Source organism: Symphalangus syndactylus, chromosome X (assembly GCF_028878055.3).
Source record: "Symphalangus syndactylus isolate Jambi chromosome X, NHGRI_mSymSyn1-v2.1_pri, whole genome shotgun sequence".
Lineage (NCBI taxonomy): Eukaryota > Metazoa > Chordata > Mammalia > Primates > Hylobatidae > Symphalangus > Symphalangus syndactylus.
In genome coordinates this window covers 149,377,852-149,449,940 of record NC_072447.2, presented here as the reverse complement: position 1 = coordinate 149,449,940, position 72,089 = coordinate 149,377,852, and the positions used below count along the sequence as shown (strand labels likewise).

General features: G+C 36.5%; 2 protein-coding genes across 2 annotated transcripts; one reads left to right on the top strand and one right to left on the bottom strand.

The window, feature by feature from the left end:
* The first annotated feature begins 39,204 nt into the window (after positions 1-39,204).
* Positions 39,205-39,845, top strand: LOC129476403 (uncharacterized protein CXorf51A-like). The gene is made up of 2 exons (XM_055269352.2): positions 39,205-39,389; positions 39,583-39,845. Exons 1-2 carry the CDS (start codon positions 39,258-39,260, stop codon positions 39,742-39,744), a joined length of 294 nt encoding a protein of 97 aa, XP_055125327.1. The 5' UTR covers positions 39,205-39,257; the 3' UTR covers positions 39,745-39,845.
* Positions 39,846-47,213: 7,368 nt separating this feature from the next.
* On the bottom strand, positions 47,214-49,006 carry LOC129475847 (oxidative stress-induced growth inhibitor 2-like). Its single transcript, XM_055268250.2, is given in 1 exon segment — positions 47,214-49,006. A coding segment is annotated over 1 exon segment (1,518 nt). The 5' UTR covers positions 48,888-49,006; the 3' UTR covers positions 47,214-47,369.
* Between the last annotated feature and the right edge of the window lie 23,083 nt (positions 49,007-72,089).

The window sequence follows — 72,089 nt, the reverse complement described above, 5'->3', positions numbered from 1 at the left end:
TTAAGTTGGAAAGAGTGCAATACCAATACATCAAGTTGGTATTTGCAAAAATCATTTCAAAATTTTACTGTATCAACTTTTCCTGTAGTGGTTTCTGAGTGTGATCTGTACTTGGTGTTCTAATAGGAATAATCCTATGATGTCATATGCTACAGGTTGGTGCTTAAACATTTGCCTTCTTAATGCAGGACTCTGATTAAAGAAGGCAAAAAGGAACCTCTTCTGTAGCCAGAATGAAAACAGGCATGTGTACAAGGGTTAGGGGGAGCAAAATCTACCAGGTAGGGTGGGGACAAAACAATTACTCTCAGTTACTGCATCTTAGTGTCATAAAGTAGGGACCTTATGTAAGGGGAAAGAATAATTACTCCCAAAAGACCCTGTCATTACATAGGTGCAAAGTCCCCACCATAATTGGGAGAGTTTAGAGTATGATCGTTTATTGCTGTGGTAGTTAATTATCACTTAGAGAATGATAGTTAATTCAATCTTATCTTTCCTTTCTTATTCTTATTCATATGGGCAAAACTTTCTTCAAAGGAGAGAGGACTGAAAATGAGCAGCAAACAGCAACTTTTAAAAACAGCCAGAGAATACAGGTACAATATAAACATGGAAGCAAAGGAGGGCTACAAATAACAGTTGCCTTTTCAATGTAAATAATGGAGGACAGAGGCCTCCAATATGGGAAGCTATATTTGAAGTATGGGGGGAAACGAACCTAGAATCTATCTCCAGTAAAAACATCCTTAATAACTGAAAGTAAAGGGAAGATATTTTCAGAATTTCAAATTCTCAGATAATTTGTCTTGAGCAGACCAGCACCTTAATAAATGCTAAATTCTAATTCTCAAGTTACAGAAAATAATTTTACATGGAATTCTAGTTCTGGGGTAAGAATAGGCAGCAATATAAACCATATATATGTAAGTAAATATAAAATACCTTTTAAAAATATGACATATTTTAATTGTTAATTATTTAAACTAGAATAAAACAATGTCCTGTGAATTTCATAGCACTGTAGAAAAATATGAAGCAGCAAAATCACAAAGGAGAGGAGGAGAGGTAAATGGAATTGGACTATTTTAAGTTTGCTGTATTGTTCTTAAAGTAATTTTTAAAATTAAATTATCATAATGTTAAAATATGCATTGAAACTTATGGAATGACCAATAAAAGAACACAAAGAGCGACACCTAAAACATTATCAGAGCAACTAAAATGAAATACTAAAAAATAATTGATTTGTCCAAAAGTAGATAGGAAAAAAGGAACAGAAAAATCAAAAGAAATTATATAAATAAAAAACAAATAGCAATAAATGACATAATTTAAATTAAGGGACTTTAATAATGTTATTAAATATAAATTGGCTGAACAAGCTAATAAAAATGCACAGATTATCAGACTTGATAGAAAAGAAATAGATCATTGTATTACAAAAATGCTCTTTAAATATAAATATACTATAAGTTGAAAGTAAGTGGGTGTCAAGATTATGCTATGAAATCCTAAGCATAATGAAGATTCTATGGCTATATTAATTAAAAAGTAAAATTAAAGATAAAAATTATTACTAAATATAGAGAAGAACAAGTATAAGTGATATAAAAAGGATCAATTCATCAAGAACATATAACAATATTAAATCATTATTAAACTAAAAACAGTTTCAAAATACATGAAACAAAAATAATGAGGAACAAAGAAAGAGGTAGACAAGTTTACAATCATGGTTGGAAATTTAACCACCTACCTCTCAGTAATTTATTACAAATAGAGAATAAAATCATCAAGTATAAGAGCCATAAATTCATATAAGACTATAACAACATTATCAACAGTATCAGTCTGTTTTTACACTGCTGATAAAGACATACCCAAGACTGGGTAATTTACAAAGGAAAAGAGGTTTAATGGACTCACAGTTCCACATGGCTGGGGAGGGCTCATAATCATGGTGGAAGGTGAAAGGCACATCTTACGTGGCGGCAGGCAAAGAGATAATGAGAGCTAAGTGAAAGGGGAAATCCCTTATAAAAACATCCTATCTCGTGAGACTTATTCACTACCATGAGAACAGTATGAGGGAAACGACCCCGTGATTTAATTATCTCCCACTGGGTCCCTCTCACAACAAAAGGGAATTATGGAAACTATAAATCAAGATGAGATTGGGGTGGGGATATAGTGAAACCATCAATTTACCTACTTTACATTATAGGACAGTATACCACAGAAAAGCAGAATACATATTCTTCTTGTGGAGACATGGAACATTCACCAAGATGGCGCATATTCTGAGACCCAAAACAAACTTTAATAAATTTCAAAGCATCAACATTATGTAGAATATAATCTATGACCAACATGATATTGGATTAATACATTAGAAGGTTTGATATCATATATAGTGTACTGTATGACAACAACAGAGTTAAAGTAAAAATTATAATAAGATATCTAGAAAATCTAACATATTTGGAAACTACAAGTATACTTCTAAACAAACCTGGGTGAAAAAAATACACAAAAGAAATTAGTCTGAAGTGAATGGAAATGAAAGAAAGTATATCAAATTTTGGGATACAGCTAAAGCTGTGTTTAGAGAGAAATTTAAATCACTTTAAATGAGTACATTAGAAAAAAGTATAATATCTATGACTTGTAATTCTACCTTAAGAGACATAGCACGAGAGTATAGAAACCTCTGGAGCCTTACAAACAAGGCAAGTTCACATCTACTTACAGGTTTTCCTCTCATATTCCTCGTGAGAAAAATTGGAGGCAGTGCAGAGGATGAAAAGGCCTCCTTTGTAGTGCAGGACAGAGAGGAGGAGATAGCTGGTGTGATGCTCCATATGAATTATCTTCCCCTCTTCCCCCTAGGGAACAAATGTCTTAATTCAGGGGAATGACAACAAGCACTGTCACCCTCAGGCACAGATGAAGACAAATTGCAGCTGGCTAAAGGGAACAGAGAAATCCCTCTATACCTAGGGAAAGGGCAGGAACACATTCATGGCCAAGAAAAATAGAGTCTACTGCTGTGGAAGGAACAGGATCAATAATGCCCTACGGTAAGATCAAGGGAGACACAGAACCTGCCTAAAACTCAGACTGAACCAGAACAACAGAGAATACTCTCCACCCTCTATCACCAGCCCAGCCAGCTTCATGTAACAAGTAACAGCAACCTCCTGCTGGGAGAGGGTCAAAAGAGAAGGCTGCAGCCTACTTTGAGACACAGGCAAAAGAGAAGACTTTCAGCTGAAGGTGGACCAGACATGAAGAAAATAATCTTCTGGAAAATGAGTTTTCAGCCTAAATACACAGTAACACTAGAGGAATTTAAAGACCATAGTACACTGAAGGTCATAATAGCAACAATAAAACCCTACTCAGCCCAACTTCTCAGGCACCCACATTGAAGACCAGGCCAACTAAAAGCATGCCTCAGTTACCACTATCCTAAAAAAAAATGTACAGCATTAAACCAAAATTATGAGACATATAAAGAAGCATCCACCCCATCTCCCATTTTCTTTCTCTCTGCTTTTTCATTCTCCCTTTAAAATGCCCAGTCGCCCTTGTGTGAATCAAAGTGGAGCTCTGCTTTTATCCTGACTGTCATAGTTACTGACCACTCTAATGCCATGCTTTGTTTATCTTTGACACAAGTCATAGACTGGGATGAAATATTTTTAGTACATATATCTGAAAAAAATGTTTCATATCCTAGTATATGAAACATTTGCAAACAATAATATATACATATGTATTTCATGTCTGTGTACGTATATGTCTATGCATATATAAATATATGGCTAAAAAACACTTGACAAGGTGCTCAATATCACTAGTCATCAGAGAAATGCAAAACAAAACCCTAATGTGATAAAACTTCACATTCAATACGTTGGCTATAATAAAAACCATTTGACTGTACCAAATTTCGAAAAGGATATTCATTGCCAGTAGGAGTGTAAAAATGATACACCTACTTTGGAAAACAATTTGGCAGTTGCTTATGAAGTTAACTATAATTGATCTATAACCAACTGTCTTAGTCCATTTTGTATTGCTATGAAGAAATAGCCGAGGCTGGGTAATTTACAAAGAAAAAATGTTTATTTGTCTCAGAATTCTGATGGCTGAAAAGTTCAAGATTGGTCATCTGCATCTGGTGAGTACATCAGGTTGCTTCCACTCATGGTGGAAGGGGAAGAGGAGCTGGTGTGTGCAGAGATCACGTAGCAAAAGAGGAAGCAAGAGAGAGAGAGGAGAGGTGCCAGGCTCTTTTTTACGACCATCTCTCATGGGACCTAATGAAGCAAGAACTCACTCACTACCCTGAGAATGGCACCAAGCCATTCATGAGGGATCTGTCCTCATGACTCAAAGACGTCCCACGAGGCCCCTTCTCCAACATTAAGGATCAAATTTCAGTATGAGGTTTAGAGGGGTCATACATCCAAACCATGTTATCTTCCAATTGCATTTCTAGGTATTTATTTGAAAATACATAAAAACTAATGTCTACAAATGACAACTAAAAGACTATTTATTCATAACAGTCCTGTCTATGATAGCCCCAGACTGAAAGCCACCTACAGGCTCATCAACAGAAGCATGAGTAATAATATTGAGTATTCCAATGAAATACTCCTCAGCCATCAAAAGAAATGAAAGAGAGATGAATGCAACAATATAGATGCATCTCAAAAGCCCAATCTTGTATGGAAGAAGCTAGAAACAATTGTGACTGCATGATTCAATTTATATCAAATGCAAGCCAGTCAAAAGTAATCTTTGTCGAAATAAGCCATTCAATGATTACCTCTAAAAAGTGGCTCTTAAGATCAGCTTGGTGGAGGCAGGAGGAAACTTCTTGGGGTAATGGAAATGCTCTGTATCTTCCTTTTGATGGTAGTTACCGGGGATCAAAAAATTATCAAAAGTCATTGTACTGAACACTTAAGATTTATGCATTGTATTAGTTGAGGCTATTCAAAAAATAAAATTAATAATTAGGTATAATACCTTTTTGTTTATACTAGATTTTTTAAAATTGTCCTATGAGTTGAAGTATAGAATATACTCGAAAGAAGCCTTAAAAACTTGATTTATTTTGGCAAATATCTTCATTGCTCAAGAAGTTCTATATATTGCCTACAAATTAATTAATTTCATTGTTTATTTTCTTGATCAACATAGAATTATATAACTTTAAAGCTGAGAATGTTGGATAAATCCTGAAGATTCTCAGTTATTGAAATGTGGACTAAAATACACTTAATGAGTAGTAAGCCAATGTATGAAACAATAGAATAGTAGTTGTTAACATATACTGCGTGCTTATGATGAGAAAATACGTATTTTTCTTTAAGAAAATAGGTTTTCTTACAAACCTGTTTTCTAAGGGAAAACTTACACAGGGCTAAATATATAAAATATATCAAAGAAGCAAGTCTGGTTGAAGTGAAAACATGGGCACCTGTAGCACCACTTTATTAGAAGTTTGAATATATCCCTCACCCAACCCTATCGATTTTGCTTGCCCTGGAATAAAATATTTTATCTTCCATGCCCTAAGGATCTCACGCATTATAAGCCAGAATAAATGTCATGATGAGCTGAGTGCTATGCTAAGTGATTTACATCTGTCAACTAATTCAGTCCTTTGATGTAGTTATGTCTACGTGCTACTCGTGAAGAAACTGCAACATAAATAGGTTAGGCAATATGCCTAAAGCCACAAAGCCAGTGAAGTGTACAACCAGGATTTAAATTCAGTTAGTATGGTACTACCTCTGTAGTGTACCACTGCATGGCACAGAAATTTAATGCATCAAACATCAAATTATATACATGTAAATTAGTGTTATATATTACATGTTTGGGAAACTTTTACCTTTATGTCGTTCATTTTAACACAAGTACTTAGCGATAGCTACTTTGGGTCTGGCAAGGTAGTGAGACTTGGGACAATCAAAGATGATACCTCACCCAGGAAATTAAAGTGACTGAATTAAGGAGGTGTTTGCAAAGTACTTTCAGAGTACTGTGGGAGCACAGATAATTGTGGTAGTAATTGTGACTCTGCAAAGAAATTGAGATTTTCTTTGAGTCATAATGGGCCATAATGAGTGAGTTCACTGGTACGGAGAGATGAAAAATGGTTTCCCAAGTACAGAGGAAACCATGTGCAGAGGCAAAGACACAGGAACGAGCGTTTGGGAGAGAATCTGTGTTTATTTTCAAGGGGACATGAGATAATGTAGTAAGATAAGAGGCTGGAAAGCTAGGTGCAGACTAGATCATTGAGAGCCTTGACTATCCAACATATTTAGAGATTTTATCCTACATCCCAAAGGTGTTCAGTTTTTTTTTTCTTAAAAACCTATTTTCCAAGGGAAAACTTATAAAGGGCTGAATATATAAAATATGTCAAAGAAGCAAGTCTGGCTGAAGTGAAGACATGGGCACCTGTAGCAGCACTTTATTAGAAGTTTGACTATTTTCCCCTACCCAACCCCATCAGTTTTGCTTGCCTTGGAATACACTATTTTATCTTCCATGCCTTAAGGAACTCACGCATTATGAACCAGAATAAATGTCATCTCCTCCATGTAACTATAGGCCCTTCAAGAAGAGAATTTGAAGAACAGTGCTGTAGGCAATGAAGAGTTACTGAAGAGTTTTAAACAAGCTGGAGGGCTTGATCAGCACAATTTTTGATTTGGAGAAAGAGACTGCAGCCAAGAAAGACTAAGAAAGTCAGAGTTATAATAATGATAGTAGAACTAGAGGAAAGAAGAGGGGTCATAAATATTACTCAATTTTGTGATCTGATTAGGTGAAAGGGCTAAAGAGAAGGAGGAGTAAAGTTTCCTGGTTAGGTGACCACACAGATGTGGTGCCATTACCAGAGAAGACTATACTCAGTACAATTCAAGGCTTAATAGAAAAGAAAATCATGGGTTTGCAGAAATAATTCAAACAGGTAGATGTTAATCAGAAGGCACAACTGTGAAGAGGTTGTGCTGATACTCAGAATTTATCACAAAAGGCTCATCAATATCCTATTGACGTAATCCAGAGAGAGAGAGAGAGAGCAGATACTTTTGACAAAAAAGAAGCAGTACTGGGATAGTGGGCAAGAAATTCTAAAGCGAGGTGGTTTGCATTAAGTACTTATATTTAAGAGTGAATTCATTTGTCCAGGGGCATACTTGCTGTGGTTCTAGCTCTAAAGGAAACAAAACATACCTTACCCTACCTTGACAGAATTTTCAGGAATGGAAGCTAAAGAGGAGGAGGAGATGGTTTGGGCCAGTAGAAGTTTACAGTTTCCTTTCCAGGTGGCAATACCAGTTGCTCCTATGCTCCTGACAAACAAATTAATCAGTGTTTTTGTCTTTTTTCTTTCTTTTCTACTTTTAGTCCTAGCTTCAGAATTCCAGTCTCTTAGATGCCCAAGGACACTCTTCATCCTTTGAGGGAAAAGGGAATGCCTTTTTTAAAATATTTTTCTAATTATGGAATGTAATCACCTTAACTAACTATCTTAGTAATTCTAAAAGCCTGTTGCTTGTAGGAGCAGAATCAACATCCCCTGGGAACTTATCAGAAATGCTAATTTTTGGCTCCACCCCAGACCTGCAAAGTTAAAAACTCTGGGAATTTAACAGCAATCTGTGGTTTAACAAGCTCTCCCAGTGATTCTGATACACATTCAACTCTGAAAATAGATGTCTTCAGCTGACATAGCTAAGCCTGTCTACCATACATCTAGCCTCTGGTTAATTGTTAATGCCTGGTTGAAGACGGATGTGAGAAAAGATTCTGGAGAAACATTGAGGGGTTGTGTGAAATGATACCGTGATTCATCAGGTCCACCATGTCAGACACTCTTTCCTCATCCCTCCAGGGTGTTACACCAGATTAGCCAGTTTCCTGCAGGGAGCCAAGCCCAGCCTTCTCAATGTACTTCACATAAGTAAAAATATGTATGATCACCCCTTCATGTTAACTTTGGCATCTTCCTTGAACCCCAGTCATAAATTCCTTCACGCCTAGTGCCCACTTGGCCTGTAATATTTACAGCCAACACACATGAAAAATAAACAGGAAGATTTTATAAACCACTGGACTAATTTGCCATGGATATTAAAATGTAGAAGAAAGTTCTATATTAAGTTATTTTTCTCTATGTGTTCTACCTAAAATCATCTTTGAGTTTATTCAGCGTTATAGTGAAGCTTGGTTTGTTTTGGGTTTTATGTCAGCAAATCGCTCTAAGGACGTATTTTACTTAGCATCAATTTTACAGAGGCATTGCAAATGTGGAAAAATACCAAAAGCATTTTTAACTAATTGATGACATCCATTCATTCAACAAATATTTAATGAATACTAAGTACTAGGTATTGTGCTAGGGCTTGGAAATCAGAAATGCGTCATACGTAGTTCCTGCTCCCAACCCAGAACTCCAGAAGAAATAAAAAGTCAGTGTGGTGACAGCATACTCTGCTAAGCTCTGTGGTGGTGGTAAGCCCAGGTAGCAAATGGTGGGAGGTACTTAGTCCACATTATATGTGATGGTAAGATGGAAAGAATAGGAACAGAAGCCTTTCTGGAAGGGCAGAATTAGAAGCTGATTCCTGCAGAACAAATATCAGTTATTTAGAAGAAGGGGCAGGGACAAAAAGGGCATGCACGCAGAGAAATCAGCATGAGTAAAAAGCTAGAGGTGAGAAATAGCATGATGTGTTTATCAATTACATGGAGTTACATGTGGCTAGAGACAAAGGTGTGGTGTTAGGGGAGGAGAAAGGGTGTAAGATGGAATTTATGCTGCAGAGATGTGCAGGACCAAGAACCAACTGAGGCTGGGGGGAAAGTTCATTTGAGGACTAACCAACTCTGAGTTAATTTTGTTTTTTGCTTTGCCATCATTTTCTCTGTGCTACTGTTCAGAGCAATCCTGTAACACTTCACTCCACATCACTTCATTTGGAAAGTAGTCTTGTAAATATAGATTGAAATAAATTATGTTGTCCTGGGCAATTTTGAGAGATGACGGCTGCTGGCATGTCCACATCACCATTTCTTTCTGGGAAGTTTTGCTGTTAGATATGGCTGCTGTTGACTTTCTCCTGGTATATGTAGAAAACTTGCCTACCTCCCTGAATTCTGATAGGTATCACTTAACAGTTTTTGTCAAAGTAGAAGGACCATTTCAGAGCCCTTCATTATCTGGTTTAGATGAGCCTTCAATGTACAAACTTTATTTGGTTAAAATATTCCCTCTCATAGTCAGTTGCTACTAATAGAAAACTGGAAGACAATGGATTAACCCAGTGTGATATGATATTTCTTTTACCACAATCTGCAAAGTAGGAAGTCTGAAGCATGTACAGAAGCTGTGTGAAGCCATCAGTTCTCCAAGCTTCTTTCTTTCTGTTCTGCTTCCCATAGTCTGTGCCTTCTGTCCTCAAGGTCATCATCAATTATCTCATGATGGTTACTATGGTGCTGGCCATCTTGTTTTTTTTCCCACTAAAAAGAAGAAGGAAAGACAACAGGGAAGGGCCAAAACCTGTGTATCAGTAGACTCAGACCCCTCTGAAAATTTTGTTCAGAAATCTCACCCAGTGACTTTTGCTTACGACTCTGGCCAGAACTGCCTGCCACATGACAGCCTACTTGCAAAAGAGAATGGGAAATATATATTATCATTTGGGCATGTTGCTATCTGAAATAAAATATTGCTATAGTAAGGAAAAAGGAAAGAACATATAATGTGGAATAGTTAGGAGAAATATAAGGAGAGAATATATATTGTAAATACTATTAAGAATCACTTCTGTGTCTGAGATCTGTCCTGAAGCATGTACCCAGATCTCTAGAGTCTTTCTCTTTCTGCCTCTAAAAATGCAAGTACTATATCATAATCCAATTCTACAGTTCATCCTATGTGTTTGATATAACAGCATTATATTAATGGGCCATTTTACTCTCTTTATCACGGTCGGTTTTCATTAATCCTCTCTTCTATTTACCACTAATGTTAACGTGTGCTCATGTGTCCACACACATATGTACACGCATGCATGTGTTTCTGACTGCTCTGAGCACATGCATAATTTGAGGTATAAGTATGGAATTATTTCCTGAGGCAAGACTAAATGCTCTGTATTTGTGTTTTTTACAATCTCCATTCATGAAAGGGCTCAGTTGCTTTCCAACCCCTCCTTTGCCTTTGGAAAATTATCCTTGAAGAAAACACAGTGGGTTGTCTCACTTGTCAGCAAATGAAATAAAAAGAAAAAAAATGGAAAAAGAAGCCTATGTCTTTCATAATTAGAAGTTAGGTTTACATCTGTTTCCTGAAAATTAAGACTTTAAAAACAATTCCTTAAGGGCTAATTAGAGGAAAGTTGGTGGTTGTGTGTTTTGGCAAGAGTTCCTTTGCAATAAGATATTTAGAGAAGATGGAAGGATGACTTCATAGCATTGTTTCAAGCTCCGACAAGAAAACTCACCTACTGACATACTGAATATTTTTTCAAGCATAAACTAAATTTAACCCGTTGCCTGGATATTGATTTATTTTGATCAGGTGGAGACAGATTAAAAAATGAAATAAAAAGAAGTCAATTGAAATGAAATAAAATGACACAATTCCACATTTAATGTGCAGAATTATTCAGAATATATACATGTCATCCTGTCTTTGGAATGGGTACTGATTTTAAGGTTCACTGTAGATATTTAGCTCCTTGGGTTTTAGGAGGGGTACATGGGAGGCAATCATTTTTAAACACTAATCAGGCAGATGAAAGATTTCTTTTGGAATAAAAGAAAATGCCTGGCAAAGAAGGTGGTGATTCCAAGGTGCTTATTATTTTTGGCCATTTTCTGTCTTGTTTATTCATAGCTTTTTTCTCCGGCCCATCTCTGTCTTGCATCCTCCACCATCCTCCCTCACCCCACTTGTGTGAAGAGTTACAAAGAGGGTAGTAAATGTAAAATTTCTTTGGGTTCTCCTAACCAGTTCTATTTCCTTAAACAAAAAACTTAATATGAATGTTGTGGAATATAAACTTACTATGTTTAAAAAATTCTTAGTACCAATTCCTAAGTTTCCAATGAAAAAACAAATACGAATGTGTTTGGGATACTATAAAGTGCCACATAAATGTAAGTAATTGTTATTACCATACAGAAGTTGAACTTGTCCAGTGTGTAGTTAACACATATAGACCTAAGCCACATCCATATACATATATACATATTTGCATAAATGTATATATGTATAATACACAGGTTCTTGCCCAGCCTTTTAATGTACATGTGAATATATAGTTACACATACTTAGCAATGGTTTATGAGATTTCTTTTGTTTATTCCAACTTCTATTCTGGTTTCAAGAAGTACACATTCAGATTTGTTACCTGAGTATGCTTTCCACAGTGGCTGAACAAATTTACATTCCAACCAGCAGCAGATAAGTAATTCCCTTTCTCTACAACCTCATCAGTATATATTATGTATTGGATTTTTAATAATAGCCATTCTGACTGGTGTGAGATGATATCTCATTTTAGTCTTGATTTAGTCTTGAGTAGTCTGGATTTCCCTAATGATTAGTAACATTGAACATTTTTGCATATGCTCGTTGGCTGAGTGAATGTCTTCTTTTGAAAAGTGTCTGTTTATGTCCTTTGCCAATTTTTAAATTGCATTTTTTTGATTATTTGTTTGAGTTCCTTATAGATTCTGGATATTAGGACTTTGTCAGATGCATAGTTTGTAAACATTTTCTCCCATACTCTAGGTTTTCTGTTTACTCTGTTGATAATTTCTTATACTGTACGGAAGTTCTTCAGTTTAATTAGGTCTCACTTGTCAGTGTTTTGGTTTTGTTGCAAATGCTTCTGGAGTCTTCATCATGAAGTCTTTACCTGGGATGATGTTCAGAATGATATTTTCTGGATTTTCTTCTAGGATTTTTATAGTTTGAAGTTTTACGTTAAAATCTTTATTCCATCTTGAGTTGATTTTTGTATATGGTGAAATGTAGGGGTCTAGTTTTAATATTTGGCATATGGATAGTCAGTTAGCCCAGCAGCATTTACTGAGTGGTGAGTATTTTCCCCATTGCTTGCTTTTACGAGCTTTGTCAAATATCATCAGATGATTGTAGGTATATGGCTTTATTCCTGAGTTCTCTGATCATTCCCATGGATCTATGTGTCTGTTTTTGTACCATTGCCATGCTGTTTTAGATAATGTTGCCTTGTACTATAGTTTGAAGTCAGGTGGTGAGATGATTCCAGCTTTGTTCTTTTTGTTTAGAATTGCTTTGGCTATATGGGTTTTTTTTTGGGGGGGGTTCCAAATAAATTTTAGATTTTTTTTTCTAATTCTGTGAAAAATGTCATTGGTATTTTGATAGGAATAAAATTTAATTTGTAAACAGCTTTGGGTATTATGACCATTTTAACAATATTGATTCTTCCTATCCACACACTACGCCATAAAGGAATTCTCAGCAAATGTTTTTAAAAAACTGAATTACCAACCACACTCTTGGATCACAGTGCAATAAAAATAAAAATCAGTACCAAGAATATCTCTCAGAACAGACAATTATATGAAAGTTAAAATGCTCCTAAATGATTTGGGGTAAAGAAGAAAATAATACTGAAATCATACCAACCATGCTCTTGGACCACGTCAAGATAAAAGTGGAAATCAATACCAAGAACATCTCTCAAAACCACACAATTACATGGAAATCAAACAACATGCTCCTGAATGACTTTTTGGTAAACAATGAAATTAAGACAGAAATCAGGAAATTCTCTGAAACTAATAAAAACAAAGATACCATGTACTAGATCTCTGGGACGCAACTAACACAGTGTTAAGAGAGATGTTTACAGTACTAAACATCCACATCAAAGTGTTAAAAAGACCTCATGTTAACAATCTAACATCAAACCTAGAAGAACTTGAAAAGCAAAAGTAAACCAACCCCAAATGCAGCAGAAGGTAAGAAATAATCAAAATCAGGGCTGAACTGAACAAAATGGAGATGAGAAAAACCACACAAAAAATCAATGAGACCAAAAGTTGGTTCTTTGACAGAATACATAAGATAGACCACTAGCTAGACTAATAAAGAAAAAAAGGAAGAGGATCCAAATAAACCGAATCAGCAATGATAACATAGACCTTACCACCGACCCCGCAGAAATATAAAAACTCTCAGAGACTATTATGAACCCCTCTATGCACACAAGCTAGAATAAATGGATAAATTCCTGGAAACATACAACTTCCTAAGATTGAACTAAGAAGAAATAGAAAGCCTGAACACACCAATAATGAGTTCTGAAATTGAATCAGAAACAAAAATCTTACCAATCAGAAAATTCCCTGCATCAGATGGATTCATAGCCAAATTCTATGAGATGTATAAAGAAGAGCTGGCACCAATCCTACTGATAGTATTTCAAAACATAACAGAGGAGGGACTTCACCCTAATTCATTCTATGAGTTCAGCATCATTCTGATACCAAAACCTGACAGAGACACAATGAAAGCAGAAAACTTCAGACCAATTTTCTGATTAACATAGATGCGAAAATCCTCAACAAAACACAGCAAATTGTATCCATTAGTACATAAAAAACGTAATCCATCATGAGCAAGTATGCTTTATTCCTGGGCTATAAAGTTGGCTCAACATACACAAAATAATATATGTGATTCATCACATAAACAGGACTAAAACCAAAAACCAAATAATCATCTCAATAGATGCAGAAAAGGTTTTTGATAAAATTCAATATCCCTTTATGTTAAAAACCCTCAACAAACCAAGAAGCAAAGGTACGTACCTCAAAATAATACCAACCATCTATGACAGACCCACACCCAACATTACACTGAATGGGCAAAAGCTGGAAGCATTCCCTTTGAGAACCAGAACAAGACAAGAATGCCCACTCTCATTACTCCTATTCAAAATTGTACTGGAACTCTTAGCCAGAGGAATCAGGCAAGAAAAAGAAATAAAAGGCACCCCAATAGAAAGAGAGAAAGTCAAACTTTGTCTCTTCACAGTCAGTATGATTCAATACCTTGCAAAAAAAACCCTTAGTCTCTGTCCAAAGGTTCCTAGGTCTGATAAACAACTTCAGCAAAGTTTCAGGATACAAAATCAATATTCAAAACTCAGTAACATTTCTGTACACAAATAACGTTCGAGGTGACAGTGAAATAACAAATGCAATCCCATTCACAATAGCCACAAAAATAATCAAATGCCTAAGAACCAAGCTAACCATGGAGATGAAAGAGCTCTACAATGAGAATTACAAAGCACTGCTAAAGAAATCAGAGACGACACAAACAAATGGAAAAACCTACCACACATTTAGCCATAAAGTTTATGAGGTTTTCTTCTTTCCATATATTTCTACTAATAGTGCTTATTAGCAAACTTTATTGGTAACCTCCAAGATAAAAAATGTCACTTCATTTGAATTGCCACTTTTGTATTAGTGAGGCTGAGCACTTTTTATATAATTATTGACTACACGTATCTCTATTTCTATACATGGACTGTCTATATTCGCTGTGCATTTTGTTGCCGGTTCATTTGTATTGTTTTTATTTTCAGTGAGAAGGACTTTAGAAGACAGAAAAATAATTTAGTAGAAGGAATTCCAGGCTAAGAACTGCTGAAACAAAGACAAAGTGGTATGAAAGTGCATGGCAAACCCCATGAACTGTCAAGTTTGACTGGCATATCTGGAGTGTGGATAAGTGAAGGCCGTGGAACACATGGGACTAGGAAAAGAGCTGTATGGATGATTATAGAAATATTGTATCTTGATGTCAATATTTAAAGCCTCTCTGGACCACTGTTTGCTAATTGCGTGGTGAAAAATTTTAGGCACCTTATCGAGATGAATGACTAAAAGCTGAATAGAAAAGAGACAGCATTGCCACAAACGGATAGGGAATACTGACTACAAAAAGTCACCTGAAGAAGCACAAATGCCCTTTGAAAGACCTCACTGTTGGGAGCCACTAAGTTTAAATTAGCTCCAGATTTGACACTAACTTACTGGGTAACCGTGGGCAAATCATCTTTGATTCCTTGAGCAGTTTCCTCATGTTCAAAGTGAGGTAGACCAGATGACTTTTACATTATTTAGACATTTCTAAATTCTGTCACATGTATGTACACATCATTAGTTGGTTCCTCTGTTTGATAAGGCTTGGCATTTGCTCAGCCTAGAATGTGAAAGAATCTTCAGGATGTCATGACTGTGGTCTGAGTGCTCCTTGTAACCCTATTCCATGTCTGCTAATTAACTGTGGGAATACACTCATCATTTCTCAAGTACAATTCCAGGAATAAAAATAAAGTGGCAAAATATGACATTTTCAAGGTTATTCAGCTTTCTGTTTTGAAAGATATATGCTGCATTTTTAACTTTTTAGAAAACTCTCTAGTTCTTACAGTCTCTTCACTTTTTCTTGGTCATACTTGAAACCAAATTGCTCATTTTTTTTACCTTTCAAGTTGTGTGCAATCTTTGTACAAGTATAATATTAGTGATGATATTAGCATGCCTCAGTTCATTCCTGTTCACCTTACAGGGTCCAGACATGATTTCATTTATCTCTAATATAAGAAGTGTTTCTTATATTACTAAATGTTATAAGATGAGAAACAGTTTGTGTTGCTCTTTTATACATAATTGGTAATAATTATTTTTGGATAGCTATATATTTATGAATAAATTCATTGTTTAATAAAACAAACTAAGTAAAAAGAAACAACTGGTGAAATGAGGGGCTCAATATTTGCAAAATTGTACTTATGGTCATTTATTGGAGAAATTTTATAGTTTCCAGTATGGTTATAACTGCGTATCATTGAACTTAACCTTTTAAAGACTTTCTTTGTTGCCTTCAGCCTTAATTGCCAGATGAAAATCTTTTGCAACAAAGCTGAAGATAAAAATGTGCTAATATTTTCAATTGAACATCAGTATTTTTCTGTTATCAAAATCAATGTATATCCCTCAAAATTTGAGTGCTCTATTTTACTTAAGAAAATCTTTCTTTTCTTTGCAAATGTTTCATAGTCTACGTATCTATGAATTTTGACTAATGCCATTTTTGATGTGTGCTCAGGAAGTTAACAAAAGCTGTGACAAAATCTTGTTTTCCAATCTCTAACCCCAAATTAATTATTAAAATAGAAGTGAACATACATATAAAACCTTTTTGATAAATGAATTAACGAAAAGACGTTCATTAAGCACTTCAATTTAATGTCATATTTACACACTAAAGAAGGCATTGCCATTCTATTTAGACTCTAAATGTTACAAAAGCAAATTGCTTTTTGTCTTTGTATAAGACACTTGAAAGGCAAAAGAAAGCAATTTCTTATTCACTGACATTATCCAGACTGAAGCAAAATTTAGTTTTCTTTGTCAGAATGACAACATCACAATTTTCTATTTAGTGGAAACTGATATATCATAAAGTCAACCACAAAATGATTTGGAAGCTATCAAGATCCTCTTTTTTATTCCAATGAATCTGTCATGTTCAAGGTTACATAGACAAATAGTGAAGGGCCAGAGGACTGTAAGAGAGACAGGCACATAGTAGGGTCCAGGCCACCACAGATCAAAAAGAGAAACCTGGCTTTCCAGAACATCTCTGGGTTAAAAGCTAATTAGAACCAAAGGTTTTGGAGAGTAGAAAGAGGTAAATGTTGTTTCCTAGCATAGGAGAACTGCAGCAAATAGGTAAACACAGCAGTTCTAGTTAAACACATAGACCCCAGTGATTTCCCTTTGTAGATTCTTGGCACTATCACCTGGACAAATTTATTGACAGAGGTGAACTCTTCACATAAAGAGGATCTAGCTATTGTCTCTACAGTGACAATATGGTACAAGCTATGCAAATGGGCCTGTGCCATAAATCAGAACTGGTGCAAATTTCAAATATGCCATTCTCATTAATACCTTTCAAAAGAAAATTGAGTTGACAGATGTGTAACCTAATTGGATTGCTTATTGTCAGAACCTCACTAATTTACAGGTGATTTATTTCAACTTTTTCAAGTTCATTTACAATTCAACTTTAAGTACTTTTTAACCTTAATATCTCTTAATGGTCCTGGGATTAAAAGACTGAAATATGAAGCTTCAAATGGGTCCAGAAGAAATTCCTGAACTTTTTGTTATTTCTTACATTGCTCAAAGGTGAAGTTTGGAATAATGTAGTTAGCTATTTGTGTGCCTTCCACACCAAAACTCATCTTAATAGAGAAACATTTGTTCTATTACTCCATTGGCAAATGTCAATTGGCAACTCTCTATGAAAAACAGTGTCAAATGTAGGGACGCCCTCCAAAGCTATAACCTAAATACCAACTCCCATCCTACTAGTCCCAGTTAATTCATTTGTGTTATACCCTACAATACCAAGGGGAATGACAACAGAGAACCATCTCTCTGTGAAAGTACTTACCATTTTTTAATATATCCATGTACATCGACCTTTAAAACCAGACCCTGATGGCAACAAATGCATTAAACCACTTATTTTGCAAACATAAAAGCTTCTATTATGTTCCAGCCATGGTAGTAAATATTAGAAACACACAAAGTTGAATAATACTTGTCCCCTGACTTCAAAGATACTGCAACAATAGAAAAAGTTCGTGTCACAAGTTTGTGCATAATGCTGTGAGAGCACGGAGTAGTCAGGGCTTCATTGTCCTGGAGGGTAGAGAAGATTTTATACAAGAAATGACATTTGGGCTGGACGCGGTGGCTCACGCCTGTAATCCCAGCACTTTGGGAGGCTGAGGCAGGCAGATAATGAGGTCAGGAGATCGAGACCATCCTGGCTAACAAGGTGAAACCGCATCTCTACTAAAAATACAAAAAATTAGCCGAGCGTGGTGGTGGGCCCCTGTAGTCCCAGCTACTCGGGAGGCTGAGGCAGGAGAATGGCATGAACCCAGGAGGCGGAGCTTGCAGTGAGCCGAGATTGCGCCACTGCACTCCAGCCTGGGCAACAGAGCAAGACTCTGTCTCAAAAAAAAAAAAAAAAAAAAAAAAGAAATGACATTTGACTAGTATCTCAAAAGATGGAAAAGATATTCAGTAGGCAACCAAGATTTGCTCTGTCATAAGATATGCTAATTAGTTTGCCAAAGTCTTTGAAATGTGTCAAAAATAGAATTCTGTTTCCACTTGATTCATAAGTAGTGATTCTACTAATATCTGTATTAAAGCCTTCCTTTTTGGAGAAATTCCAATAATGTATTAAGGAACACTTAATGTGAGGTTTTGTGTGAATAATGAAATGTAATACAGAATACACTCTTTCTTTAATGAGGATTACATTTCCTTCTAGGCAGGAAGAATGCTATGTCCTGAAAGTGTGTAAGACTAACATTTTTGGGGAAAAGAAAGAATCCCATGTTGCTGAAAAGCTGGACATTTACTTGGAATGGGTGGTTGGTAAGTGAATGGCTAAAAAGAAGCTTAGATAGTTCGAGCTGGGTTAAGAAGGTTTTGTATTTTCTTTTTAAAATTTTGACTCTTCCTTGTGGCTGAAAGGGGTCCATCAAAACTGTATAATACATGATAGCAGCTTGAACTATAGCAGGAACAGAGGGAAAAGCAATAAGGTGCCAAATTTAAAGTATATTTCTGATGTGGAGTCAACATATTTTGATATGGAGGTGACAGAGTAGATATTCTAGAGAAGGAGAACTAGAAGCTGTTGCTGCATAATTATAAACAGGGATGGCCAGATAGAACTCTATATTAAAGTTAGGAAGTAAAAGCAACAAAATAAGAAAGATGATCTTCTTAAAGTTATTTCCCTTCATAGGAATTCAATTTACTTAGCAATAGCTGGTTAAGTATTGAACCAGTCATACGAAAGAACCTGCTCAACTCTAAAGGTGTATGGAAAATAATTTGACTTTATTTAAAAAATATTTTCATCAAACAGGAATTTTCATATTTCTTTAAATGCTTTTACCAAAACTGCGGATTGGTTTCCGCTAATGTAAACTATAGTAGTCATTGGAAAGGAATGAGAGAAAAATATTCTTATTGTTGAAAAACCTATTCTCAAAGAACAATTTAATGAAATATTCACTAAATGATAGACCTTCAAGTTTTTAGCATGAGTGATGCTTATATGCTTTTAGACTTACTCTGCCATAATTAAGATATGCTAACTAGTACGCCAAAGTCTTAGAAGGGAGTCAAAAATAGAATTTCTGGCCGGTCGTGGTGACTCACTCCTGTAATCCCAGCACTTTGGGAGGCTGAGGCGGGCGGATCACCTGAGGTCAGGAGTTTGAGACCAGATTGGCCAACATGGTGAAACCCTGTCTCTACTAAACATACAAAAATTAGCCTGGCACAGTGGTGTGAACCTGTAATCCCAGCTACTCGGGAGGCTGAGGCAGGAGAATCACTTGAACCCGGGAGGTGGAGGTTGCAGTGAGCCGAGATTGTGCCATTGCACTCCAGCCTGGGCGACAAGAGCAAGACTACATCTCAAAAAAAAAAAAAAAAAAAAAGAATTCCTTTTCCACTGGTTTCATAAGTAGTGTTTCTGCTAATATCTGTATTAAAGTCTTGCTTTTTGGACAAATTCCAAGAACTTATTGAGGAACAATTAATGTGTGGTTCCATGTAAATGATGAAATTTGATGATACAGATTGTACTCTTCAATGAGGATTACATTTCCACTCCTGCTTTCATTTTAGTTCCACAAAGTTCCAAAACACTAAAATGCGTTTTGTGAAACAAAAATTTTATCTTGGTGACACGTGGTCTTTGTCAGGAGAAAAACATATTAATGTTTTTAATAAAAAATGAAAAATGTGTTGCCAAAAGCAATAAAAGCTGCTACTATAATTTCGTTTTAATTTAGATGAAGCCTAATGCACTGGCAATTCTCAGAATTCTTTCATCTATGTCCCCCATAGACCAACTGCTTGGAGATCAGATTTTAGCCTGAGATTTGAAACGTACAAGGTAGATTTGATTGCTATTAGGCATGAACTGAGAGTTGACATCTTCCTAACAAAGTTTCTAGAATTTCAGGTCCATTAAGCCTTGAGCACTTGTTGATTATCCTAGGCTTATTTTAATGTCACCTCTATGAAACCTTTCCTTATTGCACCAACCTTCAGTCACTTGAATTGTTTACTCTTCTATGATATCACAAGGCAGTGGACTTGCCACTTCTAGAGACCTGGAGACTTGTATTGTAGTTAGTTGTTTTCATATATATCTCTCACACCCAGTTGTGAGCTCCTTGAGTTGTTTGATTCATCTTTGGGCCATTGTGACATAGAAGCTTCAGACTAAAGGGGACTCCAGGATCCTGGTGAGATGTAAAGCCACAGCAAGAACTAAAACTGGAAGTTTATAAGCTATTCATAGGCATGTCGCAAAATTATCAATTAATGTTCTTAATCTTGCTCATTTTATTTGTATAAGTATTGTAGTTGTTAAAACTGTTGTCTATCCCACCAAATTATCAAGGAAGAAATGTGTAAGACTGAAGTGCTCAGTGAAAAACACATAAGCATTGGAACCATTTATATCCGCACTGAAGTTCTCTTTTGCCCTTTACTGCATAACCTTGTGTGCTGGATATCTTTTGTAGGTCTCTCAATCTCTATTCTACACCTCTCCCCATCACTCTCTCTGTTCAGATTGACTGACTGGTATGAGTTACATCAACAGGCACATCTGGTTTTTGGTTGAGGTTGGTTAATGCCAAATCCCACGCATGAGATTTGGAGGAGGGAGGAAAGTGAGATCAAAATATTTATTCCCTTGGCTATCTTTCTGTAAGGCAGGAAACACCAGGCTTGCTGTGTCACTCAATAGTCTAATAGTGCTCCTTTCAATAAGTTTAACTTTATACAATTCCTCTCCAAGGTCTTCATATACTTGAGATGGTGACAGTTTTGCCACTAATAACACCAGGATTCCTGCAGTGTTCCGTGTGGCTTCTTCTATAATTTATAATTAGTTATATCATTAATTATATAATTTTATAAATGGTTCCATTTTAAACACCCACTCTCCTCCATGAATTATCCTAATTGTAATGGGTTCTGTTTTTTTATGGGGACTCCAGCTGATCAACATTGGAGAAGTCATTGGGGATAATAAGGACTCCCACTCAAAAGTTCTTATGAGGAAGAAAAGAGAAGGGGAACATTAATAACATGTCTACCACAATTCCTATTACATAAGATACATTCAGTAGAAAATAGTAATGATTGTTTTCACCTCTGAATGCCAGACACCAAGCACAGAGTGTAGCATGAACGAGCACTCACTACATATTGATTAAATAAATGAGTGAAACTGCAGAAAATAAGGTCGGTTTTGACCTCGGTCATTCTTAAATTGATCCACTATCATTCTAGTTACTTTAATTTTCCTATACTCTTCCTCAGAACCTCCTCTTACATTCAAGGTATATATATATATATATATATATCCCCTCTGGCTATGCCCCCAGACCTAACCTATATTTTAAGCTTTTCCAGATCTGAAACTGTAATTTTAGCTCCCATTTTTATTTCTATTTCTTATAAAGGACTTGTTTACACAATGTGCACAAAACATATTTTCTGGACTTTAGAAATGAGCTATCTAATTAGCCGGGCGTGGTGGTGGGCACCTGGGCAACAGAGCAAGACTCCGTCTCAAAAAAAAAAAAAAAAAAAAAAGAAAGAAATGAGTTATCCATGCTGGCAAGTACTTTTACTTATGTTTAATGTTGTGTTGAGTGTAATTCATTTAGAGAATATAAGGTTGAAACAAACACTATTTTGATACCCTACATACTAGCAACATTAAAAAAGCAATAGGGTACTAGAGAAAACAAGCACATGGGTGGCAAAACTTTCTCATTACTCTTTTAGAATTCATAATGTAATTCTATCTCACTTCATTTCTTTGGATACTATACTTTGGGCTTCTTGGCCTGTTCAGTCACACTTGAGAGTCAGGCTCCTTTAGCTCTGTTCTCTTGGTTTCAAATAAAGCCAATAATCTCAATTTATGCCACAATTTATGCCAAAATGTGCCACTGATACCTAGTAATCTTCAAAGCTGCCTTACTTGGAATTATTTGGAGTGACAAGCCTATTGCCAGAAGGGGGACTGTATTAGGGTTCTCTAGGGGGCAGAACTAATAGGATATATATATAGAAAAGGGAGTTTATTAAGTAGTATTATCTCACATGATCACAAGGTCCCACAATAGGCCATCTGCAAGCTGAGGAGCAAGGAAGCCAGTCCGATTCCCAAAGCTGAAGAACCTGGAGTCCTATGTTCAATGGCAGGAAGCATCCAGCACTGAAGAAAGATGTAGGATGGGAGGCTAAGTCAGTCTAGCCTTTTCATGTTTTTCTGCCTGCTTTATATTCGCTGGCAGTTCATTAGATGGTGCCTACCCAGGTTAAGGGTGGGTCTGCCTTCCCCAGCCCACAGACTCAAATGTTTATCTCCTTTGGCAACACCCTCACAGACATGCCAAGGATCAATACTTTGCATCCTTCAATCCAATCAAGATGACACTCAGTATTAACCATAACAGGAACTAAAGATTTTTTAGTTATTTTTTGAACATCAGAGGCATAGACTATATAGAAAATAAAAGTTTCAGGCCTTCACAATTTTTATTGAAGAATAAATGAGAAACTGAGAGAAATAAAAAATTATTTATTTTCTTTCATTGTGTCTATATTTTGATTCAATTTTGATTCAAGTTGAAGAATGCAGATGTATATCATTTCCAAATTAACTGTGGTCTATGTATTTGAATTTGTGCCATGAAGACGACTACTCCAGGTTCCCTAAATGTATAAATTCCTAGTACTTTACTCCAGAGTTAGAAAATAATATGATAGTAGATTGAATATACACATCTAACTTCACTTCATCTGAAAACTCCACTAGGATCCACAAGGACAGAGAGAACAGGAGAGAAGAAAACAGCAACAACATTTCAGAAGCTGGAAAGCAAATGAACCAGTGATAATTAACTTAGCAGGACTAAAAACTGACTCTCAGGCAGGCCTTGGGAAAAGCTGAGAAACAACCAGATTTATATTACAGAATCCCCAAAGAGTGAGGACATGTTAGCCCCAGGTACCTATAGAATCAGGTATAAAAGAAAGGTGCTGAAATAAGGAGTACGGAAAAGAAAAAAAACTGTTGAAAAACCTTCAGACCTCCAGATCCCCTTATCCAGTATATATCCCTAGAAGTCTGTCTCCCCCACCAGAGAAGATAACCTAGAGGTTTTTTCTTTGGGTAAAGTAAATTAGAAGGTCTCTGAAGTGGGAAATGCCAGGCATAGTTGAAAGAATGTTAAATGACTATGGGCCATATGCATACTGAACGCTGAATGCTAAGAAGCTCTGGCTCTTATTTTTCAATCCTCACCCAGTCCTGCTTCCATATCTCTAGCAGCCAGCTAGATCTTTATCATTCAAACAGAAGATTAGAAAACTCTTCTTAGTGCAATGTGCTCAGATGAAAAATAATGATGTGAAGATATTAAAATATAGCATTTTTCAATAAAAAAATCCCGATAATATTACAGTAAAATTAAAGTTTGACCACTCAGGCTGCAAACTCAGAACTTTCAAACATTATTTTATTCCCCAATCCTTAAACTTTAATCATGAGCAGACAATCAAGGATCACTAGACATCTGGGAAGAAATTCCACCAGGAAAATGGAGACCAGAGGACACACAAAATAATACATATACATGATAATATATTTATATATATGTGTATGCATATATGTATATATACTTACATATATACATGTATATTTATATACATATATACATTTATACATATAGAATACATTATATATTTGTAACACTCATACACATGTATATATACTTACATATATACATGTATATTTATATGCATATATACATTTATACATATAGAATACATTATATACATATATATACACACTGTATGATCTCACATATATGTCGACTCTAAAAAAGTCCACCTCATACAAACAGAGAGTAGAAATTGCTTGTCAAAGGAGAAATGGAGGAAGGGGAGATGTTGGTCAAAGGGTACAAAATTTCAGTTAGACTAGAGGAGTAAGTTCTAGTAATCTATTGCACAGCATGGTGATCACAGTTAATCATAAAGTGTTGACTTGCCAAAAGAATAGATTTTTAATGTTCTCATCACAAAGAAATGATAACTTGGTGAAGTGATGGGTATATTAATCAGCTTGATTGTATTTTTCTACAATGTATACAGTACATAGATCAAAACATCACATTGTGCTCCCTATAAATATACAAAGCTATTATCTGTGAAATTAAAGTGGAATAATTTTATTTTACTTATTTACTTCTTTATTTTTATAGTTTCAAGGATCTGATCTTCAACAATTCAACAAAAATAAGCAATGGGGAAAGGACTCCCTATCCAATAATTGGTGCTGGGATAACTGGCTAGCCATATGCACAAGAATGATCCTGGACCCCTATCTCTTATCATATATAAAAATTAATTCGAGACGAATTAAAGAATTAAATGTAAGACCTCAAACCATATAAATCCCAGAAGAAAACCTAGGAATTACCCTTCTTGACTTCAGCTTTGGCAAAGAATTTATGACTAAGTCCTCAAAAGCAATCACAAGAACAAAAATTGACAAATGGGACCTAATTAAACTAAGTTAAATTTTTGAAAATTATTAGAAGAAACAGAGACTAAAGAAGGGAAAGAACATTTTGAAATAGCTAATGATGTCGGATATTTTTTCAGTGCCACTTTGCCAGCCAGAGACATTGGTGGCTGGCAACACCCCTGCCTGGGCCACTCTCAGGCATGGGCTCAGCACAGAAGGCACCCTGCCCACTTGACCCACTGGGCCGCACCTGGCTTGCACTTCTGCATGGATTCCGTGGCCACCACAACTGCGCGCTCAGCCTGCAGCAGGAGGGGGTATGTAAGTGAGTGAGTGTGGGGTCCAGATGGCTGCTCCAAGAGTGGCACAGAAGCGGGCTGTGTGTGGGGCTTGTGGCTGAACCAGGCATGTTGCAAGTGATTCTCATGGTGGACTCCAGTGTCTCAACAAGGGGAACATGGTGGCACCCAAACAGGAATGCCTGTGATCCTAAAGCCCCAGCAGGGGTGTTACAGTGTGCTAACAGCTTTTTTAGTCTTGCTGTCTGCAGCCCATTGAACGGGGGCATGTTAACAGCTCTGTCAATCCTGTTGCCCCATTCCAGCCCACAGCTTTGGGGTTGGCTATGCCTTGCTGCTGCCTCCTGTCACACGGGGCGGCTGTTGTGCACAAACAGGGGGGTGGTCTATGGTGTTACTGCCTTCTTTGTACCCAAGTTTGGCAGGGTCCTGAGTTCCTGTCCCTTGTCCAAGAAGAATGAGATTATGGTGACAACTGGAGAGTAAGGAGTGTGGAGAAGAGTTTTATCAAGTGATGAAACAGCTCTCGGCAGAGGGGGAATGTGATTGTGGTACCCCACCCGAAGTCGGGAAGTCTCTCTCCCAGTGTGGCTGGGTCCAGGTCTTTTATGGGCTCAGAATGGGGGAGGGTGTGCTGATTGGTTTGTGAGTATGCAAAAGCATCTGAAACAAAGGCACCACTTAAAGATGGCCATGACTGCAAAAAATCAATTAGGGAAGGATACGTGTATGTAAATTAGGTAAAGATGGGGATCAATCAGAGGAGAGCATGCCAAATGGAAAGAGAGATTCTAAATCCAGTCCATGGATTTATCTGGGACTTGTAGCTAAGCTTTAAACTGTCTTCAGCTTGAAGGTCAGGTTTCACCTGGGACCTGGCCCTGTCTTCCCAGGATCTGTCTGCCTCCTGCTGCTATCACTGACATTACTATAATCACAGATAAAAAACTAGGTTCTACTTACGGAATATTCATGGGTGGAGAATTTTAGGATTTCTAGAGCCTGAAAGAGTCACTAATATCTCACAGAAAGTGATTCAGAAAAAATATATTTTTTATTTATATTTTTATATAAAAATTAATATTTCATAGCCAAAGCATTGAAATGCAATAGTGGTTTATAAAGCAACACTTAATAATCTCTCATTACATACATAGTTTTCTCTTCACATCCCATTTTGATTCCAAGTATCTACCTCATGAATTTTATTCAAAGTAGATTTAAAAATTAACCTCTGGAAACCATAAGCAATTTCTTATGGGAAGAGTTAATTGTTGCTAAATGGAATCTTGATTTTTCAAGGTGAAATTCAGATTTATTCAATAGCATTTTATCTGCTCATTCTGTCTTGTTATAACTCTTTATTACAATTTTATCTAATGACATATTTTAAAATGTGTATATTATAGATCCATCATATACTTTACTTCCGTCTGCTGCCAAACCTCTTACCAGTATATTTTAATGGTAAATCTATGAGGTTTTCAGACTTTATGTGGAGGCTAACTAAAAATTACCCATGGACTGGAGCAACTGCCTCTAGTTGATAGAGTTGGATCTTGGCAGCTACTTGAATTCCAGTCAACCACTGGGCATCAACCTTAGACAACTGAATAGTGGAAATTTACCTTAATTAATAGGAAAGAGTATTGAAAATCTAATATTTGGAGCATTGGTTAAGAGTCTTTGAAAAGGAAATCACAATTTGATTTCCATTATTTTGATTTAGTAGGTGTACAAACATTGTAATTTACCAGCATATCTCTCACTTCTAAGTTCATAAAAGTATTTTAAATATTATACCTAATTCAGTATTAAAAATAACGTAATATAAAATTAATATTGTTAGAGATTTGTGGAGATTAGATAAAATAATCCACCACTGGCTACTAAACTATAAAACTGACAGTTTAATAAGCATTAAACAAATGTCAATAATGACTGTTTAATATTATTATGATATTGTATATTTCTAATCATTATTTAACTGAAGGGAAATTTTGGCAAATGTAGAGTAATTGTCTTTAACTTTTAAATTAGGCACAATGTGAGTATAATAAATTTGTTTCTATATTTTTAAATATTGTTTTACTATCAATTGCTAGTGAAAATTCTATAGTTGTTTCTAGAAAACAGAACTATACAGAAAAAATATAGGAAATATATATTTGTTATTCTGTATAAATATATGGAAACCAACCTATTTTCCATAGCTCCCTAGTGAACAAAATTAATTGCATTGTACCCTAATATTAAAACCCTCCACATAGTTCAACAAACACATATCAAATCTCAATAGAAGAGGCTAAATATTTTTGTGTGTAAATAAGCTAGTATGTGCTTGCATTTGTGTGTGTGTGACTGTGGTTAGAAAAAGCTAATTTCATAGTGGTAGTTAATTTTATCTAATAAGAATTACACATAGAACCTACTTACTTTTAGGTAGTAGGTTGTAAGCAGAAAATCAACATGCCATACTATATCTGTTTTGTTTTCCTATGTAGTAATAATATAATGGCTCCTGCTGCTCTTTTTCTTTTCAGGTTCCAAAGGTATTTTTTTTTTTTTTTTCATTGAGACGGAGTCTTGCTCTGTCACCCAGGCTGGAGTGCAGTGAAGAAATCTCAGCTCACTGCAACCTCCACCTCCTGTGTTCAAGCGATTCTCCTGCCTCAGCCTCTCGAGTAGCTGTGACTACAGGTACACACCACCACACCTGGCCAATTTTTTTTTTTTTTGTATTTTTAGTAGAGACAGCATTTCACCATGCTGGCCAGCCAGGCTGTACTCGAACTCCTGACCTCAGGTGATCCACCTGCCTTGGCCTCCCAAAGTGCTGGGATTACAGACATGAGCCACTGGACCCGGCCCCAAAGGTATTTTAATATGTCACCTCATTTGATTTGCATCACAAATCTGTAGCATTAATTTATAGTAGTTTTACGCCACATGTTTGTTGTGATGTTGAAATGAGCTATTTTGCATAAAGTTTCTTAGCACATTACACGCAAGCAAAGGAGCCATTTAGTGTTTATTCTTTCTATATTTTTATTATCCTAATTCCCATTAAGACTATTACTACTAATATTGCTCTTAATACTACCTGTATTACTCAAACTATCAGTAAATCCTTTAACTATCTGTGAAAACGGTAGAAATCTTCCTACCCTAAATGAATTGCCTAACATCTCATAGCAAGTTACTTAAATATAAAGTGTTCTATTTAACTTTCATATCAAATGTAGTAAATTCTCAGTAAAACTATTAATTTATAAAGAAATATTTAATAATCTTCTCTACAGATCTTTCACTTCAAAAGTTAATTTTAATCACGTGATAGTGATTTTACTTTTTACCATGTGCATGCAAACATTTAAGATCCATATTGAATTTTGGCCAGGCGTGGTAGCTCACAACTGTAATCCCAGCACTTTGGGAGGCCAAGGAGCGCAGATCACCTGAGGTCAGGAGTTCGAGACCATCCTGACCAACATGGTGAAACCCCGTCTCTATTAAATATACAAAAATTAGCTGGGCGTGGTGGTGGGCACCTGTAATCCCAGCCCCTCGGGAGGCTGAGACAGGAGAATCACTTGAACCCAAGAGGTGGAGATTGCAGTGAGCCGAGATCACACCATTGTACTCCAGCCCGGGTGATGAGAGTGAAACTCCATCTCAAAATAAATAAATAAAATAAAATAAAATAAAAGGAGTATGTAAAAAGGGAAGAGAACAGAATATCCAAGAGCTCTGAGGCAATATCAAAAAATCTAACATACACGTTATAAGTGTAGTTGTAATTCCAGGAAAAGAAAAAAGGAACAATGCAAATAAAATATTTGAAGAGACAATGGTCAAGAATTTTCCAGAAATAAAGGAAGGCATTCAATCCACAAATGCAAGCAAGATACATAACTACATCTCTCTGTTTCTTTTTCTCTTATTTCCCCATATCTTTCTCTTTCTCTGCTACAAAACAGAGAGAAAAATCAAATTACATTAAGAGTAACAAATGAGAATTATTACAGACTTCTCCCCAGAAACGATGAAAATAAGAAAAACATAAATTGTCATTTTTGATGTATTAATACAATAAAACTGTCAATCCAGAATTCTATGCTTATTGAACATTTTTTAATATGGAATATGAAATCAAATATACTTTTAGACAAAAATAGCTGAGAGATTTTCTTCTAGGAGAGATGCACTACAAGCAATGATAAAGGAAGTGCTTAAAGCAGAAGGAGCATGATATCAAGCAGGAATTTGAATCTACACAAAGAAATAAAAAGCTCCAGGCCAGGTGCTGTGGCTCACACCTGTAATCCCAGGACTTTGGGAGGCCAAGGCACATGGATCACTTGAGCTCAGGAGTTCAAGACCAGCCTGGCCAACATAGTGAAATCCCATCTCTACTGAAAATACAAAAATTAGCTGGACATGGTGGAAGACATCTGTAGTCCCAGCTATTCAGGAGTCTGAGGCGGGAGAATTGCATGAACCTGGGAGGCAGAGGTTGCAATGAGCTGAGATCATGCCACTGTAGTCCAGCCTAAGTGGCAGACTGAGACTCCATCTCAAAAAAAAAAAAAAAAAAAAAAAAAAAAAGGAAAGAAATAATTGAAAACCTCCAGAGAAGATAAAAATAAATATCATTATACAAAACATTATTTCTTATGTTTAACTTTACTAAAAATAACTGACTTTCTAAAGTAAAAGTAGTAACAATATATTGAGCTATACAAATAAAACAAATAAGTAATAGCACAAACAATAAAAGGTAAAAACTGGATCTACATGGTGTCTTTCTTGCTATTAATACATATGAAGTAGAGTAACATTTGAATATACACTGCGATATGCTAATTGTGTGTACTGTAAAACTTAGGAAAATAACTAAAAACATATGTATAAACAATAAGCTAACAGTGTACTTAAAGCAGCATCATAAAGAACATTCATTTAGTCTGGGCAGAAATGGTAATAAAGAGTAAGTAACAAATGGAACAAGTAGAAAACAACCAGTCAGTTGGTAGAAGAATATCCAACTATATCAATAACTGGATTACATATAAATTGTTAAAATATCCCAATTTAAATGAAAGAAGTTTCCAGATGGGACATAGAATAAGACATAACTAATGGTTATATGGAATAATGTTCTTTTTAATATAAAGATGTAGATAGTTTAAAATTAAAAGGATGGAAACACATTTACCATAAAACCTCAAGTTAAAAAATAACTGGATTAACCACATTAATATAAGACGAAGTAATTTTTTTTAAAAGAATATTACTAGGGAGAAAGATGGGTATTACATAGGAATAAAAACCATCGGTTTACTCAGAAAACATAATGATCTTAAACATGTAAGCACCTACCAACGACGCCTAAAAATACATGAATGAAAAATTAATAGAATTGAAGAAGAATAGACAAAGCCACAATTAGAGTTGAAGATCTAAAGACTCTCCCCTCAGTTACTGATAAAAGCAAGTAAGAAGCACATAAGTAAGGATACACAAGACCTAACAACCTCGTCAATGGATCTAACCTATTTGACATTTGTAGATCAAGCTACACAATAGCACCGGAATATGCATTCTCTTTAAGTACACATATAACATTCACAAATATAAACCATAATATGGGCCATAAAGCAAAAAGTTACAAAAATAGAAAATATAAAAATCATGTTCAATAACATTTTAGAATGCTTAAAAACAAACCAATGAACAACAGCAATAAAAAACTAACAATCAAAAAAAAAAACACTGACTCTACCATATACTGATGAAGATGTGGAGCAACATCATTGGTGGAATTAGGAAACACTACATCTACTCAGGAAAAAAGTTTAACATTTCTTATAAAGTTAAATATATACTTGCTGTGAATTATATAACTCACTACTGGATGATGACGAGAAATAAAAATGTAAATATACAAAAATATCTGTACAAGAATGTTTCTTTTATCTTTATTATAATTTCCAAAGCTTAGAAAAAAACAGAAATTCCTCAATTAGTAATTGGATTTTTTAAACTTCTGATAAATCCCTACAGTGGAATACTATTTAGCACTGAATAGGAAGGAAGAAGTAGGTTCTGGCCAGAAGATAATAAGGTAAACATATCTGTACATAACATACAAGCATAGGAAGATTTTGAAATGTGGAAGGAAGAATGTGGCAGAATACAAAGGGGACTTTGGGACTTCAGGCACTTCAGGCACTTCATAGCACTTATTTCCATGAGTTTTCTAACTAGCTTTCATATGTCTTAAGAGTACTACAGCAGTCTCCAATCTGGTACCAGCAACAGGCACAGACAAAGAGAAAAATCTTGACGAAAAACCTATTTTCCTTAACCAAAAGACCAGAAAAAAGATGGCCCAACATAGCAGAAAACAATTTGCAACACCCATCCTATTCCCACCAAACACCAGAGAAAAAGCTTCTCTTCCAGACACACAATTTCAGTGAAATTGCCAAGAAGGCAGCTAATCTTGCACCCAGACCTGGACCCCACCAATATAGTCTGGATATTTGTTCCACCCAAATATCATGTTGGGATGTCATCCCAAGTGTTGGGGGCGGGGCCAAGTAGGAGCCTGTGAGTCATGCGGCCAGATTCCTCATGGTTTGATGCTATCCTCTTGACAGTGAGTGAGTTTGCATGAGACCCGATAGTTTAAAAGTATGGAGCACCTCCCACCTCCTCTCTTGCTCCTGCTTTCACCATCTGATGTGTCTGCTCCTGCTTCACCTTTTAGCATTAGTAAAAGCTTCCTGAGGCCTCCCCAGAAGCCAAACGGATGTCAGCACCATGCTTCCTGTGCAGCCTGCAGAATCAAGAACCAATCAATCCTCTTTTTAAGATAAATTACCCACCCTCAGGTATTTCTTCATAGCAATGCAAGAATGGCCCAATATACATGCCAAATCAAGATGTGATTTGTTTTTGTCTTGATAGTGTTCCTGAAACTCAGGGGCAGTAGATCTTGCATCTCCTGGCCGGTAGAAGTGGATTCTACTACAATTCTCCCAACAACAGAGTTGTGTGTGTAATGGCAATAGTACTCAGAGGCTAGATGAGCTTCTAAACTCATATGGTAGCAATCAGACTTCATGAAGCTGTGCAAGGCAGTGCAATTATTCACCATCATACTTCACCACCACTCATTTTTGTTAGTGGGGACCAGCAGAGAGCTGAACTTCTACTCCCACCACACATCAATGAGACTGAACAAAACAGTTGACTTGTTCGCTTTCTAATCATCCCTGGTGTTAGTGGAACCCACTGGGGAGCTGAACTGCTATACCTGCCTGATATCAGTGCTGTCAGAATGGGGTGTTAAAAGATGGGGTTTATTAGCACTCCACTTTCTTCCTTCCCCTCCCTTGGTATCAGCTGTGCTCACTGGGGTGTTTAGCTTCCACAAGCAAAAAGCAGCAACAAAGCAATGAGAGTCAGCCCTTTACTTATCTCCTTCTTGGGGACAGAAGGACACATCAGGGTGCTGAACTTACACTCCTATTTGGAGGCAAGGTGTTGGTATGAGTTAGTGACCCACTTTCACTGAGATGATATCAGCAAGGCTGAGCAGAGAGCTGAGCCTTTCCTCCATGTGTCTTTAATAAGACAGTGGGAGTCAGCATTCAGATTTGGTGAGTGGTGTTGGTAGGGCCCATCCAGTAATTGAACATGCACAAAATCAACAGGGGCCAACATAACATGAATCATATGTTGAGGCTAACTGACAACAACTTTAAATCAGCCATTACAAAAATACTTCAACAAACAGCTACTAATTTTAAAGAATTCCACAAAAAGATGTTATAAAAAACAAATGAAAATTATAGAAGTGAAAAATACCATAACTGAAATTAGAAAAAAAAAATAAAAACCTCACTGAATGGGCTCATCCAGAGTCAAGATGACAAGGAAAGGATCAGTGAACTTGAGGACAGATCAATTGTATTTACCCAATTGGAGAAACAGAAAGAAAACAAATTACAAACAAAAATGAAAAGCTACTCAGCACCCTGTGGGATAACAATAAAGCGAAATTTATATCATCAGTATCTCAAAAAGAGATCAGAGACAAAGTGGAACCAAAAAAGTGTTTGAAGAAATAATGCATATACCTTCTCAAATCTACAGGGACACATAAACCTGCAGATTCAGGAGTCTAGGAGAAGTCCAAATAGAATAAACACACACAAAAACATTCCAAGACATATCATCATTTACGGTTTCAAATCTATAGACAAAGAAAAACTCTTCAGGGCAGCCAGAGACAAAAGACACATTATTATGGGAACACAGACATTTGAATGACAATGAATTTCTCTTCTAAAACTATGAAGGCCAGTTTGAAGTGGAACTGGGCATTTCAGGTGTTGTAAAAATTGCCAAGTATAAATTCTGTTTCCAGCAAAAATATTCTTCTAGAATAAAGGGGAATATAAGATATTGTCAGATGAGGAAAAACTATATGTTTTTGCTAGCAAATCTACTCTTAAAGATTGGCTAAAGGAAGATCTATAAAATAGAAAATGATAAAAGAAGGCTGGGAACTTCAAAAAGAAAAAACATCAACATAAATAAAAATGGGCATAAATATCATATAATATCCTTGCCTTTGAGAGTTTCTTAACTTATATTTTATGGTGAAGCAAAAATTAAAGCAATATTTCACATATTGCTCAATGTATATGAAGACTTCATATGATTATATTTTTAATGTTGGAGGATAAACAGATGTAAATCAAGTAAGGATTTTACACTTCACTCAAAGTGGTAAAATGTTGATACCTGTAGACTGTTATTAACTACATATTGTAATATCTAGTGTAACAACTAAGAAAACTATACAACGTGATATACTCAAAAACACTGTAAGTCAGTCAAGATACAACTCTAAAAAATATCAGGTAAGTCTCAGGAAGGTATGCAAAGAAAAATGGAAGAATGACAAGCAGGGAACATAAAGAGAAAGCAAATAAATAAAATGACACACTTTAGCTTTACTATCAATATAAATAATTACCTTAAAAGTAAATAGTCTTTGTATAGTAATTAAAATACATAAACTAATTGTGTGGATGAAAAATAATTCAACAATATGCTGTCCGGCCTAACACGTTAGCTCATGCCTGTAATTCCAGCACTTTGGGAGGCCAAGGCAGGCGGATCACGTGAGGTCAAGAGTTCGAGACCAGCCTGGCCAGCATGATGAAACTCATATCTACTAAAAATACAAAAATTAACCAGGCGTGGTGGTGAGTGCTTGTAGTCTCAGCTATTTGAGAGGCTGAGACAGGAGAATTGCTTGAACCCAGGAGGCGAAGGCTGCAGTGAGCTGAGATTGGGCCACTGCACTCCAGCCTGGGCAAAAAAATCTCACGTCTGTCTCAAAGAAAAAAAAATTATGCTGTCTAAAATAAACACACTATGTGACATTGATAGAATGAAAGTAAAATAATGGAAAATATGTGCCTTGAATATATTAATTTTAAAAAGCAAGAGTGACTAGCAATTGGATAAGAAGAAGAAAGGAAAGGTATCCAAATAGGAAAGGAAAAAGTAAGAGTATCTTTCTTCTAAGACTACACGATCTTGTACATGGAGAACATTAAAAATGCCACACAAAAACTCTTTTAGAATGAATCAACAAATTCAGTGAAGTTGCAGAACATAAAATCAGCTTGAAAAAATTTGGTGCATTTCTCTATGTCCATAATCAACAATAAGAAAAAGAAATTAAGGAAACAATTCCATTTCATAATAGCATGAAAAAAATACTTAGAAATAAACTTCACCAAGGAGGCAAAATACTTTTACACTGAAAACTGCAAAATATTGACCCCCCAAATTAAGGAAGACACAAATAAATGGAAAGACATTCATGTTCATGAGTTGAATAATTAATGTGGTTAAGATGGAAATGCCAGCAAAAGAGATCTACAAATTTAATGTAATTCCTATCAAATTTTCCAATGATTTTTTAAATACCAAATTTATTCTAAAATTTATATGGAATCTAAAGGGATCCTTAATAGTCAAATCAATTTTGAGAAAAAGCTGGAGATGTCACACTTCCTCATGTTAAAACTTATTACAGAGTTACAGTAATTTAACAGTGTGGTATTGGCATAAAGGAAGTCTTATAGACCAGTGAAATGGAATAGAAAGGCCAGAAATAAACTTCCATATATATGGTCAAGTTATTTTTGACAAGGGTGCTAAGACCACTTAATGGGGAAAGACAGTCTTTTCAATAAATGATGTTGAGAAAGTTGGATATTCACATGCAAAAGAATGAAGTTGGACCCTTACTCTATAAAAAAATCAACTGAAAATTGATGAAAGACTTAAATGTATGTGCTAAAACTGTAAACCCCTTAGAAGAAAAGTTAGAGGAAAAGCTTCTGTTATTAGATATGAAGTTTTTTGCTCTTCCACAAAAATAAAGGACAACAAAAAAATAGATAAATTTGAGTGTGTATGACAATTAAGAACCTTAAGTGTATCAAGGAATACAATCAACAGAGCGAAAGACAACCTGCTGTATAGGGGAAAAATTTGCAAAGCATGTAACTGATGAGGGGTTAATATCCAGAGTATGAAAAGAACTCCAACTTAACGATGAAATACAACCTCACTTAAAAACAGGCAAAGGAATTAAATAGACATTTCTGGAAATAAAATATACAAACAACCAATAAACACACTAAAAGATTCTGAACAGTACCAATTATTAAGTCAATACAAATAAAAATCACAATGAGATACCACTTTATAACCATTAGGATTGCTACTATCAAAGTAACAGAAAATTAAAAGTGCCGACAAAGAAGTAGAAAAACTGGAACCTTTGTGCATTGTTGGTAGTAATGTAAAATGGTGTGGCAACTATGAAAAACGGTATGGTAGTTCCTCGAAAAGTAAAAATAGAATTCTCACATGAGCCAGCAATTCCTCTTCTGGGTATATACTCAACACAATTAAAAGCAGAGTCTTGAAGATATATCAGTACACCCATGTTCATAGCAACCTTACAATAGGCAAAAAGTAGAAGCAACCCAAGGGTTCATCAATAGATAGACAAATTGAAGTATATACATACAGTAAAATATTATTCAGCCTTTTCAAAGAATAAAATTCTGGCATTATACATAAATGAACCTTGAGAGCATTATGCTAGATAAAATAAGCCAGTCACAAAAAGACAAACACTATAAAATTATAATTATATGAGGTAGCTAGACTAGTTAAATTCAAAGAGACAAAAAGTAGAATGGTTTTTGTCAGGGTCTAGAAGAGGAGGAATTGAGGAGTTGTGTAATGGGTATAGAGTTTCAGTTTTGCAATATGACAATAGTTCTTGGATCCGTTGTGTGAATATACTTAACACAACGGAATTGTACAATATTGTACAATAAAAATTGGTTCAGATAGAAATTTGATGTTAGGTGTATTTTACCACGATTAAAAATAGAAAGTAGGAATAGTTATATTAATATGATATAAAGTAGAGATCACAGCAAAGACAATAAATAAAGGCAAAGAAGGACTTTACATGATTATGCAAGTATCAATCCACCACAAATATATACCTATACTGACTGTGTATCAACCAAACAATAGAGCTTTCAAATACATGAAGCAAAAACTAATAGAGATGAATGAAGAAATAGACTTATTTACAATTATAGTTGGATTTAAACACTCAGCAACTGACAGAAATTCTAGACATAATATCCTCAATAATAGAATAGCTGAAAAATGCAACAATCAACAGTATCTAATTGACACATATAAGACAGTTCATTGAACAGCAGCAGAATATATATATTTGTTTCATGTGTCCACAGAACATGTACCAAGATAGACCATGTGATGGACTACAAAACAAACCTTACCAAACTTAAAATAATTGAAATTGTTGATAAATAATTAAAAGAATTGAAATGTGTTGTGTAGACAACACATTCTATGACCAAAATGGAATCAAAGCAGCAACTATAACAAAATACAAAAAACTAAACAATTGGAAATTAAATTATGCATTTCTAAATAATTCATAATAATTCATGGGTGAAGAAGTAGTCTCAAGGGAAATAAAAAATATGTGAACTAAGTAAAAATGAAAATATACATGTTAAAACATGTGGAATACAGCTAAAGTTGTACTGAGAGAGAAATTTACACCATTAAATTCTTACATTAGAAACAAGGAAATGTCTGAAATTGGAGACCTAATTTCTTACCTAAAGAATATAGAAAAGGAAGAGAAAAATAAACCCAAAGCAAACAGAAGGAAGTAAATCATAGAGATAAAAACAAAAATCAATGAAATTAAAAGCAGGAATAAAATATGAAAATCAATGAAACCAAAAGCTATTTCTTTAAAACCGTCAACAAAATTGATAAAACTTAAGCACAACTGACAGCTTAAAAAAAAAGAAGACAACGAATAAACAATATCAGGGATGAAACAGGAAATAGCATTACAGATTTTACAGGCATTGAATGGATAAGAGAATAATGTGAATAACTGTATGCTCATAAATTCAAAAATATAGAAAAAATTGATCAATTCGTTAGAAAAACACAAACTACCAAAAATAAATTTAATAAAATTATATAGGCGATATAATTAGTCCTGCAACTAACAAAGAGAATGAATTTGTAATTTAATAAGTCTCTTGCCTGTCACCATGTGAGACGTGCCTTTCAACTTGTGCCATAATTGTGAGGCAACCAGCCACGTGGAACTGTAAGCTTATTAAACTGCTTTATTTTCTAAATTTCCCAGTCTTGGGTATGTCTTCATGAGCAGCATGAAAATGGACTAATACAGTAAATTGGTACCAGAGACACCCTGATTTTTCAGTTCCAACCTTTACAGCTGTGATAAATAAATGTTTATTGTTTAAGCTACCCAGTCTATAGGATTCTTTTGTAGCAGCCTGAAATGACTAAGACAATTATATATGTCTATTACCTAGAAATTCTGTTCCTAAACATACACCTTAAAGAAGTATAGGCAGAATTCTACAAAGGGTCATGAGCTACTAACGAGTTTTATAGCGGCATCATTAGTAGCAGTAAGGAACAGCATCAACATAGGTTACACTCAAAGAGGGAAGAAAATGAACAAGCACGATGCAACATTAAAAGCAATGAACAAGAGATGCATATAGCAGCTTAAGTAAAATGTTACACTTTCACACATGCACATATTTAACAAAGCGATATGTTTAACAAGAATAAAAACATAGGAAAGCAAATCATTCAAACACATCACATGTGTCACATGTAGGTGTCTTTTGGTGGGAAAGAAATTAGTAAAAGAAACTAGGAAGGTAGAAAGAAAAATCCAATAAAATAGAGAAATAACCTTTCAAAAATCAATAATGATAATGTGGTCAGAGTCCAAGAATAGGATAAAAGTAAAGATAAAAGCAACCTTCATAAATAGACAGTTAATTCTAATCCCTATCAATTGCAGGGCTAGAGAAATTAATGAAAATAAGCTGCCTTTAATGCCAAATGTGATAGGTAGAAAGATGTTTATTTGTGGGAACTGTCTTTTGTTTGTAGAATTACTCACCTCTCCACTGACATTGAAAGATAGCCATATTGTTTTTAGAGGGATTTTAGGTAAAATATCAAAAATAACAGCTAATGACTTAGGGAGGGAGACTTCACAATAAACCAATGAGTAGGTGTGGCCTTGGGGAATAGATTAAAGGAAACTGTCTGCTATGTGGGCCACCACAATTGAACATGGGTATATGAGGAGGGGTGGTAGTTCATGTTGGGAAGGCATAGAAGAGGCTGTTATAGAAAAGCCTCTTTTCTACCACCAGGCTATCCTTGCCTTTATATCACCCCCCCACCCAAAACAGAGGTGGCAGGAGTGGTACATTCTGATGACTAAGACTCCCCAGGTACCTCCCCCCCCCACACAGAGGTGACAAGAGTAGTGCTTTGTGATGTCTTAGTGTCCCTTAGCTCTCATTGGCTGGGAGAGTGCCTTGCTGACCAATCAAAGTTGAAGGGTGTGGCCCCTCATTGTGCTGGGAGGGATATACATAGGATACTCAGATCAGGAGCTCTGAGTAGACCACTGGGACACTTCAGTATGGCAAAGGTGACCAGTGAACCCCAGAAGCCTAAAGAAGATGTGGACAAACAGGGCCCATCAACCTCAAGTACCAAAGGGAGGAAGAAGGGGAAGACTCCCTGTCAACAAAGACCCAGAAGTGGCATTAAGGTGAGATGATGATCCTGACCAAGCCCCTTCTCTTTGCCCCACTGATTCCACCACCCCAAGACTCCTATCCTTTCCTTGCCTCACTCAAACCCTCTCCTCAACTCACACCCTTCTCATGAAGCCTATTCCTATGCATTTCCCACCTTCTTTCCCAAAACTAATGCCCTCTGGCCTGACTGTGATCTCCCTACAGGGCCTAAAGACCACCATGAAGGCGAAAAGACCCCTTCGAGGGAGCTCGAGCAAAAAAGCCTGTGAAACTAACACCCCTGCAAGAAAACCTAAGAAAGCTAGAAGACCAAAAATGAAGAAAGAAGAGGCTGACAAAGACCAAAGAGAGACCTCAGCTCTGTGATGTCTCTAGAGGTCTGCCACTGAAAAGTCATCAATCATACAGTCAGTGAATTCTACACCAACAGGTTAAAACCATGAAAATAAAATAAACCTGAATCAAAAGGATATGTCCCTGTGACTTCTCTGATGGTGGGGAAGGAAGGAGTGACAGGAAGAGGGAGGTGTGTGTGAGAAGGCAGGGAGGTGGCTTCTGTGGGGTTTGAGGCCAGGCCAACAGGTCCACAGCTGGAAACTGGGGGATAAGGACTGGCTCAGGACTAAGCACTGAAGATAAATTTCCTGAACACTTTAATACACAAAGAGTTAAAGGGGTTGGTGTTTCTATCTGTGTGTGTTTTGGTGGGGAAAGAGGGACCTGACTTCAGTGTATTGATTGTCAGAATCTGTATGGTGTGAAGTGTGTGTGTGGGTGGCAGTACTATCCCCAAAAACAGACATAGAAATAACCTGCAGGCCGGCCATCTACCTCATAATGGTAGGTATGAGGTACACCCCACACTATGATATAAGCAACTAAATGCCCTTCAAAGGGCCAAATATCTCTGAAAGTTACCAGCAGCACCTGAAATAATGGTTACTAGATGCCACAAATCCAACACTGACTAGCCCACCTTCTTAAAAAACTTAGGGAGGAGCAGGGCAATGGGAGTGGTCTACCTCTAGTGCAGGCAGTGAATGAGAGCATTGTCTACAGAGAATTTTAAAACAAGATAGCTCTCTCTCTCTCTCCATCTTTTATTTTTATTTTTCCAAAGTTGTTTTTATCCCTAAAGAGAATATCATTTTTCAGCAGCTTTACTGAAGTGTAATTGACATATGACAAACTGCACATGCTTAAAAAGTATACAGTTTGATGAGTTTTGTCACATCTGCACTTGTTAAACCATCACAACTATAAGAGTGAACATACCCATGACCCCCTAAAGTTTTCTCATGCCCTTTGGCAATTCTTCCCTGCCCCTACCTTTACCATCATTCTAAAAAAAAACCCACTAATTTGCTTTCTGTCACTATCTGTTTCTATTTTCTGGAGGTTTATAAGAATGGAATCATAAGATATGTACTCTTTTTTTTTTCCAGTCCAGCTTCTTAGAACAACTATCTTTCCTTCCCAAAAATATTTTGTTTTGTTGGTCTACTTTTTAAAAGATTGCTGTGGTCAATACGTTTTAATCATGTGTCTATGGGAGTGGTCTAAAAACAGCACAATTTCTCATTATATTTTAATGAATACTTATTGTATTCTACAAGGAAATTAATGCAGATAATTTCCTGTTATAACATTGGCCTCAGATATCACCTGACACAGTTGTTGCTGTTTCTTTCTAAAGCAAGCTCCTAAGGATGTGGTATTTCTTGCAGTGCACTTTAGGCCATAATCCATGGTCCTGTATGACACACATACACCAGCATTTAAACAATATTTCTAAAACAATAATAGTACAGTGATTGATTTTAAAATAAAGGAATAAATAATCTGAGTTTTTCATGTGCTGTCATTCCATGTGATGACTTCTTTGGATGATGCCTTAGTTAATAAAACAAAGTATGAATGGCAAGGTATAAATGTTTGTTTGAGAAGTTCAAATCTTCATTTAAACAAAAAAATACTTTGTAAATTTGAACTATATCTTTAAAAGTAAAATTTATTCTTCTTTAATTGTTTAATAGTTATTTTAAAACTGCAGACCAATTCAAGGAAATCGAATGTTACATATTTGGATAATTTATTAATTGACTAATTTGTCCCTTTTGCATTATTTTTGGTTTTCTTAAAATACCATTTTATATTTTACTTTTACTAACACATATATGCATATATATAATGCTCACTAGAAACACACCATATATCTTTATTAATCCTTATTATTTCTTGTTTTAATTTGTGGTTATTACTGAAAATGTGTTCTACTGAGGAGGGGGCATTAAAAAGCATTCCTCATTTGGTTTTAAATACACTAATTAGGTCAAAGGTAGAAGACTTTTTTTCTTCAAATACTTCACACTTTGGTCCTAGTGTCCGGCATCTTTTGGTTTTGTTTTAAACAGCTTTATTGAGATATAATTGACTATAATATACAATTAATTAGAGTTGGCACATATACACCTGTGAAACCATCGCCACAATTCAAATAAGAACATTATCCATCACCAAATCAGGTGTTTTCTTTTCTTTTCCTTTTTTTTTTTTTTGCCACCTTGTGTTTTTTCCTCCCACTTCTTCCCAATTCCCAATCACTGATCTGCCTTCTGCCTCTACGGGTTAGTTTACAATTCTAGAGTTGCATATTAATGGGATCAGATTATGTACTTAATTTTATCTAGCTTCTTCCATTCAGCATAATTTTGAGTGACATCAATGATGTTGTTGCATACATCAGTATTATATTCTTTTTTATGTTATTTTTTATTATTTTTGTTGAGTATCAGCACTAAAATGATACTTCAAAGTAGCTTGAATTTTATTTTTTCATGATAGTTGTAGATTTACAGGCAACTGTGAGAAATAGAGATGTCTTATACCGTTCACCCAGATTCTCCTGATGGTAATGTCTGCTATAAACATAGTACAGTATCACATTAATAGATCAACATCAATAAAAGATGAAGTAAACAATGTTACTAAAGAGATACACTACTCCCATATTCTCGATTAGATGTTCCCTCCAGACATCTGCACACTGGCCTGGGTCCTTGTAGAACCTAGCTTCAGTATTAAGTTCTGTTGTTTGAGAGGACTTACCACTATCATTTCCCTCATGCTTATTTAAATAGTATAGCCATGAATTATGCAGCTCAGAAGTATGTTGGCACACATGATTCCAGAAGCTTGTGTAAAAGGGATATGGCCGATGGAATGATTAATTTTCAGAGTACTATTCTGTCTCCTCAAGTACTACTAATGGGCCAGAGCCTGGGTGAGGAGAGATGGCAAGAACCTTTCTAGTGATGTCAGTTTGAAGTGATTGGCTAGGCATTCTTCATTATCAATTATGATTGCTATTCTTTTTCTGATTGTCTAAGGAGTGGATAAGCCAGAGACTATTGATGTGCTGCTGAACACAGAAAAAATTCCCCAGAAACCAGTACAGGGTGGCTGTAAAATTTCCTCTAGGCTTTTATGATTATAAATTTGAAAATATCAGGTGAATCTATGACAAGGAGCTTCAGAATTTAATGTTCTTTACCTACAACTACAGGCTAATCATATTGTTAACATTCACATGTTGTATAGTATGCTACGAGGAAGGAACTCTGTTGTAATACTCTGTCAGACAGATATAACAAAGAAATCCAGGATAAAGTTATTTACCAGAAACAAAGTTCAGGGTATGTGGGAGGTAGTTTTTAATAAAGTTTGGAGGTAGTATGGTTGTTGTGATAAATTATCAATATAATGCTTGATTGTATATATTATAAAACCAAAGATGGACAAAGTGATAGAATGGAGAAATTTTAATCTTTCTGTCATAAAGCAGACCAAAACCTTTGTACAAGGGGGGAAAATGCGTACATATAAGCCCCTGATGGAACATCCTAATGCCAAAGATTCAAATCCCACATCCAGCATTTTGTAAGTAGGGGACACATAGAGCACCCATATTTATTTCAAAAGAAAGAAACAAAAGCCAAAATGGACTGTAATAACACACAAAAGAAAAAAATACCATTTAGAGAAACCAACAAAGTGGATCTGTGTTAATACTAAAATTAAAAACATGATTTAACTGTAGAAAAATCGCTGAGATTTAGGAGGCAACAAGGCTAGTGGCTGGTGGGTAGGAGGAAGAAAATACTTCACACACACACACACACACACACACACACACAGTAAATATAGAAAATACTATGTATGTGTAGTATATAGTATATATATAGAAATATATGTAGTATAGAGTACATATGGTATATATATATGAAAATATATACTATATATAGAAAATACTATACATATGTGTGTGTGTGTATATATATATATATATATATATATATATATATATATATATGTGATCAACCATTAAAAAAAGACAACAAGGTACTTTTAAGAAAGCTGTTGCTCAAACAGGAAAGATTTTGTCCTGTCAATCCTATCCAAAATGTTTAAGAGAAGGAAAAATTAATTATAAAATAAAAATGTATTTATGTGAACCTGGAAACCTGTGCTTTGTGGTCAAGTTAATTAAAACCTGAACCTGCAAACATCAAAAAAGGAAAGAAAATTGGCAGCAGGCATGAATACACATTTCAACGAAGGGGTTACAAAAATAGAAAATTGGCACATAAAAAGATGTTCAGCAATAACAACCATCGGAGAAATACAGATGTAAACACCAATGTGATCATGTGCATTATAATAATCCATAAATACATTACAAATTGACACAATGATAACAACAAATGCTGGTGAGAATGCAAAGAAATTGTAGCACTCTTAGATTGCTGGTGGGCTTGTCAAATCGTACTCCCAACAGGAAAGGTGTATGACAGTTTCTTACAAAACTTAACATGCCATCACTATGTGATCTAGCAATTTTCTTCTTCAGCACTTATTCCAAAAAGAAAGAAAATGTAACTTCATAGAAAAACCTATACCAGTTGTACTGTATTAATAATAATCTAAAGTTGGAAACAACTATTCTCCAATAAATGAATATTTAAACAAACTGTGGCACATCTATAGCACAGAATATTACTTACCAATAAAACAAACAAACAAATAAACAGAAATAACTATGATGCACACAGCAACTTGATAGATGAGCCTATTCAGTGAGTTTTTTTTTTTTTTTCTAATTTCGGTTACTGTATTTTTCACTTCTATAATTCTCATTTGTTCTTTATAACATCTTTTTTGTGAGGTTCTTTAAAATTAGTAGTTGCTCATTGAAGTGTTTTTGTGATGGCTGATTTAAAGTTGTTGTCAGTTAGCCTCAACATGTGATTCATGTTATGTTGGCCCCTGTTGATTTTGTGCATGTTCAATTATTGGATGGGCCTTACCAACACCACTCTGACCAAATCTGAATGCTGACTCCCACTGTCTTATTAAAGACACATGGAGGAAAGGCTCAGCACTCTGCTCAGCCTTGCTGATATCATCTCAGTGAAAGCGGGTCACTAACACATACCACCACCGGGCCTCCAAATAGGAGTGTAAGTTCAGCTCCCTGATGTGTCCTTCTGTCCCCAAGAAGGAGATAAGTAAAGGGCTGACTCTCACTGCTTTGTTGAGATCAGTTCCAGTCTCAGGTAAATGAATATTTAAACAAACTGTGGTACATCTATACCACAGAATATTACTTACCAATAATTTTTGGTTCTGGAAGCTAAACACCCTAGTGAATACAGCTGACACCAAAGGTGGGGAAGGAAGAAAGTGGAGTGCTAATAAACCCCATCTTTTAACACCCCATTCTGCCTCACTGATATCAGGCAGGTATAGCAGTTCAGCTCCCCAGTGGGTTCCGCTAACACCAGGGATGATTAGAAAGCGAACAAGACAACTGTTTTGTTCAGTCTCATTGATGTGTGGTGGGAGTAGAAGCTCAGCTCTCTGCTGGTCCCCACTAACAAAAATGAGTGGTGGTGAAGCATAATGGTGAATAATTACACTGCCTTGCACAGCTTCATGAAGTCTGATTGCTACCATAGGAGTTTAGAAGCTCATCTAGCCTCTGAGTACTATTGCCATTACACACACAACTCTGTTGTTGGGAGAATTGTAGTAGAATCCACTTCTACCGGCCAGGAGACGCAAGATCTACTGCCCCTGAGTTTCAGGAACGCTATCAAGACAAAAAAAAGTTACATCTTGATTTGGGATGTATACTGGGCCATTCTTGCATTGCTATGAAGAAATACCTGAGGGTGGGTAATTTCTCTTAAAAAGAGATTTGATTGCTTCATGATTCTGCAGGCTGCACAGGAAGCATGGTGCTGACATCCGTTTGGCTTCTGGGGAGGCCTCAGGAAGCTTTTACTAATAATGCTAAAAGGTGAAGCAGGAGCAGGCACATCACATGGTGAAAGCAGGAGCAAGAGAGGAGGTGGGAGGTGCTCCATACTTTTAAACTATCGGGTCTCATGCAAACTCACTCACTGTCAAGAGGATAGCATCAAACCATGAGGAATCTGGCCCCATGATTCACAGGCTCCTACTTGGCCCCGCCCCCAACACTTGGGATGACATCCCAACATGATATTTGGGTGGAACAAATATCCAGACTATATTGGTGGGGTCCAGGTCTGGGTGCAAGATTAGCTGCCTTCTTGGCAATTTCACTGAAATTGTGTGTCTGGAAGAGAAGCTTTTTCTCTGGTGTTTGGTGGGAATAGGATGGGTGTTGCAAATTGTTCTCTGCTATGTTGGGCCATCCTTTTTCTGGTCTTTTGGTTAAGGAAAATAGGTTTTTCGTCAAGATTTTTCTTTTTTCCTGTGCCTGTTGCTGGTACCAGATTGGAGACTGCTGTAGTACTCTTTTAAGACATATGAAAGCTAATTAGAAAACTCATGGAAATAAGTGCCATGTAGTTCCTGAAGTCCCAAAGTCTCCTTTGTATTCTGCCACATTCTTCCTTCCACATTTCAAAATCTTCCTATGCTTGTATGTTATGTACAGATATGTTTACCTTATTATCTTCTGGCCAGAACCTACTTCTTCCTTCCTATTCACTGCTAAATAGTATTCCACTGTAGGGATTTATCAGAATTTTTAAAAATCCAATCACTAATTGACAAACTTCAGTTTTTTCCTAAGCTTTGGAAATTATAATAAAAATAAAATAAACATTCTTGTACAGATTTTTGTGTATATTTACATTATTATTTCTTGTCATCATCCAGTAGTGAGTTATATAATTCACAGCAAGTATATATTTAACTTTATAAGAAATGTTGAACTTTTTTCCTGAGTAGATGTAGCATTTCACAGTTCCATCAACCATGGTGCCCCACATCTTCATCAGCATTTGGTAGAGTCAGTGATTTTTTGTTAGTTAGATTTTTATTTTTGTTCATTGGTTTCTTTTTAAGCATTCTAAAATATTACTGAACATGATTTTTATATTTTCTATTTTTGTAACTTTTTGCTTTATGGCTCATATCATGGTTTATCTTTGTGAATGTTACCTGTGTACTTAAAGAGAATGCATAGTCTGGTGCTATCGTGTAGCTTGATCTACAAATGCCAAATAGGTTAGATCCATTGACGAGGTTGTTAAGTCTTGTATATCCTTACTTACGTGCTTCCTACTTGTTCTTATCAGTAACTGAGGGAAGAGTCTTGAGATCTTCAGCTATCATTGTGGATTTGTCTATTTCTTCTTCAATTATCCATTTTTCATTCATGTAATTTTTTTTTTGGAAGAAAAGAATGTTTTAGTTAAATGAAAGCTTAAGATACACCAAGTTGGCAGTGTTTCCATTTGTCTGACAGTGGCACCTTTGAAACATTACAATATAAATCAGGATACCAAATTCTAGTAACTTTTAAAAATGAAGTTACTATAGTTTGAGGCTCTCCTTCAGTTAACTCAAGTCCAGAAAATTCAAGCCAGTACACTGCAAAACCACTATTAAAAATCTTTAACCGCCAACTGTCCATTTTAATTACTTGTAAACTTGCTTTAAGCTATCCCATCTCCTCCTCCTCTTTCAACAAACAAATGCTGCTTTTTCTTCTGTCTTGTAGCTAAACAGCATGTAACACCCAGTGCCCCTCCCTTTAAAAATCGAACAAAACTGTCTCCAACCAAAGGACCCAATGCAAAAAGGTTGGCTTCTTTAATACACTCATAGGTATATGTATCTATTTCCACAGGATTACCCTTACATGTGATTGGCTGGCTTGACTTAAGGCCTAGGTAACACCCTTGATCCTTCAGAAAAGACAGAATAGGATGAGAACCTATCAATACTACTGCTGCAGACAGCTTAAATATTTTCTTCAATCCAGAAACGCTTTGGAGAACACATTTCATGTCCGGCTTAAAGGAAAGCACATGGTGCTGAGGAAAGCTGGTATAATCAGATGAAAGATTTGAGTCCACAGAATATGACTGAGTACACATCATATGATAGACTTTATGATATTCAGGATACAGCTTTTTGGGAAGCTGTTTGAAAATTAAGCTTGGATCAGTTACTTGTCTGCGAAACACATGAATCACAGGGACATTACTGTTGTAAGCACACAGTACTGCATCAGCGGCAGTAAGCCCAGAACCTACAATTAACACTGGATCCACTTTGCCACACAAATTTCCTCTGTTTATAGCAGCTCCAAATTCAGGCACTGAATGAAACACGAAAGGAAAATCTTCCCCTTCAATTTCCAGATGGGCAGGAGAATCCAACGTTCCAGTTGCCAGTGCTGCATTCTCAGCAAAGAGGCAGAAGGGAACATGAGAACCATCAGCTATTCGCTGATAACCCCTAATTTCCCAGTTTCTCTTGATAAGGTTTGACTTCTCTATCTGCAAGTGCTTTGTTGAAATATCTCTGTCTTGACTGTCATCATCTTGATCTCTGTAGAGTCTTGATACGGAAGTTATGTAAGTATTCTCTCTGAAATTCTTCTGAAGACCCATGACTTTTACATAATGTTTATAGTAGCGAGCTATTTCCTCTGGCATGACTCTACCCCCTTTTAGGTTCCTTCGTTTACTTGATACCCAGTCCTTAAATTTGAGTCCAGGTAGTTCCATCCAACTTCCAAAGCTGATTGCCAACATGGAGCCTTCCATATTATGCCAAGCCCCACTAGGTGGACCTTTACCAAGAACTAAGTGAGGGATATAATGATGTTGCTCTAATTTCCAATGCAAAACAGATGGATAATCATACCCAAAGTCAGCATCTGGATGAAGAAATGTGTCGAAAAGTATTGCAACTGGATTGGATGATCGGCCCTCAAGGCCCTCAGACAAGTATTCTAAGTCCTGATCAACAATGGAAAGATGTCTTGCTTCTTCTAATTTAGTATTTAAGATTGCATTTGGGAGTATTGCTTCTGATGATAAATATGATCTGTAGCCTGATAACATATAAGAAAGGCATATTCCTGAGGGTCCATTTCCTATTATTACCACAGGAAAAGTCACTGATCAATCTTCCAGTAAAGAAGATTCTTCAACTAATGGCATCGCTTTAACTTTTCCCCCCAATTATCACCAAAGTATTGCACTAAGGAATTAAAAATCTCTCCTTCACTTTCAGTGTCACTACAGTTTCTGAAATGACCGGCCAGGGAGCAGCTGCAGCACCACACGTGTTGGTAGGTGCCTAACGTTTAAGATCATTATGTTTCCTGGGTAAACCGATGTTTTTTATTCATATGTAATATCCATGTTTCTCCCTAGTATTATTCTTTTTTTTACAAAAAATCTACTTCATCTTATATTAATGTGGCCAAACCAGTTGTTTTTTAACTTGAGGTTTTATGGTAAATATGTTTCCATCTTTTAAATTTTAAACTATCTACATGTTTATATTTAAAAGAACATTCTTCCATATAACCTTTAGTTATGTCTTATTCTGTGTCCTATCTGGAAACTTCTTTCACTTAAATTGGGATATTTGAACAGACACTTCTCAAAAGAAGACATTTATGCAGCCAAAAAACACATGAAAAAATGCTCATCATCACTGGCCAGCAGAGAAATGCGAATCAAAACCACAGTGAGATACCATCTCACACCAGTTAGAATGGCCATCATTAAAAAGTCAGGAAACAACAGGTGCTGGAGAGGATGTGGAGAAATAGGAACACTTTTACACTGTTGGTGGGACTGTAAACTAGTTCAACCATTGTGGAAGTCAGTGTGGCGATTCCTCAGGGATCTAGAACTAGAAATACCATTTGACCCAGCCATCCCATTACTGGGTATATACCCAAAGGACTATAAATCATGCTGCTATAAAGACACATGCACACGTATGTTTATTGCAGCACTATTCACAATAGCAAAGACTTGGAACCAACCCAAATGTCCAACAACGATAGACTGGATTAAGAAAATGTGGCACATATACACCATGGAATACTATGCAGCCATAAAAATGATGAGTTCATGTCCTCTGTAGGGACATGGATGAAACTGGAAAACATCATTCTCAGTAAACTATGGCAAGGACAAAAAACCAAACACCGCATGTTCTCACTCATAGGTGGGAATTGAACAATGAGAACTCATGGACACAGGAAAGGGAACATCACACCCCGGGGACTGTTGTGGGGTGGGGGGAGGGGGGAGGGACAGCATTAGGAAATATACCTAATGCTAAATGACGAGTTAATGGGTGCAGCAAAAGAACATGGCACATGGATACATATGTAACAAACCTGCACATTGTGCACGTGTACCCTAAAACCTAAAGTATAATAATAAAAAATAAATAAATAAATACATTGGGATATTTTAACAATTTATATGTAATCCAGTTATTGATATAGTTGAATATACCTCTGCGAACTTACTAATTGTTTTCTACTTGTTCCATTTGTTACTTATTTTATATTACCATTTCTGCAGATACTAAATGAATTTTCTTTATGATTCTGCTTTAACTACACGATTAGGTCATTTTTTATACCTATGTTTTCAGTCATTTTTCTAAGTTTTACAATGCACACAATTAACATATCACAGTGTATATTCAAATGTTATTCTACTTCATATGTATTAATGTTACTCTACTTCATATGTATTAATAGCAAGAAAGACACCACGTAGATCCAGTTTTTACCTGTTATTGTTTGTGCTATTACTTATTTGTTTTATTTGTACAGCACAATATATTGTTACTACTGTTACTTTAAAAATTCAGTTACTTTTAGTAAAGTCAAATATAAGAAATAATGTTTTATATAATGATGTTTTTATCTTCTCTGGAGCTTTTCATTTCTTTGTGTAGATTCAAATTCCTGCTTGATATCATGCTCCTTCTGCTTTCAGAACTTCCTTTATCATTGCTTGTAGTGCATCTGTCCTGACAGAAAATCTCTCAGCGGTTTTTCTAAAAGTATATTTGATTTCATCTTCCTTATTAAAAATATTCAATAAGCATAGAATTCTAGATTGACAGTTTTATTGTATTTATACATCAAAAATGACTATTTATTTCTTTCTCTTTTTCATTGTTTCTGGGGAGAGGTCTGTAACAATTCTCATATTTTTTACTCTGAGTGTAATTTGATTTTTCTCTTTGGTTTGTAGCAGACAGAGAGAAAGAGATGGGAAATGAGAGAAAAAGAAACAGAGAGATGGAGTTATGTATCCTGCTTGCATTTGTGGATTGAATGTCTGCCTTTATTTCTGGAAAATTCTTGACCAATTGTGTCTTCAAATATTTCATTTGCATTGTTCCTTTTTTCTTTTCCTGGAATTACAACTACACTTATAACGTGTATGTTAGATTTTTTTATATCACTTCACAGCTCTTGGATATTCATTTCTCCTCCCTTTTTACATGCTTTTTTAAATATTTACATGCAGGTTGGATAATTTATATTCATCTATTTGATGTTCCATGATTATTTCTTTGGCTATGTAATGTCAGCTTATAAACCTCTCATAATAATTCCTTATCGCTGATATTATGCTCTTTTTTCTCTAGAATTTCTATTTGTGTCTTTCTCATAATTTCCATGTTTCTGCTGAAATTCTCTAGGTGTTTATGCATGTTGCCCCCATTTTCTATTAGATTATCATATTCATATTATTTTAAAATCTTTGCTTCTTTCAACATCTGTATCTCTGAATTTGATTATATTGGTTTTTCTCTTCAAAATGGGATGTTTTTGCTTGTTTTTTCTGTCTTGTAATTTTTTAGTTGAAAGCCAAACATCTTCATATGTAGAATAAGAAAGACCAAGGTGAATAGCATTTATATCTGGAAATTTATATGTCCTTTTCAGGAAATTCATGTGCAGAACTGAATTAATCTAGTCAGGAGTTAGGTTGAGGTTTTATGTTTTATTTTTGCTATGGTTACCTTGTGGGTATTCACTGGCAACATCCTCTATCATTAGCTTGTCTTGAGATTGAGTGCTGGGAGTTTCTGTAGAGGTTTTCTCAAAGTTTGTGCTCCATCCTTGGCTTTCTGATGTCTCTATATGTCTTCTGTATACAGGGAGTCTCTCTGCATAATTTTGCCAGTAAACTAGTGGTAGACTGCTCTTGCTGGTTATTTATGCTTGATAGTTTAGGGACCTGGAGAGAGAGTTCTCTATTGTTCTTGTTCAAACTCAGTCTCAGTTAAGCCCTGTGAACCTGGTCTTCAGAGGTGTGTTTCTCAGTTTTCCGAGCCATATGCCTTATGGCAGCCAAACCTGAATCTTGTATTATGAGTTTTGTGTGGGAGATAAATTTCACTCCACCTTTCAGTAGCAGGAGACTTCTAATGGGATTGATAAGTAATCCTGGGCCCTGTATTACTACCTACCCTTCCTCTAGACATGAAGAGTTTTACTTTTCCTCTGCCCTTCCTCTAGTAACAATCTGTTTTTACCTGTGCCCTGAGGATGACACCGTTTATTGCCCTTTCACCAGCAGGTTAAGTACTTTGAAAAAAGATTCAAGCAGTGGTTGGTGCAGGGCTTCGTACCTTTCCAGTAGTGGCATCTGATCCCTTGTTGTATGCCTGCATCAACACGGGAGGTTCTCTCTGGTCCCCTGCCCTGCCTCCAATCTTTCTCTTGAGAAAATATTGGAGATCCAAGAAAAAAAAAAAAAAAAAAGAGCCTGAAAGCTAATGTTAATTCATCTTGTGTCTGTTCGTCCCAAGCGTTTGTTACTGTCACACTAACAAACACTCAGCTTTAATTAATTCATTCAGAATGTTCCTGATTTTTTCTTACGTACTTTAATGAAAGTAATACATTCTTCCGGTGCTCTGTCTTGAATGAGACGGTGTGTGTATCTCATCTCTCCTTGAGGAGAAAGAAGCATCCCTTTTTGTTTGCAATATCAGCTCTCTGATGGACTCAAGAAAAGTTATAATTTTCTAGTTTATCTGAATCTTTATTATCATTAAGATGTGAGTGTGTTAATTCAATCCCCATGCCTTAAGCAGAAGTGGAACACAGAATCTATACTTTTTTATTGATACATAATATTTGTACATATTTATGGGGTACGTGTGATATTTTGTTACTTACATACAATGTAAAATGGTCAAATCGGGATATTTAGGGTATCCAACACCTCATTTATCATTTTTTTGTGTTGGTAACATTTCAACTTTTCTCTTTTAGCTATTTTGAAATACACGATAATATTGTGCTATTTATCATTATAACTTATTTTTTCCTATCTAACTTTACATTTGTAGACATTAAACAAACTCTCTTTAACCCTCTACCCTTTCTAGGCTCTGGTAGCTATTATTCTACTTTCTACCTCAATAAAATCAATTTTTCCCTCCCGCATATGGAAAAATGCAATATTTATCTTTCTGTTCCTGGTTTATTTCATTTAACATAGTGACCTTCAGTTTCATCCATGCTGCTGCAAATGGCAGCGTTTCATTATTTTTTATGGCTGAATAGTATTCTACTACGTATATATACCACATTGTCTTTACTGATTCATCCATTAATGAACATATGGGTTGTTTCCATGTCTTTGCTGCTGTGAATCGTCCTTCAATAAACATCAAAGGGTGCAAGTATCCCTTTGATATATTTAATTCCTTTCCCTTAAATAAATACCCAGTGGTGAGAATGCTGGATCATATGGTAGTTCTATTTTTAGGTTTTTGAAAAATCTCCTTATTGTTCTTGTTGCCTATCTTTTTACTTTAATTTTTTTTAAAGTTCCAGGGTACATGTGCAAGATGTGCAGGTTTGTTACATAGGTAAGCATGTGCCATCCATTTGACCCATCAATCCCATTACTGGGTATATACCCAAAGAAATATAAGTCATTCTATTATAAAGATATATGCACGTGTATGTTCATTGCAGCACTATTCACAATAGTAAAGACATGGAGTCAACCCAAATGTCTATCGATGATAGACTGCATAAAGAAAATGTGGTACATATACTATGTACCATAAATGGAATACTATGCAGCCATAAAAAGGAATGAGATCATGTCCTTTGCAGGGACATGGATGAAGCTGGAAGCCATTATCCTCAGCAAACTAACGTGGGAACAGAAAACCACATGCCACACATTCTTACTTATAAGTGGAAGCTGAACAATGACAACATATGGGCACAACACATGGGGAGGGGAACAACACATACTGTAGCCTGTTGGTGGAGAGTGAGAGGGGAGAGCATGAGGAAAAATAGCTATTGCACACTGGGCTTAATAATACCTAGATGATGGATTAGTAGGTGCCTATCTTTTTTAAGCCTTAGCCATAAAATATTTACATAGACCAATGCCCTGAAGTGTTGCCCTTTGTTTTTTTTCTACTAGTTATGTAATTTTGGGTCTTATATTTAAGTTTCTACTCCACTTTAAGTTGACTTTTGTATGTGGTGAGACTAAGGGTCTAGTTACCATTGTGTTTTCCTTACTATACCTTTGAAGTATATTCTGAAGTCAGGTAGTTTCATGCCTCCAGTTTTGTTCTTTTTGGTCAGTATTACTTTGACTATTTGGGGCCTTTGGTGGTTCCCTACAAATTTTATAATTGTTTTTCCTATTTTTGTGACAAAACTAGTACTTCATTAGGGAATGAATTGAATCTGTAAATTGTTTTGGGTAGTGTATTAGTCCATTTTCATATTGCTACGAAGAAATACTTGAGATTGGGTAATTTATAAAGAAAAAGAGGTTTAATGGACTCACAGTTCCACATGACTGAGAAGGCCTCACAATCATGGCAACAAGCAAAGGAGGAGCAAAAGCACATCTTACATGGAGGCAGGCAAGACAGGGTGTGCAGGAAAATGGTCCTTTATAAAATCATCACATCTTGTGAGACTTAATTCACTATCATGAGAACAGCATAGGAAAACCAGCCCCCATTATTCAATTACCTCCCACTGGGTGCCTCCTATTACAAGTGGGGATTATGGGAACTATAATTCAATATGAGATTTGGGTAGGGACACTGCCAAACCATATCATTCCACACCAGCACCTCCCAAATCTTATGTCCTCACATTTCAAAACCAATCTTGCCTTCCCAACAGTCCCCCAAAGTCTTAACTTATTCCAGCATTAACTCATAAGTCCACAGACCAAACTCTCATCTGAGACAAGGCAAGTCTCTTCCACCTATGAGCCTATAAAATTAAAAGCAAGTTAGTTACTTTTTTTTTTTTTTTTGAGACAGAGTCTTGCTCTGTCATCCAGGCTGGAGTGCAGTGGCACAATCTCAGCTCACTACAACCTCCGCCTCCCAGGTTCAAGTGACTCTCCTGCCTCAGTCTCCTGAGTAGCTGGGATTACAGGCGCATGTCACCACACCCAGCTAATTTTTGTATTTTTAGTAGAAACAGAGTTTTGCCATGTTGGCCAGAGTGGTCTCAAACTCCTGACCTCAGGTGATCCACCCTCCTCTGCCTCCCAAAGTATTGGGATTACAGGCATGAGCCACTGCACCCAGCGCAAGTTAGTTACTTTCTAGATACAATGGACGTACAGGCATTGGGTAAATACATCCATTGCAAATGGGAGAAAGTGGCCAAAACAAAGGGGCTACAGGCCCCACGCAAGTACAAAATCTAGTGGGGCAGTCGAATCTTAAAGTTCCAAAATGATGTCCTTTAACTCCATTTCTCACATCCAGGTCATCCTGATGCAAGAGGTGGGTTCCCATGGTCTTGGGCAGCTTTGTCCCTATGGCTTTGCAGGGTACAGCCCACATCCTGGCTGCTTTCACAGGCTGGCATTGAGTGTCTGCAGTTTTTCCAGGCACATGGTGCAAGCCGTCAGTGGATCTACAATTTTGGCATCTGGAGGACGGTGGCCTTCTTCTGACAGCTCCATGAGGCAGTGCCCTAGTGGGGCCTCTGTTTGGAGGCTCCCACCCCACATTTCCCTTCTGAACTGCCCTAGCAGAGGTTCTCCATGAAGGCTGTACCCCTGTAGCAGACTTCTGTCTGGACATCAAGGCATTTTCATACATCCTTAGAAATCTAGGCAGAGGTTCCCAAACCTCAATTCTTGAATTATCTGTACCCACAGACCCAACACCATGTGGAAGTTGCCAAGGTGTGGGTCTTGGACCCTCTAAAGCAATGGACTGAACTGTACATTGACCCCTTTTGGCCATGGCTGGAGCGCCTGGGATGCAGGGCACCAAGTCCCAAGGGGATGCAGGGCACACAGCATGGGGGCCCCGAATCCTGCCCATGAAATCATTTTTCCCTCCTAGGTCTCTGGGCCTGTGATGGAAGGGGCTGCCGTGTAGGTCTCTGACATGCCCTGGAGACATTTTTCCCACTGTCTTGGTGATTAGCATTCTGCACGTCTTTACTTATGAAAACTTTTGCAACTGGCTTGAGTTTCTTCCCAGAAAATGGGTTTTTGTTTTATCTTGCATCATTGGGCTGCAAATTTTCCAGACTTTTATGCTCTGCTTTTTCTTGAATGCTTTGCTGCTTATACATTTCTCTTGCCAAATACCCTAAATAATCTATCTCAAGTTCAAAGTTTCACAGATTTCTAGGGCAGAGGCAAAAAGCCGCCAGTCTCTTTGTTAAAGCATAACAAGAGTCACCTTTGCTCCAGTTTCTAAACAAGTTTCTCATCTCCATCTGAGACCACCTAAGCCTGAACTTTATTGTCCATACCACTATCAGCATTTTGGTCAAAGTCATTCAACAAGTCTCTAGGAAGTTTCCAACTTTTCCACATCTTTTTGTCTTCTGAGTCCTCTATGTTTCTAGGAAGTTCCAAACTTTCCCACATTTTCCGGTCTTCTTCCGAGCCCTCCAAACTGTTGCAGCCTCTGCCTGTTAACCAGTTCCAAAGTTGCCTTTACATTTTTGGGTATCATAATAGTAGTACCCCACTCTACCAGTACTAATTCACTGTACCAGTCTATTTTCATACTGCTATGAAGAAATACCTCAGACTGGGTAATTTGTAAACAAAAAGAGGTTTAATGGACTCACAGTACCACATGGCTGGGGAGGCCACACAATCATGGCAGAAGGCAAAAGAGGAGCAAAGGCACATATTATGGTGGCAGGCAAAAGAGCAGGGGCAGGGGAATTGACTTTTATAAAACCATCCAATCTCATGAGACTTATTCACTATCATTAGAACAGCATGAGAAACCTGCCTCCATCATTCAATTACCTCCCACCAGATCCCTCTCACTGTGGTATGGTAATTACAATTCAAGATAAGATTTGGGTAGGGACATAACAAAACCGTATCAGGTGGTATGGCCATCTTAACAATATTTATTTTTTGAATCATTAGCATGGGATGTCTTTCCTTCTGTTTGTGTTCTCTTCAATTTCTTCTGCCAGTGATTTGTGGTTTTTGTTGCAGTGGTCTTTCACTTTCTTGGTTTAATTTATTTCTCAGTGGGTTTTTTTTTTTTGGTAGCTATTGTAAATGAGATTGTTTTCATTATTTGTTTTTCAGCTAATGTGATTACTGATGTATAAACTATTGGAGTTTTGTATGTTGCTTTTGTATGCAGTAACTTTACTGAATTTATCAGTTATAAGAGTGTTTTGTCAGGACTTAAGCTTTTTCTATATATAAGAGCATGTCTTCGGAAAAGAAAGACTGATTTTTTTTCTTTTGCAATTTGGATGCATTTCTTTTTTCTTTCTCTTGACTGATTTCTCTGACTGGGACTTCCAATACCATATTAAGTAAGACCAGTAAAATTGACATTTTTGTCTTGTTTCAATTATTAAAAGAAAGGCTTTCAGCTTTCTACCATTCAGTGTAATGTTAGCTGTGGGTTTGTCTTATATGACCTTTATTATTTTGAAGCATGTTCCTTCTATGCCTTATTTGTTGAGAGTTTTATCATGAAGGGATGTTGAATTTTATCAAATTTTTTTTGTATCTATTGAGATAAATGGTATTGGTTTTGTCCATTATATTGGTATGATGTATCTCATTTATTGATTTGCTTATGTTGAACCATTTTACATCCCTGGATTTAATTCCACCTTATAATTGTGTATTATCTTTTTGATGTGTTACTGGATTTACTTTGTTAATATTTTGTAAAAAAATGCATTTGTGTTCATCAGGAATCATGAGGAATATTGCCCTGTTGTTTTTTTATATTTGTTTATTTGTCTATTTTTGTTTTTTTACGTTCTTGACTGGTTTTAGTATCATAGTAATTCTGGTCTAATAGAATTAGTTAGGGAGAATTTCCTCCACTTCAGCTTTATGGAATAGTTTGAGAGGAATTGATGTTAGTTCTTTATAAGTTTGGGATAATTTAGCAATAAAACCATCTGATCCTGGGCTTGTTTTTGTTAGAAGACTTTTTATGAATGATTACATTTTGTAACTCATTATTTTTGGCTTCAGGTTTCCTATTTCTTTCTGATTCAAACTTGGTAGGTTTTAAGTGTCCAGAAACTTATTTTTCTCTAGGCTTTCCAATTTGTTAGCATATAGTTGTTAATAATACCCTATAATAATCTTTATGTTTCTGTGCTTATCAGTAGAAATGTCTCCTTTTTCATTTCTGATTTCATTTAGTTGGATCTTTTCCCTCTTTTCTTGGTTAATCTAGTTAGTGGTTCATTAATTTTGTGAGGTTTTTTTCAACTCTATTTGTTACATTGATTTTTTTGTATTTCTAAAAATGTTCTATTTCATTGAATTTCATTCTGATCTTTATTATTTCTTTCTTTTTAGGAATTTTGGGTTTGGTTTGTTCCTGATGTGTATCCTTAATAATCTTGTGTTTGGTTAGATCCTTGAGGTGTATCCTTAAGTTATTTGTTTAAAATCTTTCTACTTTTTTGATATAGTGTTTTTTTTTTTTTACTATATACTTCCTTCTTAGCACTTCTCTTGTTGTATCATATAGGTTTTAATATGCTGTGTTTCTATTTTCTTTTGTTTTCACAATTTGTTTGAATTTATTTTTAGTTTTTTTTATTGATCCATAGGTCATTTAGAATCAAGTTGTTTAATTTGTATGCATTTGTACAGTTTCCAAAGTTCCTCCTGGTTTTGTTTTCTAGATTTATTCTACTGTAGTTTGAGAAGATAATTTCCATTTTAAAAAATTTTGTTGAGACTTGTTTTTTGGCCTAATATGTGGTTTCTCTTTGGAGAATGTTCCACGTTCTGATGAGAAGAATGTGCACTTTTGCAGCTGTTAGATGATATGTTCTGTAAATACCTTTTAGGTCTATTTTGTCTAAAGTGCAGTATAAATCCCAATGTTTCTATGTTGATTTTCTGTCAAGATGATTTTCCAATACTGATAGAAGTCCCCAACTATAATTGTGCTGCAGCCTATTTCTCCCTTTAGATCTAATAATGTTCACTTTATATACCTGGATGCTCCAGTGTTAGGTGCATATGTATTTAGAATTGTTATATTATATTGCTGAAATAATCCCTTTATTATTATATAATGACCTTTTGTGTCTCTTTTACATTTTGTGACTTACAGTTTGTTTTTTCTGAAATAAGTAAACCTACTCTTGCTAACTTTTGGTTTCCATCTGTGTGGAATATATTTTTCTCATCCCTTCACTTTCAATGTATAGGTGCCTTTACAGGTGAGGTGAGTTTCATGTAGGCCACATGTAGTTAGGTCTTTAAAAAAGAATTCATTCAGGCAGTCTGTAACTTTTAAGTACAGAATTTAATCCCGTTACAAAATTCAGGTTCTTATTGAGAACTGAGGACTTATTCTTGATGATTTCTCAATTGCTTTCTGATTATTTTGTTTATCCTTGTTTCTTTTTCCTTTCTTGGTGTTTATTATTCTGGTTTGGTGGTTTTCTGTAGTGGTAACATTTGACTCTTTTCTCTTTCTCATTTGTGTATCTTCTGTACCAGTGAGTTTTATATTCTCCTGTGTTTTCATGATGGTAGATACCATCCTTTAACTTTTACATGTAGGAATCCCTTAAGCACCTATTATAGGGTTTGTCTATTGGTGATAAATGCCCTCAGTTTATGCTTGTCTAGGAAATATTTGATTTCTCCTTTATTTCTGTAGTATAGCTTTACTTGGTACAGTAAACTTGGCTAGCAGTTTTATTTTTCTTTCAGCACTTTGAATATATCATTTCTTTCTTTCCTGGTCTGTAAGGTTTTCTGATGATAAATACTGTATCTTATGAGGATTCCTTTATATGTGACATGATGGTTTTCTCTTGCTGTTCTTAAAATTATTTCTTTGTCTCTGACTTTTGATATTTTTACTACAATGTTCCTTGGAGAAGATCTTTTTGAATTAAATATACTTGGTTGATTTTGAACTTTCTGTATCTGGATGTATGTATCTCTTACAAGACTTGGAAATTTTCAGCTATTATTTTACTAATAAGTTTTCAATGATCTTGCCCATCTCTTGCCCTTCCGGAACTCCTGAAATTTAAACATTTGTGTGCTCTATAGTGTCAAATATGTAATGTAGGCTTTCTTCATTCTTTTCTTTTCTTTTTTCTTTATTTTTTTTCTTTTGGTTGGATTGAGTTATTTCAAAAGATCAGTCTAAGAGTTTAGAAATTATTTCTCCTGCTTGAGGTAGTCTATTCTGCGTTGTATTTTTTTTTATTTTACTCATTGAATTCCTCAGTTCCAGGATTTCTGTTTGGTTCTTTTTTATGACATCTATTTATTGAATTTATCATCTTGTTCATAAATTTATTATTATTTATTTGTTTACTTGTGCTTCAGTATACATGTGGGTTTGGTTCCAGGATCTCCAGCATCTACCAGTATCCACACATACTCAAATCCTGTAGTCAGCATTACAGAACTCACGTATATGAAAAGTCTGCCTTCCATATATGTGGATTTTGCAACCCCAAAATACTGTATTTTTAATCTGCATTTGGTTGTAGAAGCAAAACCTCAGATATGGAAGATTGACTGCATTTATTAAATAAAAATTCATGTATAAGTGTACCCACATGGTCCAAACCCATGTTGTTCAAGGGACAACTGTATTGTTTATGTGCATTCTGTTGTATCTTACTGAATTTCTTTAAAATTATTATTTTGAATTCTTTTTCAGACATGTAAGATTTCCTTTGCATTAGGCTCTGTTACAGGAGACATACTGTGTTCTTCTAGAAGTTACATATTTCCTTTTCATGTTTCTTGTGTTCTTATGTTCCTATATGTGCATCTGGTGTAATAGTCACTTTTTCCAATTTTATGCAATGGTTTCCATAGGAAAATACATTTTTCTATATATCTATTTATAGTGTTGGCTTGGTAGACTACTTTGGCTTTGATTCTGGGTAGGTATAGTAATGTAGTTTCTGTATGACTTCTTCAGCTACAATCACTGTCAGTGGTGTCTGTTTCTCAATGGCTTAGGCTGCACTTGTTATTAGAGGCTATGGTGAGGCTTTCCTAGGGATGGCAATGCCAGGCAGGCTAGGCAGGCTGGTCCTTGAGCCTCAAGAAAACTTGCTTATGTGCCAGCAGTGACAGTTGTGGGCTGGGTGGGTGGAGTGGTCCTTGGGCCCCTGAATGGCATATGTGGCATTGATGATGGCAGAAGCAGTGGCAGGCCGACATGAAAGCCCCATCGTGCTACACATGGACACTAGCAATGGCAGCAGTGGGCTGGAAATCCCAGTTCTCTGGCCCCTGGGTGGTGCATGAAGATGGATGCCAGTGGTGGTATTAGTGGCAAGCTGGGCGGGCGAGTCTTCCGGCCCCCATGAGATGCACATAGGCATCAGTGTGGGCAGAGTGGACCCATCCTCTGCTCTTTGGATGGTGTGCACTGGCACCAGCAAACAGAACAAATTCATCCCCAGAACCCTGAATAACACATGTGGACACTGATGAAAGTGATCACAGTGACCCTGTCCTTAAGGCCCCTGATGGTACATGTGTGCACTGGTTGCAATGGGTGAGGCATGCACAGAGTCTATACTTTTAACCACTATCTTCTATTGCTTATCAGGATAGATATTATTTTCCTTATTCAGTGATGTTTTCAGTTAAAAAGTTCAGAGAGAAAAAAAAATAACTTTCCCAAAGTCAGATACCTACTAAGTGGCACAGAAAGTATTTGAACCAGGACTACTTGGTTCTTAAGCCCATGTCTTTTAAAATAAGTCATGATATTTCCCACATCTTTGTAAGGACTACAAATGTGCATTTTAATTTTTGGCCGGAAATATTGCCTAGTAATCTCAAGAGTAGGCAAGGTTACAGGCCTGAATTAACTTTTAATCGTGGGTTATTAGTGAAAATATCAGCACAATCTGCAAAGTCCCTTTACCATCACACTTGGTTTGAAATTGCTACTCTGAATGCTGGTGGATGCACTAATAACTGTGAGCTATTAGTGCTGTTGTTGTTGTTGCCTGGAAAATCACAGGAGGATGACACTTTTCACTGATTGCCACAGCCAGAGTCTTCTCTGATTAGATGTGTTTGGTAAATAAAGTTCTAGTTACTTATAATCCTATTTACACACATGTGCCTGATAATTATCACCAAAGGCAAAAGACCAGTGGATGCGGAGAGCAGAAATACTTAATGGACTGAGTAGGGCAACCTTGTTAAAAAAACAACAGCAACCTGGAAACACCTTTGCCTCACTTCTGCCATAAAGTTATCTTCACTGTGAGACCTTTACTAGGGTAAGATAAAAGAATTATCCGGTTTACCTTTATAAGGAAGGCCTCACTCATTCAGCAGAAATGTATTCGGCATTTACTATGTGCCAAGCACACTTCTGGGTACTGGAAACAATTACATTATGAAAATGACAATCAAATAATGTCCTAATTAAAAAGAAATTGTGTTTTCCAAGACCCTGTCAATTTCACCTAAACTCTTAGGATTCTTTAAAATTGCCATTATATCCAACACTCAAAATTGTGATACCACTTCTCTCAGTCCCTGGCCCAACCATGTTGCTTTGCTTCCCTTAATCTAGCTGAACCAGGATGGCTTTTTCAAAAGTAATATTTATTCACAATTAGGGAAAGACAGAGGAGATGTACATAAGAATAAGTGAGAACACTTGCCAAGTTTACCAAGTCCAAGCTTCTATTCCAAATAATGTTGCATTCCTAAGGACTTCCCAAGCACCTGATCTTTGATTCCTACTTTCCCATCTCTCTGACATTTTATTTCCCTCTGAGAGTCAGTCAGCTGCTTACATTGTCATTAACTCACAGAATTATAAGGAAACCATGTTTCTACTACATGACTTTGAATCTTGTCACTTGGCTTTAATATCCAGACAAATAACTTAATTTTCCTAGAGGCAAATGACAAGATGGAAAATGAGCAACTAATCACTATCATTATTAGTAATTTTATTTCTTTCCTAATTTGTGATAGTGTATATTTTATTTTCTGTTTCTGATTCATAATTGGATTTTCCAAAATTGTCTATTTCAATTATCTTTTCAATGTGCCAGTGCTTGAATTAATTTTCATCTATACTCCCAATCCAATAATTTATGTTCTTAAAGTTAATAATTCATTACTCATAGTTCCTGAAATAGTCTATTTTTACATTCCCATAAAAAATAACTGAGATTAGGAAATTAATTTTAAAAAAAGGTTTAATTGACTCACAGTTCCGCATGTCTGGGGAGGCCTCAAGAAAATTACAATCATGACCAAAGGTGAAGAAGAAGCAAGGCACATCTTACATGACAGCAGCACAGAGAGAGAGTGCAGAGGAAACTGCCACTGTTAAACCATCAGATCTTGTGAGAACTCCCTCACTATCACAAGAATAGCATTGGTGAAACCAATCACCTCAAACCCCAAGACCCAATCACCTCACACCAGGTCTCTCCCTTGACACTTGGGGATTACAATTTGAGATGAGATTTGGGTGGGGACACAGATGCAAACCATATTATTCCACCCCAGCCCCTTCCAAATCTCATGTGCTTTTTGAATTTCAAAACCAGTTATGCCATCATGTCTTCCAAGCAGCCCCCCAAAGTCTTAACTCATTCCAGCATTAACCCCATAGTCCAAGTCCAAAATTTTATCTGAGACATGGCAAGCCCTTTCTGTCTATGAGCCTGTAAAATCAAAAACAAGTTAGTTAGTTCCAAGATACAATGGGGTAGAGGCACTGGGTGAATGTTCCCATTCCAAATAGGAGAAGTTAGCCCAAACCAAAAGGCTAAAGGTCCCATGCAAATTTGAAACCTGGCATGGGAACCATTAAATCTTAAAACTCCAAAATGATATCTTTTGACTCCATGTCTCACATCCAGGTCACGCTGATGCAAGAGGTGGGTTCCCGTGGTCTTGGGCAGCTCTTCTCCTGTGGCTTTGTAGGATACGGCCCACCTCCCAGCTACTTTCATGGGCTGACATTGAGTGTCTGCACCTTCACCAGGCATGTGGTGTAAGCTGTTGGTGGATCTACCATTCTGGGGTTTAGAGGACAGTGGGCCTCTTCTCACAGCTCCACTAGGCAGTGCCCCAGTGAGGACTCTGTGTGGGAGCTCCAACCCCACATTTCCCTTTCACACTGCCCTAGCAGAGCTTCTCCATGAGGGCTCTGCCACTTCAGCAGACTTCTACCTAGACATCCAAGCATTTCCATATATCCTCTGAAATCTAGGGAGAAGTTGCCAAGCCTCACTTCTTGACTTCTGTGCACCCACAGGCCCAACACCATGTGGAAGCCATTAAGGCTTAAGCCTGAGCTGTATGTTAGCTCCTTTTAAGCCATGGCTGGAGCTGGAGTGGCTGGGATGCAGGGAACCAAGTTTTGAGGATGGACAGAGCAGCAGAGGTGTGGGCTCAGCTCACAAAACCATTTTTCTCTCCTAGGCCTCCTGGCCGGTGATGGGAGGAGCTGAAATTAAGATCTCTAAAATTCCCTGGAGACATTTTTCACATTGTCTTGGTGATTAACACTGGGCTCCTCATTACTTACACAAATTTGTGCAGTCAGCTTTAATTTCTCCCCAGAAAATGGGTGTTTCTTTTCTACCACGTGGTCAGGCTGCAAATTTTCCAAATGTTTACTCTCTGCTTCCCTTTAAAACATAAGTTCCAATTTCAAACCATCTATTTGTAAATGCATATGACTGAATGTTTTAGAAAAAGCCAGGTCACCTCTTGAATGCTTTGCTGCTTAGAAATTTCTGCCAGATACTCTAAATCATCTCTCTCAAGTTCAAAGTTTGACAGAACTTTGCCCCTCTAGGGTAGGGGAAAAATGCCACCAGTCTCTTTGGTAAAGCATAGCAAGAGCAGTCTTTGCTCCAGTTTCCAATAAGTTCCTCATCTTCATCTGAGAACACCTCAGCCTGGACTTTATCATCCATAACACTATTGACATGTTGGTCAAAGCCATTCACCAAGTCTCTAGGAATTTTCAAAATTTCTCACATCTTCCTGTCTTCTGAGCCCTGCAAACTGTTCCAGCCTCTGCCTGTTACCCAATTCCAAAGCTGCTTCCACATTTTCAGGCTATCTTTATAGCAGTACCCCACTCTACCAGTACCAATTCTCTGTATCAGTATTTTTTTTTTTTTTTTGAGATGGAGTTTCACTCTTGTTGCCCAGGCTGGAGTGCAGTGGCACAATCTTGACTCACTGCAACTTCCATCTCCTAAGTTCAAGTGATTCTCCTGCCTCAGCCTCCTGAATAGCTGGGATTACAGGCATCAGCCAGCAAGCCTGGCTATTTTTTTGTATTTTTAGTAGATATGAGGTTTTGCCATGTTGGCCAGGCTGGTCTTGAACTCCTGACCTCAAGTGATCCACTCGCCTTGGCCTCCCAAAGTGCTGGAGTTTAGTCTATTTTTACACTGCTATAAAGATACTACTTGAGACTGGGCAATTTATAAAGAAAAGAGGTTGATTTGACTCAGTTTCACAAGACTGGGGAGGCCTCAGGAAATTTAAGATTATGGTACAAGGCAAAGGGGAAGCAAGACATGTCTTACATGGCAGCAGAAGAGAGAGAGTACAGGGAAAACTTCCACTTTTAAACCATCAGCTCTCATGAGAACTCCCTCACTATCACAAGAACAGCACGGGGGGAACCATCCCCATGATCCAATTACCTCCCACCAGGTCCCTCCCTGGACATGTGAGGATTATAATTTGAGACGAGATTTGGGTGGGGACTCAGAGCCAAACAATATCGGTTTCTATGGTTTTGTTTTGTTAGTACTTTTAACTTTCTGAATTTCATCTCAAGTTCACTTGTTTTCATTCATTCTTCCTTGATAATACAACTCCTTTGGACCATGAATTTTCTCACATGTACAGTTTTGCTTTTATTCCATAACACTAATACTTATTAAATGCTTACCATGTGCCACTTTTCTAAGTATTTTACATTTATTTATCTAATCCTTCCAACAATTTTATTGAGTAGGAAACTGAAACATAGAGGTATTACATTTCCTTATGCTTAGTCAAGGTTATACAATTAGTAGGTAGCAGAGTAAGAATTGAAAGTCAGAAAATCTGTCTTCAAATCCTGTCTTACTAACCACCATAATTTTGTTTATTATTTATTTCAATAGATTTTTGGGGAGCAGATGGTATTTGGGCACATGAATAAATTCTTTAGTGGTGATTTCTGAGATTTTGGTACACCCATCACCTGAGCATTGTATGCTGTACTCAGTGTGTATTATTTTATCCTTCACCACCACCTACCCTTTCCCTGAGTCCCCAAAGACCAATGTATCATTATTATGACTTTGCATCCTCTTAGCTTAGCTCCCACATATGAGTTAGAACATATAATATTTGGTTTTCCAATCCTGAGTTACTTCACTTAGAATAATAGTCTTCTATTCCAATCAGGTTGCTGTGAGTGCCATTATTTCATTCCTTTTTTTGGCTCAGTAGTATTCCACTTTTTTAAATAGACTCATTGATTGATGGACATTTGGGCGTTTCTGTATTTTTGCAATTGCAAATCATGCTACTATAAACATGCATGTGCGGTATCTTTTTTGTGTAATGACTTCTTTTTCTCTGGGTAGATACCTAGTAGTGAGACCGCTGGATCAAACAGTAGATCTACTTTAAGTTTGAAGAATCTTTACACTGTTTTCCATAGTGGTTGTACTAGTTTACATTTGCACTAATGGTGTAAAAGTGTTCCCTTTCACTGCATCCATGTCAACATCTATTATATTTTGATTTTTTGATTATGGCCATTCTTGCAGGAGTGAGGTGGTATCACATTGCAAGTTTTATTTGCATTTTCCTGATCATTGGTGATGTTGAGCATTTTTCCATATGTCTGTTGCCATTTGTATATTTTCTTTTGAGAATTATCTATTCATGTACTTAGCCCACTTTTTGATGGTATTTTTTGTTTTTTTTCTTGCTGATTTGTTTGAGTGCTTTTAGATTCTGGATATCAGTCTTTTGTCAGATGTACAGATTGTGAAGATTTTCTTCCACTCTCTGGGTTGTCTGTTTATTCTGCTGATTATTATTATTTTTTTTTACTGTGCAGAGCGTTTTACTTTATTTCAGTCCCATTTATTTATCTTTGTTTTTGTTGCATTTGCTTTTGAGTCCTTGGCCATGAAGCCTTTGCCTAAGCCAATGCCTAGAAGGGTTTTTTCCGTTGTTATGATTTAGAATCTTCATGGTTTTAGGTCATAGATTTTAGCCTTTGATCCATCTTGAGTTGATTTTTGTATAAGAAGAGAGATGAGAATCCAGTTTCATTCTTCCACATGTGACTTGCCAATTATCCCAGCACCATTTGTTCAATAGGGTGTCCTTTCCCCCACTTTATGTTTTTTTTTGTTTTGTCAAAGATCAGTTGGCTGTAAGTATTTGGCTTTATTTCTGGGTTCTCCATAGTGTTCCATTAGTCTATGTGCCTATTTTTATACTAGTACCATGCTGATTTGGCGACTATTGCCTTATATTATAGTTTGAAGTCAGGTAATGTGATACCTCTAGATTTGTTCTTTTTGCTTAGTCTTGTTTTGGCTATGCAGGCAGGCTCTTTATTGGTTCCATAGGAATTTTAGGATTGTTTTATCTAGTTCTGTGAAGAGTCATGATGGTATTTTGATAGACATTTGATTGAATTTTTTGATAGCTTTTGGCAGTATAGTCATTTTTACAATATTGATTCTACCCATCCATGAGCATGGGATGGGTTTCCATTTGTTGGTGTCATCTGTTATTTTTTTCAGCAGTGTTTTGTAGTTTTCCTTATAGAAGTCTTTCACATCCTTGGTTGGGTATATTCCTGAGCATTTTAATTTTTTTTTTTTCAGCTATTGTGGTAGGGGTTGAGTTACTGATTGGATTCTCAGCTTGGTTACTGTTGGTGTATAGCAGAGGTACTGATTTTTGTACATTAATTTTATATCCTGAAACTTTGCTGAATGCATTTACCAGTTCTAGGAGCTTTTGGGATGAGTCTTCAGGGTTTGCTAGGTATACAATCATATCATCAGCAAACAGCAACAGTTTGACTACACATGTGGGAATTACAATTAGAAATGACACTGTGGTGGGGACACAACCAAACCATATCATTCAGCCCTGACCCTTTCAAAATCTCATATCCTTTATACATTTCAAAACCAATCATGCCTTCCCAACAATTTCTTAGAGTCTTAACTCATACCAGCATTAACTCAAAAGTCCAACTCCAAGGTCTCATCTGAGACAAGTCAAGTCATTTCTGCCTATGAGCTGGTAAAACCAAAAGCAAATTAGTTACTTCCAAGATACAACAGGGTACAGGCATTGGGTAAATATTCCCATTCCAATTGGGAGAAATTGGCCAAAGCAAAGGGGCTACAGGGCCCATTTAAATCCAAAATCCAACAGGGCAGTCATTACATCTAAAGCTCCAAAATGACCTCCTTTAATTTTATGTCTCACATTCAGGGCACCCTGATGCAAGGAGTGGACTCCCACAGGTTTGGGCAGCTCCTTCACAGGCTGGCATTGAATGTCTGCACCTATAACAGGTAGATAGTGTAAGCTGTCAATGGATCTACCATTCTGGGGTCTGGAGGACAGTGGCCCTCTTCTCACAACTCCAGTAAGCAGTGCCCCAGTGGGGACTCTGCGTGGGGGCCCCAACCCTACATTTTCCTTCTGTACCGCCCTAGCAGAGGTTCTCCATGAAGGCTCCATCCCTGAAGCTGACTTCTGCCTGGACATCTAGACATTTCCATACAGCCTGAGGAACAGTTTGGAGGGCTCAGAAGAAGACAGGAAGATATGAGAGGTAGAGGTTCCCCAACCTCAATTCTTGACTTATGTGTACCCACAGGCCCAACTCCACATGGAAACCATTAAGGCTTGGGGCTTGCATGCTTTAAAGCAATGGCCTCAAGCTGTACCTTGGCCCCTTTAGCCATGCTTGGAGCTGGAGTGGATGGGACACAGGGCCGCAAGTTCTGAGGCTACGCAAAGCAGCAGGGCCCTGGAACTGGCCATGAAACTATTTCTCCCTTCTAGGCCTCCAGTCCTGTGATGGGAGGGACTGCTGCCAAGATTTCTGACATGCCCTGGAGACACTTTCCCCATTGTCTTGTTGATTAATATCCAGCTCCTCATTACTTATGCAAATGTATGCAGCCTGCTTGGATTTCTCCAAGCAGGTAAGGCTGCAAATTTTCCAAACTTTTATGCTCTGCTTTCCTTTTAAACATAAGTTCCAATTTCACATCATCTTTCTCAAGTTCAAAGTTCCACAGATTTCTAGGACAAGGGCAAAATGCTGCCAGTGTCTTTGGTAAAGCATAGCAAGGGTGATCTTTATTCTAGTTCTCAATAAGTTTCTCATCTTCATCTGTGACCACCTCAGTCTGGACTTCATTGTCCAGATCACTGTCAGTATTTTGGTCAAAACCATTCAACAAATCTCTAGGAAGTTTCAAACTTTCTCATATCGTCCTGTCTTCTTCTGAGCCCTCCAAACTGTTCCAACCTCTGTCTCTCAACTTTTGACCTCTGCCTCAGTCAAAGTTCCTCTGACTGGAACTTCTTACCCAGTTCCAAAGTTACTTCTATATTTTGGGGTATCTTTGTAGCAGTACCTCAAACTTCTAGTACAAGTTTACTGTATTATTCTGTTCTCATACTGTTATAAAAAAAATACCCAAGACTGGATAATTTATAAAGGAAAGAGGTTTAATTGACTTGTAGTTTGCATGGCTCAGGAGGCCTCAAGGAACATACAATCATGGAGAAAAAGGAAGGAGGCACTCTCTTCATAAGGCAACAGGTGAGAGGAGACAGCACAGGAAAAACTGCCATTTATAAAACAATCAACTCATGAGAATTCACTTACTATCATGAGAACAGCATGAGGGAAACCACCCCCACAGTCCAATCACTTTTCTCCCTTGACATCTAGGGATTACATTTCAAGATGAGATTTGGTTAGGGACACAGAGCCAAACCATATCAGTGGTTTTATTTTTGTGACTCAGCAAATTGCTGCTGAGGTTAGCACTGACAGAGTGTAGTAAATTAAAATTTGGGGAGTCAAAGGATTTGTATTTGAACCCCATCTGTGTTTCTTACCAGCTCCAGTCATAGACAAGTAATTCTACTTCTTTATTTACTTATTTATAACTATGTAATGATACTGTTCTATGGACTAATAATTACTATTATAGTGCTATAGACCCATAAAGCACTGTGCACTGGTAAGAGAGATTTGCCCTCATTTATACTGACTAGATTTTCTAAGCTAAGGAGTATTTGCATAATATAACATTGCATTTATATCTGCTTTAAAATATCAGATAAGGCTTAGCACAGTGGATCAGACCTGTAATAACATCACTTTGGAATAGAAAGGAAGGAGGATCTCTTGAGCCCAGGAGTTCAAGACCAGTCTGTACAACATACCAAGACAATGCCTCTATAAAATAAATAGTAATAGTATTTTAAAAATTAGATAAATTTACCTCTATGAAATCAAGGATTTTAAGACAGGATGTTAAACCAGTGTGGGCTTCCTCTCCAAACCCAACCAAAGAAGCAACAAAGAAGAAGTCAAGATATTGAAAGATCTCATACCCACACTCCACACCTGAAGTAACTGCCTGAGAAATCCTTGCAGACATATACAAAGTGCTTGGCTCTCTGTATGAAAAGGAAAAGGACCCAAGACAGAGGGATAGGCTGAGGTAGATGATTCTGTTTATACCCGTTAATTTTCTCTGTATTTCCCTAGAGATCCCCAAGGCAGAGATGTGATCAAGGTAGGATAAGTCAGGCTTAGAACTTGAGGTCACCTCCTCAATTGCACATACAAACTTAGACTTCTACTGGCTGTCCAGACAACTGGCTTCAGAAGACTCAGAGCCTTCATAAAACAATGCATGCAGAAAAAAACAAGCAAATAACTAATCAAAGTCACAACTAAAATAATGCTCAGGCCTGGGCACATGGATCAGTACCTGCTGTATTAATGTGAAGCAATCAAAAGGCAGTGTCTAATATTGAATAAATTAAAAAACCTAATAATATATTGTTTTTTATATAACAATAATACAAAATAGATGACTACAAAGGTACGAGAAAATATATGAGACATAAACAAAATATTTTACATCACCCAGAAATATATTTTTTTAAACATGGTACAATTGGAGGCACTTCTTAAACATGAACACAGATATAGAGACTCCCCCAATCAAGAGGTGAGCATTATCCCCCACTCCTTGAATCCGGACTATCTTGTGATGGTTTCAACCCATAGAGTACCATGGATTTCACTCTATGTGCCAAAAAAGTCAGGCAGATTCCATCTAGGTCTCTTAGAATACTTGCTTTCTGGATGCTACCTCTTGGGATGATGCTTTCTTTTGGAACCCACGAAGCCTAAGCCTAATTATGCATACTTTCTATAGTACTATAGTCTACTTTCCAAGCTAAGCCCAGCCTTCAGGACATCATAGCCTATGTCCTACACATATAAGTAAAATGTTTGTCCTTCAACAAACATTTTCTACTATCTCATAATTGTAAAGCCATGTGATTCTCACTGGATATTTAGTGATAAATAGGACAGCCTCTTCCCTCATGAAGCTCACAGTCTAGAAAGAGAAATATACATTTAAACTAAATATGTGAATATACATTCAAAGTAAATATTTATGAGTTTCCTTATTGGCTGATATATGAAGGAAACTTGATTGCCTTTAAGAGTTGGTGGATTGTTTGTAACACAAAGGATACATGCTTGAGAGGACGGATACCCCATTTACCATGATGTTATTA

What these genes read in the sequence shown, in the direction of transcription:
- LOC129476403 (XM_055269352.2), top strand. Translation starts at nt 39,258, where the DNA reads ATGGCAAAGGTGACCAGTGAACCCCAGAAGCCTAAAGAAGATGTGGAC. An exon ending in GACCCAGAAGTGGCATTAAG is followed by an intron (nt 39,390 to 39,582) that starts GTGAGATGATGA and finishes ATCTCCCTACAG; the next exon opens with GGCCTAAAGACCACCATGAA.